Source organism: Sus scrofa, chromosome 2 (assembly GCF_054392235.1).
Source record: "Sus scrofa isolate SSC_HxYL_T2T_F1_AM1 chromosome 2, Sscrofa_HxYL_maternal_Yorkshire_Landrace_v2.0, whole genome shotgun sequence".
In the NCBI taxonomy this organism is placed as follows: domain Eukaryota; kingdom Metazoa; phylum Chordata; class Mammalia; order Artiodactyla; family Suidae; genus Sus; species Sus scrofa.
This window is the reverse complement of record NC_139384.1, coordinates 72,650,368-72,722,456: the sequence shown is the minus strand read 5'-3', so window position 1 is coordinate 72,722,456 and position 72,089 is coordinate 72,650,368. Positions and strand designations below refer to the sequence as shown.

General features: G+C 38.0%; 4 protein-coding genes across 4 annotated transcripts; all 4 read left to right on the top strand.

Annotated features, from left to right (window-relative positions):
- Positions 1-5,426: 5,426 nt before the first annotated feature.
- Positions 5,427-6,359, top strand: LOC100522242 (olfactory receptor 7A17-like). The gene has a single exon (XM_021081763.1). It carries the CDS (start codon positions 5,427-5,429, stop codon positions 6,357-6,359), a length of 933 nt encoding a protein of 310 aa, XP_020937422.1.
- Positions 6,360-17,275: 10,916 nt separating this feature from the next.
- On the top strand, positions 17,276-18,208 carry LOC110258521 (olfactory receptor-like protein OLF4). Its single transcript, XM_085015264.1, has one exon. The coding sequence runs from the start codon at positions 17,276-17,278 to the stop codon at positions 18,206-18,208; it is 933 nt and encodes a 310-aa protein (XP_084871390.1).
- A 13,705-nt stretch (positions 18,209-31,913) lies between these two features.
- Positions 31,914-32,846, top strand: LOC100738217 (olfactory receptor 7A17-like). Its single transcript, XM_003480768.2, has one exon. The coding sequence runs from the start codon at positions 31,914-31,916 to the stop codon at positions 32,844-32,846; it is 933 nt and encodes a 310-aa protein (XP_003480816.2).
- A 2,575-nt stretch (positions 32,847-35,421) lies between these two features.
- LOC100526097 (olfactory receptor-like protein OLF4) lies at positions 35,422-56,292 on the top strand. The gene is made up of 3 exons (XM_003123406.3): positions 35,422-35,572; positions 35,989-36,051; positions 55,319-56,292. The coding sequence occupies exons 1-3, from the start codon at positions 35,422-35,424 to the stop codon at positions 56,290-56,292; spliced, it is 1,188 nt and encodes a 395-aa protein (XP_003123454.3).
- Positions 56,293-72,089: the final 15,797 nt, after the last annotated feature.

Below are 72,089 nucleotides of genomic sequence, written 5' to 3'. Positions count from 1 at the left end.
TACACACATATGCATGTGCACATACACAAACACACACAGCTAAATCAAGAGAACAAAAAAACCCTTCCTCTGGCATAATACACTCTGATATTTGCATTTGTGTTTTATTTATTCTATTCTATTTTATTCTTACAAAGCACATTCTCTGATCTTCAAATAGGTCTTGATTTCAGAATATGGAAAACATTCCTCCGGCATGTCTTCCAACCTATGTTAGTATTTCTCTGCTTCACTTTGTTCTCTCATCATGAGCAATTTCTGTGAGAACACATTCTGTCATCCATTCAGGCAATATATATATTTTTTGATACTCTTTCCAACTAACCTAAGTCTGAGGGACTTGGGGTGTGTGTATAATATTGACACATGCCTCAAGGCATTCACAGTCTAGCAGAGAATAAAAGATATGGAATTAAAATTACACAGTGATAGCACTATATATAAATTATTATAAGAGAAAATGGTCTTTTTCTGTGGGAATGTTAAAAGGAGGGTTCATAAGGAGATGACCTAAGCAATCTGAAAAGTAAGATGGAGTTTTAAAGGTAGAGAAGGGTGAAAAATTCAAAATAAGCCAGTGGTTGACTTGGAAAGCAGAGGCAAGTAGGTGTATATATGCTCTGAGTCTTGTGGCTGAGGCAACAAGTAAAGCTGAGACTCAAGGTCAATATTTTTGAGATTGCTGTGGATGAGGGTAGCATGAGGTAAAGTTAGTGGTTCAATTGATGCCAGAAAGATGTTATCGGAATCCAGGTTCTTGTTCACGGAGCTGAAGAATGAACTTCAAGAACACATAGGCAGCAAGCAAGCAAAGTCTTCATTATAGGAAAACTAACAGCTCCCAGGACTCACTGGAAGGTGGAAGAAGTGTCTCCATCTCCATTGTCCTAAAAGGGCTTTTATCTCTTAAAGATGGGGTCCAGAAAGATGTTTTGATTCTTGTCCCTCATGCAATGGCCTCCCCATAATATACTCTATAAAATCCTACACATGCCACAAAACTTACCTCTCCCTTCATTTGATTTATATCAGAGGATATTTTGTCCAATATGCATTTATCTTATCTTAATCTTCTTTAAGCGGCCCAATGTGGTTTTCTCTCATTGTCTTTGCCAAGTTACTTATATCAGTCCTTGCGAAACTGACAGTGCTAATGGCCTGAACCTAGCCAGAACCTGAACTGGGACTTGAACCCAAGTGCCAGGACTCAAATTCAGCCAAAACTCAGACTGGGACTTGAACCCAAAAGTGGGGCTCGAACCCAGCCTAAACCCAGATTGGGACTTTAACCCACATGCTGGGACTCAAACATAGCCTAAACTCAAAATGGGACTTAAACCCATGGTTTTAAATTAGAATCACTCACCCTATCTCTGGACTTACTGGAGGTTCAAGTTCTTCATGCCTCCATGCAGAAGGAATTCAGTGAGAGACAAAGAAATAAGCAAGAAATCGTTGTATTAGGATGGGACACTTGTGAGAGGTGCAAGCTGGCAGGTACCAAAGCTCTGCCCCAAGGGTCTGGTGGGCTACAGTTTTATCATCCAAGGGGAATGGGGGTTGGAACAACCTGCCTATTTCTTTCCGGAAGTAATAGCTGCTCCTTGGTATCCCATAAGCTGTGTATTCAAATCAGCAGAAGGGTGATCCTCAAAGTCTTGCCCTTGGTCAGAATCTGAATGTAGGCCTAATCCCATCCCCCACCCAATGACCTGAGGCAAGACTCATGCCTCCACTAGCCAAGCAAGGCTGCCTTGTGTTGATGGCTTTCTTGAGCAGGGGTTAACTTACAGTGACCTCCCAATGTCCCCTAAGTTTCCCTCTTTAAGTATGGTCCTTTATCAGGACTTCTACAACTACCTGTGCCTACTCCATCTCTATCTTTTCTCCAGTAGGGGTCTTAGGAGTGGAAATGCCCCCATAAGTTTTATGGTTTCTTTGCCCTTCTCTTCCTTAGACTGAGAGTCACCATTCCTCTCATTCTTTTTCTATCAGTTGAGGAGTGGGTTAGAGATTAATGTCCACCTGGACACAGATACAAGATAGTAAACAAGGCCTGTGGGGATGATATTCCCTGGAGCCCTTAAGCCACAAATGTTAATAAATAGCCATATCAAAGAATACATCAAAGCCCATGCTCCTACACTAACTAGCAGAGTTATTATCCTGCCTCACAATCAGGGAAAATCAAGCCTAGGAATCAAAGCTGTGGAATTTGGGGCTCATTCTCCAGCCGGGAGATGGTTATGCTAAGGAGTTGAACAACCTGCTTTGTAATATAGAAATATTTCTCTTGGTCATTATGAATATTGTCAAGAGGGGTGCCAGGTATCATAGATGGGCAAGAGGACAAGAAACTGAAATAAGTATGTGGAACTGGGGACCAAGGGGTGGGAAAACAGTGGAGACAGTTAAGAGGAAGAAGAAAAACATCAGTGAAATCTCATTGCCCAAGGTAACCATTCATTTACTAACAGGAAGAAACTATGTTAAGATTTTTAGGAGTTCCCATCGTGGCGCAGTGGTTAACGAATCCGACTAGGAACCATGAGGTTGCGGGTTCGGTCCCTGCCCTTGCTCAGTGGGTTGACGATCCGGCGTTGCCGTGAGCTGTGGTGTGGGTTGCAGACGCGGCTCGGATCCCGCGTTGCTGTGGCTCTGGCATAGGCCAGTGGCTACAGCTCCGATTTGACCCCTAGCCTGGGAACCTCCATATGCCACGGGAGCGGCCCAAGAAATAGCAACAACAACAACAAAAAGACAAAAAAAAAAAAAAAAAAGATTTTTATATGTAATGACTGCATCAACCACCTTGAGAGGATGGATACAGCCTACAATTTGGGTGAGGATATTAATATTTCCAAAAGTTTCATTTGTTCTCCAAGTTCATACAATAAAAGTGAGCAGATCCAAAATTCAAAGCCAGCATTTCAAACTACCAGTTTTATATTGTATATCTAAATAACATATCTTTTATCAAATCATTTTTATAACCTCCATTTTTTTTATTTTGTGTGTTTCCCTTTTGTGGGTTTTTGATTTATTTTCCTTGCCCATTTTCCTAGTAGGATGTTCCATCTTTCAGATAGCTTGATAAAGTAAATATATCCATCCTAGCTCTTCTGGATAAAATGCTTTTTGCTGCTTTACTACTCTGGGCATCATGGGGATATAACTAGGGCTTAAGAGTTGCCAGAACCTAGGAAGTTTTATCCTCATCACAAACTCTAGGGATCACCAGAGCTTATTAGATATTTTTCCCCACATGGTCTTTTTTCCCTCTTGTGTCCAGAACTTGGCCAAATAGAAACTCGGAAACAGTATTGGGAAAAGTAGAAAAAAACAGATTCATTGCTTTGCCAGGCAAAGGAGGGTCACATCAAGCTAATGACTTAAAGAATGTCCCCCATTAGGTAAGATGGGAGGTGGTTTTATGGTTTGGGGAGTGAAAAATAGGGCCTCAGATGAGGATCAGGGTAAAGGCATTGTTTTCAAAGCTGGTATTCAGTGGTTTGATGGTCTTCTTTCCATAATGAAGAATGCTTCATTAACATCTTCCATTTTTTGTGAGTTTTAGTGCTGCAGAAAAACTCAAAGATATTGATATCTATTCCTTAAGAAGGGAATGAGGACACTGCCCCAAGGCTGCAGTATTATCTCTGGACTGCCCCTCCCTGGTCACTGTACCCCCTCCCTTCCCTGATTAGCAACTGTTTGAACCTGCCTTTTGAAACTCAGGAAAGGTCATGGAGGCTGAAATTTATTCCCTAAAAACAAGAAATGGGGGACATAGGAAGGCGTGTGTACCCAGGAACCCCACAAGGCCTGCTTGGTTTTGCTCTCAGTTTTTAATTGGCATTTTATTTTTCTTTTAATACTGAGCATGAAATGGTCATATTAAGATAGAACCACATGTTTACATGTCTATAGGAGAATTAACAGTTGGAATTTAGGTACTGCTTCTCCATTTTTTAGACAAAAGGTAATCTAATGTTAATAGCTGTCTTGTATCCTTATTTTCCTAACTATTGTGAATGAGGGTGAGAATACCCCAGTAGTAGCAGCATCACTCCAGGAGGCCACAGTATGGGTGTGTGTGTGGGTGGGTGAGTGTGGGGGGGTATGTGTGTGGGTGTGTGTCTGTCTGTCCATCTGTCTGTGACTGTGTGTCTGTGTGTTGTGAGACATGATAAGTTCTCAAGGCAAGGAAGAGGCAACTGAGCCCATATTCTCCAGTGTGAGACCCTTAAAATACATGTGCCAGAATATTAATCAACAAATAAAAATAAGGAAGGGACACATTTCTATCCACAGGACTTACTTTTTATGTTTTATTTTATTGTTCTCTTTGTTACTAGAGTATACTTGATTTACAGTGTTATGTCAATTTCTGCTGCATAGCATTGTGACCCAGTCATATATATTCATATACATGTACACACATACACATTCCATTTCTTACATTGTCTTCAATCATGGTCTATCCCAAGAGACTGGATATAGTTTCCTGTAATAGGGATCTCATGGCTATGATACTTCTTGGAAACAAAATTAATAAAGTTAGAGGGACATGGGAACTAGGGACCCCTGTGAATTGAAGTTTCAACTTTGGCAGAGAGGCCTCCTCATTTCTCCAAATTCTCTGACACCATCTATCATCACTCTCCCTCTTGTACTTTCTTCTAGACTCAGTGGCTTATTTTGGGCCTTGGTTTTCTGAAATGCATTTTCCCTGTTGTTCCCTCTGACCAGAATATACTTAACCCAGATAGACTCATGTCTCCTCTTCTCTTTCCACACAGTCTCTGTTCAAGTGTTTTTCAGTCTACTTAAAGATGCAGTTAAAAAGAATGCCCCTGCTAACTCTGTTCTTCATACTTGACTTATTTTTCTCATAGCACCCATTATCATCTAATAATTTGTATGTTTTTTTACTTACAGATACTCTTTCTATAGAGACTACAGGGACTACTGTCCCTCAAAACCCTCTACTCTGTCCACGAGTTGGTCATTCTTCAATTTATGTTTCCCAAATATAAGATAAATTCCTTATTAAAAGTGTAGAATGCATGACAATGCAGGGGAAAAGCTGAATGTGGGATAGACGTTCCTTATCAGAGATGGCTCGGTGGATTACTTGAAAGAGAAATTTCCATAGGAAAATTACTGTATCGATTTTTGAATGCAAAATAAAAATTGTAGAATTTCAGCAAATTTGCATTGCCAATTTTGTTGCCATGCCCATAGCATGTGGAAGTTCCTGGGCCAGGGATCAAACCTGCAGCACAGCAGTGACCTGGGCCACTGCAGTGACAATGCCAGACACTTAACCCACTGCACCACAGGGGAAATCCATGCAATGCCAATTTTTAAGAAACTAGTCATACTATTTTTTTTTTTCATTTCTTGGTAGTCACCTCTACCGCATGGAAGCAGAGAATGATACAAGCGTTTCAGAATTTTATCTTATGGGATTATCAAAGGAACCAGCATTGCAGCCTCTCATTTTTGGGCTTTTCCTCTCCATGTACCTGATCACTGTGTTTGGAAACCTGCTCATCATCCTGGCTGTCAGCCTAGACTCCCATCTCCAAACACCCATGTACTTCTTCCTCTCCAACTTGTCCTTTGTAGACATCTGTTTCACCACCACTACCATCCCAAAGATGCTACAGAACATCTGGACACAGAACAAAGTTATCACATATGAAGGTTGCATCATCCAAATGTATTTTTTCATACTCTTCGCAACATTGGATATGTTCCTCCTGACAGTGATGGCCTATGACCGCTTTGTGGCCATCTGCCACCCTCTACACTACACAGTCATCATGAAACCCTTGCTCTGTAGATTGCTGGTTCTGGCATCCTGGATCATGAGTGCCCTGAATTCCTTGTTCCAAAGCATAATGGTGTTGTGGCTGTCCTTCTGTACAGACTTGGAAATCCCCCACTTTTTCTGTGAAATTAATCAGGTGGTCCAACTTGCCTGTTCTGACACCTCTCTTAATGACACAGTGATGTATTTTGCAGCAGGGGTGTATGGTGGAGCTTCCCTCACTGGAATTCTTTACTCATATTTTAAGATAGTTTCCTCCATACAAAGAATCTCATCATTGCGGGGGAAGTATAAAGCATTTTCCACGTGTGCATCTCACCTCTCAGTTGTCTCCTTATTTTATTGCACAGTCTTAGGTGTATACCTTAGTGCTTCTGCTACCCACAGCTCACACTCGAGTGCAGTTGCCTCAGTGATGTACACTGTCATCACACCCATGCTGAACCCCTTCATCTACAGCCTGAAGAACAAAGACATAAAGAGGGCTCTGAGAAGAATCACTGGGATGGCAGCTATGTAAGAGCCCATTGTTCTGGGGCCAAAAATATACTCATGACTTTAGGACTCAAAGCCTCAGGGCCAGAAATTGCTAATCTTTAATCAGATTGTTGAAAAACTTTTTCCTCCTCTTTATTTACTGTAATTCCCATATTCTTGGATTCAACTCCTCCACAAAATTTAAGGATCTCACTTTATTAAGCTCTGCTGTGCCTAATCTATAGATAGTTTTTCCCTATGTCCACATTCATATATTCCCAAAGATTTTCCAGGCTGGAATCAGAAATATTTGAAAATATCCATATCTTACATCGGACAACTGGAGTTTCTTAAAAATAATTTCTCAAATGACATACATCATGCCAAGTAGTTTTCCCCTAGTTTTTCTGAAGGAACGATCATTAGGTATTTTACTTATATGGGGGGGAAGATAGACTTGACAGCTAAGGCCATTTATGTAATTTCATTGCAGAAGAAAATACGAAGCTCCGATTTTAGTTTAGTCTATCACTTCTTTCATTATTATTTTAACTTCTGTTCTTCACAATGAAGACTGTAACATTGCTCCATTTAATTCTTAGTGTATTGATAGGAATACAATGCTATTGGCTAGGAATATCTGAAGCACTCACCTGGACATGGCAAGATCTCACAGACATTTTCCTAAATCTATGCTGTAGCTGGATTGGCCCTCTGGTTCTTATTATGAATGCATATTTATTTGGGAACTTCAAAAAAATAAATTCACAAGTCCTAGAGGGTACACAGCATGTCCATGGGCCATGCAGGTAGGTCTCTGGTAGAGAGAGAGAAAAGAGAGAACCAACTGGGGGCTCTGCCTTTATTGAGTTGTGCATGTGTGATGGCTAGGATTCTGCTAGTTCACTCTTTTCTGTTGTTGTTGTCATTTTAGGGCCACACCTATGGTATATGGAAGTTCTCAGGCTAGGGGTTGAATCAGAGCTGTAGCTGCCAGCCTATGCCACAGTCACAGCAATACCATATCTGAGCCACATCTGTGACCTACACAACAGCTCATGGCAATGCCAGATCCTTAACCCACTGAGCAAAGCAAAGGATTGAACCCACATCCTCATGGATACTAGTCAGGTTCATTACTGCTGAGCTGCAATAGGAACTCCTCTTTCACTCTTTATTGGTGAATTTAAAACACTATGTCCAATCTCTTGGGTTAGAACATGATGGAAGAAAGTATGAAAAAAAAGAAAATAAAAATGTATATATATACATATATGACAGTCGCTGTGTTGTATGGCAGAAATTGAATGAATATTATAAATCAACTATAGTTTTATAAAAATTAAAAAATATATATGCATGGAATTAGGGTATGGCAAGGGGAAAGTAGGTAGTAGGTTCACACAGGTGACCTGGTATCTGTTTACTCAAGGCTTTCTAAAACAAGAACTTTATGTGTGGGAGTGGCCCTTGGTACTTACATATTTTCTGTGTCATACAACTGGAAATTCGGTTATTTGACATGATTATCTTTGAAGTGGATGCTTCAAAAAACCAAAGTTGAGTTTCAGTCGCTTACATCACAAGCAAAAAGTTTAATGTCAGATAATTACACTGCAAACTTGCCACAGTTTCATAACTGTTCTTCTGGTTTTGTTGGTTTATTTTACTATTCACTTTGGTGTCCAGAATGCCTACCATAGTGACTGGCAAAACCTGATTATCAAATATATATCTCCAGTGAAGTCTACATAGAAAGACAAATTGGAATAAATTGACCTAATATGATCTTAATGTCAGAGAAGACTATGAATATGAGGAAGCAAAATATCAAATCACATATTTTGTTACTATGGAAAATATTTTTCATGCTATACATCTATTTATTAAAACATGGAAGATCAGTGCCCACAGGTGAGGGATTTATTCATTGGTGTAAAGATTGGTTATTGTATTTTTTTTTGTCTTTTTAGGACCCACCCGTGGCATATGGAGGTTCCCAGGCTAGGGGTCAAATCAGAGCTGTAGCTACCAGCCTACACCAGAGCCAAATCAACGTCAGATCCGAGCTGTGTCTGCAACATATACCACAGCTCACAACAACACCAGATCCTTAATCCAATGAGCAAGGCCAGGGGTCAAACCTGGGTCCTCATGAGTGCTAGTCAGATTCATTTCCACTGCGCCACGATGGGAACTCCTGGTTACTGTATTTTATATTTTGTTACTGAAGTATCTTCCCATTTCTGCTTGAAAACCTCTAAGGCTCCCTACAAACATGACTCCTTCTATTGTTCTACAAAACAAAACAAAACAAAACAAAAAACTCCCATTTCCTAATATACATATATAATAAATACAAAAGGAGTGGTGAATGAACAATGCCAATTTATCGATTTCACATCTCCTTCATGTTCAGGAATCACTTCGTTCTTGGTGATCAGAGGATGATTGACAAGAGAGCCTGATATCCTGCCCAGTCATGAGATTCAGGGTCACCAGTTTTTCTGCACAAACATGTATGTCCATCTACCTCTCCGACTTAATAGGGAGCCTCAAGGTGGTCACTTATTACTATAGTTACCCTAAATATACTTGATTATGAATGTTCTCCTCAAATATCAGAACAAATGTCAAAAATTAAAATGTACAGATTGTTATAACTGCCCTCAGTTCTGTTTATTTGGGTTCTTGTATCAGTTAGCTATTACTGCGTGATAAGTCATTCTATGGCAAATGGCATAACCTAATGCATTTATTACCAAATGAAATTATTTAATGGGAAGTTGTACTGATTCTATTGTCCTCCTCATGAATGTGTAGTCAGCTCTCAGTCTCTACATTGTGTTTCTTTGTCTTATCCATGATGTTGAGTAAGGCTGTAGTGCTTTTCTGTCTTGAATCAATTTATGGTCATTTCTGTATCTAGGTTTATCTTCTACTTACACAAGAAAAGAGTTTATCATATGAATTACTTAAAATTAATTTCACTGGCCCTACATCCATAAATAACACTTCTTCTTCCCAAGTTAAGTGAGAATCAACTACCTGTCCTCTAGATTCTACCCTTAGCCCTGAACCATTAGGTATTTTCCATTTAATTACCTGAGTAAAATTACACACAATAAACTGCATATTTAAAGTGTACAATTTGATGAAATAAAGAAGCTATAGAAAAACTAAGATAATACACCATAATTCAAGTTGTGTACAATTTGACAATGCACATATCTTTAAATGCTTTGTTATGTAATTGTGAAAAAATTAAGCTTCCTGGGCCTTAATTTCATTATGTATGAAGGTAATATGGGGTTAAACAAAACTTCATAGGGATGCTGTGAGAAATAAATAAAACGCATGGAAATTCATTTTTCAATCCAAAGAAAACATTGAAGGATAAAAGTTGTATATATTTATTTGTGTGTGTTAATATACATTTTTTCTTTCAAATAAGCACAGTCATACATATATGTACACACAGAGACATCTTTTATATTGAAAGGAAACTTAAGAGAAATTTGGAGTGAATAGAAATAAAAAGAACGAAAATTTCAATTTACATGAAATAAATGAATAGAGAAATATGGACACAAAAATTTTAAATAGAGTAAGTGACCTCAATTTTGATAATGAATTACTTTTCCTAACTTAATGTCACGAAGTGTCATAGGCAACATTTACATGTATGCAATGAGGAAATCACTCTATCTGCTAACAAGATGGAATATCTTCAAATTAACTGAAGCTTTTTTCCACTTTGTTGGTTTTCAACATAAAAAACCCTTATTTAATGTCAGCTAATGAATAAATTGAGAAGTTAAACTCAATTTTTTGCAAATTTCATTACACAAATATCTATATTATATTCCTATTGCTGTAGTTGTAAAATATTCCCACACACTATTTGCTTAAAGTAAAAAAAATATGTATGCCCTTACATTCCCAGACAACAGAAGCTTGATATAAATGAGTCTTACTTGGCTAACATCAAATAGGGCAACAGTTCAAGTAGAAGCATAAGATCCTCAACTTACTTTGACCATGGACATACCAAATCTATAGCTACATATGGATGAATTTACTCTAAAAAAGGAAAACTAGCTCAACATCTCCTCCACAGCAAAGGATGATAGAACCACAAGAAGATTGTAGGAGAGGCAGAGAAAAAGTCTCTCCAAAAAACCACACTCCTGGCATCAGTGACCCACCAATGGGCAGGATCTCACATTTACAGAGATTTTTCCCTGAGGAACAATAGGTCTGCCCTTTTTACATCAGGCATACCAACCCTTGGGACCTGTGCCAGAGAGACAAGTCACCAAAATGTGAGGATGTGAAAACCAGTAGGGCTTATATACAGGAAAGCTCAAAGCCAGTGGGGAGGGGAAAGTACTCTCTGAAAGAGCTCATGCACAGATTGATTCCCAGGACCCAGCAAAAAGCAGCAGTTTGTAAATAGACCATACATAAAGGATACTAATTAGTTTTAAGGCATCTTCTGGGGTGCAGGGACTCGTTGAGTTTTTCTCAGTGAACAGGGCACTAGTAGGCAACATTTCGTGCTCTCAATCCACCTTGTGCTACCACTGCCACTGGTAGATGCCATTACTGCACTTCCACTACCTTTCTAGACCTCACAGGAATGCCATAACCCAGTGCTTCTCCTTGACCTTGTGGAGCCGGAAGGCTTTCCTTGAACTTGCATATTCTCATGCAACACAAAAACTGGAGAACTTGCCTCACACCCACACAATTCTGGGGATGCAAAGATGGTTAAACATCCTCAAATCAATCAAAGTGATACACCAAATTAACAAAATGAAGGATAAACATCTATGATCATTTCAATAAATGCAGAAGAAGCACTTGAGAAAATTCAGTATTTGTTTATAATAAGTGGGCATAGAGGAAATGTACTGCCACATAACAAAGGCTATATAGGACAAGGCCACAGACTACATCATCCTCAATGGTGAAAAAGGTGAAAGCTTTTCCTCTAAGATCAGGGAAAAGGAAAGGATGCCCCCTCATGCCACTTTCATTCGACATAGTAGTGGAAGTTTAGCCACAGCAATTAGGCAAAAAAAAGCAATTTAAAAAGTCAAAATTAGAAAGGAAAAGTAAAACTGTCCCTATTTACAGATAAAATGATACTCTATATTTTTAAAATCCTAAAGATTACACCAAAGAACTTTTTGAACTTATTTAATTAATTGAACTAATAAATTAATTTCACAAAATTACAAATACAAAATCAATATACTGAAATCTCTGTCATTTATATACTCTAATAATGAATTATCTGAAAGGGAATATTTTTTTGAAATCTCATTTACAATGGCAATAAATAACAAAATATCTTGGTATAATTTACCAAAGAGGGGAAATACCTATACATTGAAAATTATAAAACACTAATGAAAGAAAATGAAGAAGACAGAAATAAATGGCATAGACACTATGGAAAAAAGTATGGCTATTCCTTAAAAAAACTAAAAATAGAGTTACCATCAACAGATGAATGGTTTAAGAAGAGGTGGTACATATAGAAAATGGAATACTACACAACCATAATAAAGAACAAAATAATGGCATTTGCAGCAACATAGATGCAATTAGAGATTCTCACACTAAAGTGAAGTCAGTCAGAAAGAAAAAAGACAAATACCATATGATATCACTTATATGTGGAATCTAAAACATGGCAAAAATGAATCTACCTACAAAACAGAAACAGACTTTCATAGAGAACAGAGTGGATCACTCTTTGAGTAGCAAGGTTGTGATCCTGTGATAGAGTTAAGGGTAGGTAGTTTAGACTTTGTATTCTTATAAGGGAAAATGATATATTACATAATTATAATTATAAGGGAATATTAATATATAAGGGAATATAATATATTCCCTTTCTTATAAAGTGTATATTCCCTTATAGGAAAGGCAAATAATATATATATGACAGTCACTATGCTTTATAGCAGAAATTGACACAACAATAAAAATCAACCATATTTTAATGCAAATAAAGTACACATATTTTTTAAAAAAAGAATTTTCCATAACCTCTGAAATAAGGAAATATTCCCACAAAATTAATAAAAAGACAGCTTTTGGTTCAGAATACTTAAAACTATCTACAACTAACTATATCACAGGATCACAACCCTACTACTCAAAGACCAGAACCTCCAGCATCAATGTCACCCAGGAGCTTGTTAGAAATAAAGAATCCCTGGGCCCACCAGGACCTGCTGAATTAGTCTTCATTTGTAGTAGGATTGTTATTGATTTGTAGGTACACTGAGGTTAAAGAAGAGCTGATCTATGAGATGTTTCCTACTCTTTAATGTTGAAATTTGGGGCAGGATTATATTATCATGAGGTTGCTTTCTATGGATTTTAGATATTTAGCAGCATCATTTCAGACACTGACAAACATCCCAGGGGAAAAATCATTTCTGGTTGAGAAATACTGGCCTAGAGTTTGAAAACTAGAAGCACCCTGATAGATTAAGGCCCATAACATAAGGCCATAGCAGGTCAGCTATTAACTTTGACCAGATCAATAAACCACTCCAAGCCCCATTTCTGGTATTGAGAACAGAGTTCTTCAATGTATTTCCTCATAAAGACATTTGTAAATATTAAATCAGTCCCTATAAGGTGCTAAGCTCAAGTTTAAGTATTTTTTAAAAATCTCAATATATCCCTTAGCATTAAAAACATTTTGTAATGAAGGAATAAATGGCAGCTCTGAACTAGAGATGTAAGCATGGAATTCCTAAATGTTATGGGAAAAGTGTCATGGAGACAATAGGTGTAGTGCCCAAGGTTTATTAAGAAGAAAAACTCATTTCTCCTCCCTTGTTGAAAGGAAGAGAAATTTTCTGGAGATTCAGAGTTTGGATTGTCACAAGTCAAAGATTTGAAGATACAATAAACCTAATCCAGACAGATTCCTCAGTTAGACTTTGAGAAAACTCTAACTCAGAGTTGAGACAAGGTGCTGGGATGTTTAGAAATCTTCATGAAATCTGCATGGGAGACAATTTCATGGAGAAGTGGGGAAAAAATTGTATTCTCTTGACTTCAACCCTGGTCCCTAGTGAATAGAGAATCATTAGGAAATATTCCTTCCTTCCAGACAGTTTTCCACAGGGGAATTATGTGCTTAGAGGTTGTAATAACAAGAGGAAAATGTGCCTAATGAACAGATATAGAGAGCTATAAATAGTTCCATGTCTGCCTTTCTCCATGTGTGTAGTCTTGGGCTGGAAGGGCCTTTTTTTTCTTTCTTTCTTTCTTTCTTTCAAGCCCTAACTCTGGCTAGGGGACTGATGCTTCACTCCTTCCTGCTGTCTTGTCTTGGAATAAGGCTTTAGTCTCCATTATCAGCCATCTGGGGAAGAATTCAGACTCCCATCAGTGGCCTTTCTCTCATAATTCCCATCCAGGTGAGTCCGGTAACCCAGATGACCATGTGTGAGAAGATCAGAGAGGCCAATTCAACTCAGTCCAGAGACAAGAGATCACTGTGTTTGCTTGTTTGCTTGATTAATTAAAGTATTATATCAGTGGCTACATAATATTCACAGTGTGGCTGTACTACTCACACTGTTGATAGTATTTCATAGTCTATCTTTTAAATTGCTATTATATCAATGATAGAAAAATATGTTGAGATTTTAAGTTTAAATTGTGGTTCAGATCAGGGGGATTTTCCCCCAGAAGCCACAAAGCAATGTTCAGGGACATTTGACTGTCATACTGGAGAGGAGTGGGTGGAGGCCAGACATGAACTAAACATCTTGCAAGGCACAGGACAGACCACCAAGAGCGAATGGTGTGGCTCAGAATGTCAGTAGCACTGAGACTGAGAAAACTTAAGAGAATGTCTCTATCATAATTTTGATAGCTGTCTTTGGGTTGTTTCCCAAACTTGTAAGACTTTATTTTTCTGGTGACAAAATTAAGAATGCTCTTCTTGCTACCAGTTTAAAAATGTGAAGCCCAATCAGTGTGTCCGCTCTTTACATTTATTTCTCAGTTTGATGGGTGTGAAGGACATTTCTTGTTTTCTTAAACTCTTTTTCAGTTTCAGCAAATTTTACATATTTGATCACCATTTTGATTTGCTTATTATAAGTATTATTATTATAAGCCCCTGTATTATTTGCCAATTTTCCACAATTATAAACATTTCAAAAATTTCTACAGATTATTGTTTCTTATTTGAGTTTTGGAGGATATTTTTATATAAAATATTACATATTTATTTTATTTAAATATATTTATCTTCCTACTTCTGAGCTTCTTGCTTTATTGGAGAGGGTCTTGCAACTTGTAAATTATATATGTAGTTTTCTAGATGTCCATCTAAAATGTACTGGTTACTCTTTCACTGACCTACTACCTCTGTTCTTTTGGGTAAGCTGGGTAACCGAGGAAACCAATTTCATATTCTTTTGGGTAAATACCCATCTATGCCAGATTTTACTTAACAATCCAAATTTTTCCAACTAAAAGGAAACACAAATATGCCATGTGGTAAACATTCATAACTACTGAGACCTAACTCCTAATCATTCCATAAAAAAATAATGGAACATCTGAAATGTGTCAGAAGTTTCTAGGTACATTACATGTGATATTCTCTTCTATCAAGGTCTTTGCTGAATTAAATATTAACCCATGTTGATATCATTATTTTTATGTTATATCATGTTTCAGTTAGTGTTGGTTCTTTAGTCAATTTTGCTCACTAGTTTTTTTTAAATTTTTATCTGCTTTAATTTTCCTTTAGTCTCATTTTATAACTTTTCATACTCTTAGATGTGTTTCTATACAAGAGCACATCTAGCCCCATAGTTTTGTGAAGAGTACAAAAGTAAACAGAGCAGGTGAGGTCCTTGACCTTTTGGTTCATACAAACTAACAATGAGAACAGAATACAGTGAGATAGATGTGCTCTGACCATGTTTTCAGGCACAATCATATGAGAAAACCAGTATAAGAATACAGAATTGTCACAGTGTGGGAAGGATTGATAGAACACGGTCCTGGGATGACTTTGCATGTCATATGAAGTCCAGAATCAGGATTAGAGTGAGCCCATCATGTTTGTCAAAAAAGAGATCCAAGGAATCCCCTGGTGGCACAGCAGCTTAAGGATCTGGCATTGTCCCTGCTGAGGTTTAAGTTAGATCCCTGGCCTGGGAATTTCCACATGCCACAGGTGCAGCCAAAAAAGAAAAAAAGAGAGCAAGAGAGATAAAAACCCAAAGCCCAAGAACAGCAAAGGCAAGATTGTACAGAAGAAAAGTGAGGAAGGAACTAATCATATCCCCTATCTGACCATATAAAAAAGGAACTGGTCATATAATTATGGGATAGACATAGGAAAAACAAGTCTTCTGTTGCTTGATACTAAAAGTACCCACTTTGAGTGATACCTTATATGTTTTATTTTGTGAAGTGTTGGTTAGCCCCTTTGCTTATTTTATCCTTGATATACAATATGTAAGATGTTTGACACCACAAAGATATCACTACTTTTGTCTTTTGGACAAATTAACTTTTGTTCTCATTATTTTTGCTGGGCATCAAGGGAATGTAATCAGGGTTGGAATGTTGCCAGGAATAATGAAAATTTGTCCTCTTCATAGCATCTTAGGGACCACCTGAGCTTGTTGGATCTTTTTCCTCCTCATCATTATCTCCTTCTCCCTTTCTCTCTCACAGTCTCTCTCTCCCTCTTTCTCTCTCTCTCCCCATCTCTCTCTCTCCCACTTTTTCTCTTTCTCCCTCTCCCTCTCTCTTTCACCCACTCTCTCTCTTTTATTGAACAGATATTTTATGTTTGCTTAAACACAAAAAAATGGCCATCTCAGTATAAGGCTCCAGGTTTTTTTGTCCATGAGAAGCTTAAGAATTGGAATTTCTGTGAACTATTTTTGCAGTGTACAAAGGAAAGATCATTGATGAGACCAACTTGGGTTTAGACATTCTTAGTGTAAACAATAAGACTACGGCTGAGAAAGACATGGAAATAACACAATGCAGGAGGCACAGTGCACTCTGTGTGTGTGTTGATTACTTGTAGGGGCATAAGCAGTCCTCAGAACAGAGGTATCAGGTCTCACATATTCCAGGGTGACTCTTAAAATGCTGGAACCAAAACTCAATCAAAGTCTTATTCAGTATCAATTCTTGGGACCTTTTTACAATAAGATTAATAAAGTGCAATATGTAGCATGAAATAGGAAGTCCCTGTGTCCTGGGGTTTCAGCAGTAGCAGAAAGGCCATTTCCATCCTCAATTTGTGTGACACTATCTCTCATCACTTTCTCATGTTCTATCACCTTGCAACACCTGCTTCACTTTTTTGACTTGAACATTGAAAATGACCATCTTCCTTGCACTGGACATTACCCCTGCTGGGAACACACTACCTCACATAATCCTGCATCTCCCTCCCTCTTTTACTTGAGGTCAATGTAGAAATGTCACCTTGTCTGCAGATAGCATTGCAAATATCCATGAAAAACGGAAGCCATAGTCACCCTCTCCTTTATACCAGCTCACCTTTTCTACATACCTGTCACCATCTGAAATGCTATGAATTCATTATTTGCTTGTATTTTCTTTCTCCCTGTTTTCCTCTTCAGCAGTCTACACTCATTGCCTAGACATTGGTATCATGGTCAAATCTCAATTTTATTCCTAAATACATGAAAAATGTCTAACAAAATCTAAAGAATACATCACCCTTTAGGGAAAGAGTTGATAGGGACAAAAATTCTATATTGGTGGTGTCATGGAGGACCATATTCATATGTAAAATATTTTGTTTAATGACTACAAAATATAGGTTGCAATATTTCAAATGTGTGAGTAAATCAGGCGGCTGTGAAAATTTGTCATGTCACTTTTCTCTTTTCTGGAAGTCACCTTCACCACATGGAACTAGGCAATGATACACAAATTTCAGAATTTCTACTTCTGGGGTTTTCAGAAGATCCAGAATTGCAGCTCATCATATTTGGGATTTTCCTCTCCATGTACCTGATCACTGTGTTTGGAAACCTGCTCATCATCCTGGCTATCAGCTCAGACTCCCACCTCCATACACCTATGTACTTTTTTCTATCCAACCTGTCCTTTGTAGACATCTGTTTCACTTCCACCACCATCCCAAAGATGCTGTGGAACATCCAGATGCAGAGCAAAACTATCACTTATGAAGGCTGCATCACACAGATTTATTTTCTCATCCTCTTTGCAGTGTTGGACATCTTTCTCCTGACTGTGATGGCCTATGACCGCTTTGTGGCCATCTGCCACCCCCTACACTACACAGTCATCATGAACCCTCGGCTCTGTGGACTGCTGGTCCTGATGTCGTGGATCATAAATATCTTAAATTCCTTATTACAAAGCTTGATGATGTTGCGACTTTCCTTCTGCACAAACTTTGAAATCCCCCACTTTTTCTGTGAACTCAATCATATGGTCCAACTTGCCTGTTCTGACACCTTTCTTAATACCATAGTGATGTATTTTGCAGCTGTCCTGCTGGGGGGTGGTCCCTTTGCTGGTATCATTTACTCTTACTCTAAAATAGTTTCCTCCATACGTAGAATCTCATCAGCTCAGGGCAAGTATAAAGCCTTTTCCACCTGTGCATCTCACCTCTCAGTTGTCTCCTTATTTTATTGCACGATGTTAGGAGTGTACCTTAGCTCTGCTGCTACTCACAGCGCACATTCAAGCTCGACAGCCTCAGTGATGTACACTGTCATCACACCCATGCCGAACCCCTTCATCTACAGTCTAAGGAATAAAGACATGAAGAAAGCTCTGAAAGCATTCTTTGTGAAGGGAACTGTATAAGGGTCAATGGTCCTAAAATTTAAGATTCTCCTGTTATTGAAGTGTTCAAAGCCTCAAGTCAGAAATTGTCAATTTCTTTTTCTTTTTTATGGCTACACCCACAGCATATACAAGTTCCCAGGCTATGGATCAAATTAAGCTGCAGCTACCAGCCTACGCTACAGCCATAGCAACACCAGATCCCAGCTGCATCTGCAGGCTTTGCCATAGCTTGTGGTGATGCTGGATCTTTAATCCACTGATCGAGGCCAGGGATTGGATGGAAGCTGTGTCCTCGAGGAAATTACATTGGGTTCTTATCCCACTAAGTCACAAAGGGAATTCTCCAAGTTTTAACTTTTTAAATCAAACTATGGAAGTAAAACTTTCTCTTTTTAGACAAATAAATTCTTGGACTTTCCATTTCTTTGACTGCAACTTCTCTATTAAATTTATGTAACTCACTTTATTAAGCTCTCTCCTCTCTCTGACATCCAACAGCTTTTTCCTTGTTTTATTCCTACTTTCCCAAATTTACTTCAACAATGTATTAGAAATATTTGGGTTATTTATTTATTTATGCTTTTTAGGGCCACACCCATGGCACATGGTGCTTCCCAGGCTACAGGTCTAATCAGAGCCATGGCTGCCAGCATACACCACAGCCACAGCAACACAGGATCCAAGCCATGTCTGTGACCCACACCACAGCTCACAGCAATGCTGGATTGTCAACCCACTGAGTGAGGCCAGGGATCGAACCTGCAACCTCATGATTGCTAGTCGGTTTCATTTCTGTTGCACCACAAAAGGAACTCCAATATTAGAAAGTTTGGAAACTCCTATTTACCTAATGAGACAACATGGGTATGGATTTTTTTATAACTTTTCTCAAGTGACATATGTCATAGCAAATATTTTTTCTTTTATTTTTTTAAAAGAAGTGTCTTGAGTTGTACTAATCCTATCAAAACCCTAAGGCAACTTATATATTTTATAACAGAGGAAAATCAAAGATACTATTTTCACTTTTATGCTCAATATTCATTTGTATGTCACTATCTTAACTTCTCTTTCTTATAATTTAGACTGTCACATACTACTGTGACTTGTAGCAGGTAATTGTTTTTTATTCCCCTCGTTAAGATCCTGTTCTTAGTGCCCGCAATGCCTACCACAGCCATTGTCAAAATGATCATCAGTTACATGTCCGCAAGTGAAGTCCTCATTGAGACCCAAGTCTGTTTGTTTGTTTGTTTGTTTTTGTCTTTTTGCCATTTCTTGGGCCACTCCCTCGGCATATGGAGGTTCCCAGGTTAGGGGTCTAATCAGAACTGTAGCTGCTGGCCTACACCAGAGCCACAGCAACTTGGGATCCGAGACCTACACCATAGTTCATGGCAATGCTGGATCCTTAACCCACTGAGCAAGGCCAGGGATTGAACCCACAACCTCATGGTTCCTAGTCGGATTCATTAACATTTGTGCCACTATGGGAACTCTAAGACCCAAGTTTTAATAATAGATTGACCTGGAGTTCCCATTGTGTCTCAGGGGGTTACAAACCCAACTAGATTCAATGACAATGCAGGTTTGATCCTTGGTTGGCCTCACTCAGTGGGTTAAGGATCTGGCATTTCCCTGAGCTGTGATGTAAGTCACAGATGTGGCTTGGATCTCATGTTGCTGTGGCTATGGTACAAGCTGGTAGCTGCAGCTCTGATTTGACCCCTAGCCTGGGAACTTCCATATGCCCCAGGTACAGCCCTACAAGCCAAAAAAATGTAGATTGACCTAAAATGACCTTAGAATCACAGGTGACCTTCAACATGAAGAAGCAAAATTATAATCCATACATTGTAGTACTACACTAAATATTTATTTTCCATGCTGTGTATTTACTCATTGGAATGTGGAGAATTGGCGTGCAGGCATACGGGGAATTTTACACATATTAGTGAAAATTGGCATTTTTCTATTTTTTATTGAATTATCTTCCTATTTATGCTTGTAAACTTCCATGCAACCTGTATGATTTCTTTCAACCTGTCTGATTCTTTTCATTGTTCTAATGGAAATATATTCTGCCTTCTACATTTTGTCATAACTGCAAGAGGGGTGGTGAATGATCATTATCATTATCCTCTGTTATATTTTCTGTTATGCTCAGGATTCCATTCATCTTTTATGATCAAAAAATGACTCAAAAGAAATCTTGAATAATATTCCATTGTGTATATGTGCCGCATCTTCTTTTTCCTTTCCTCTGTCTATGGACATTTAGGTTGTTTCTATGTCTCGGCTATTGTTACCTGTACTAGGATGAACATTGGGGTGCATGTATCTTTTATGGCTTCATCTGAATATATACACAATAGTTTGGAATAATCTATATGAGAAAAAAAGAATAGATATATGTATAACTGATTCACTTTGCTGTACATATGAAGCTAATATAGCATTGTACATCAAATATACTCCAATAAAATTTTTAAAAATAATAAAACTTAAAAAGACAATTCTTATATTCCTATACAACCATATGAATCAGAGTCACCAGCTTCATTTTTTTTTCTGCACAAATATACCCATCATTTCAACCTCTTCTGGTTATTGTCTGAACTATTACAGAGTAACCATGAAAGCTATCTCCAAATATAGGAACAAATGCCTAGAATAATCAGCAGCAATTATTATTGCCTTATTCTGTTCACTTTAATTATTGTATCAATTAGCTATTGCTGCATAACAGGTCATCCTAAAATAAAATGATTTAACATCATAACCTTTATTGCCAAATGAGACAGTAAGGTGTGGAGTTGTTCTGAGCACACTGATCTCTGAATGAATATATTATACTCAGTTCAGAGTTTCCACATTGCTTTTCTTTTTTATATTACCAAATATCAAGACTTTTAATAAAGCTAAAGAAATGAATTATTAGAAAATTATCAGTATATAACAAAAATGAACATACATGCAGCAGCCTCTGACCCAGTAATTTCACCCCCAGTATGTCCAAACAAAAATGCATAGATATTTAGCAGAAATTTATACTAGATCATTGAAAGCAGTACTCTTCATAGCAGCTCTAGACCGACTATTCAAATGCCTATCAACATTGTGATCTTTGCAGGATGGAATTCCATACAGCAATAAGAATGAACAATTTACAAATAAAGACAACCCTACAGATGCATTTCACAAACATAATCTACACTGCTTTTCTAAGGCTCATCCATGCTGTGTGTGGCACAGTGCCCTTCTCATTTGATCCAATATGAGCAGTTTATTCTATACCTAGTTTATCTTCTATTTTACAGAAAAAGAATGACAAGTATGAATTACTATAATTTACTTCTACTATTTCTATATCCATAAATGACACTTTTGGGGTTCCCGTTGTGGCTCAGCATAGTGTCCATGAGGATGCAAGTTCAATCCCTGGCCTTAATCATGTTGCCACAAGCTACAGCATAGGTCACAGGTGTGGCTCAGATCTGGAGATGCTGTGACTGTGGCATAGGCCTAGCAGCAGCAGCTCTGATTTGACCCCTAGCATGGGAACTTCCGTATGCACAGGTACAGCCTTGAAAAAGAATAAACAAATAAATAACAATTTCATTTCTACACAAGTAGAGGGGATTATCTCCTATCATTGCTCATTGTGAATCAGCTACTTATGCTCTAAATTCTGCTCTGATCCATGCATCCTTAGATTTCTAAGTGATTTATTGGAAAATAATTTCATATTACAAACTGCACAGTTTGAAATGATAAATAAAATGAATCATGGAGGAGTTCCCATTGTGGCTCAGCTGTAACAAAACTGACTAGCCTCCACTAGGATGGGTTAAGAATCTGGCATTACAATGAGCTGTGGTATAGGTCACAGACATAATTCAGATCCCACATTGCTGTGGCTATGGCATAGGCCAGCAGTTCCAGCTCCAATTCAACCCCTAGCTTGGGAAATTCCATATGCCACAAGTGTGGCCCTAAAAAGCAAACAAAATAACTAATTAAGTAAATGAACCATAGAAAATTATAGTATAAACTTATGTTTCTGTTTTCATATAATTTAGGAAAGGGCAAAATAACTTTAAAGTCTTTTTAACGTAATTGTGAAAATTTTATTCTCCTTGAGCTTCAATCCTTATTTTTGTAGGTAATGTGGGATAATAAACATAACTCCAGAGGAGGGCTTCAAGAAATAAATAAAATTACTATGGAATCCAAAGTAAATGTTTAGATATAAAGTGGTGTATTATTCTATGTGTCGTTATCTTTACACATTTCTCTTTCAAATAGGCATAATCATATGCATTATGACTCACAGAGATGTATTTGTGGTTTCGTACTTTAGGTAGAAAGGAAACTTGAGAGAAAGTTGGAGAGGATACAATTAAAAGCAGAACTGCTTGGATTAAAATGAAATTAAAAGAATGTAGAAGCTTAGACACTAATATTTAAATAGTAGAGGGGCTGGTCCAAGACAGCGGTATAGGAAGATTTTGAACTCACCTCCTCCCTTGAACACACTGAATCTATAGCTACATATGGAACAATTCCCTCTGAAAAAGATCTGAATACCAGGAAAACTGGTTTAGATCAAATGACAAAAGACCACATTAAGGCAGGTAGGAGAGGCTCAGATACTATCCTGCTAAAAACCCCACCTCTGTTGCAGCATCCCAACATCCGCAGGAGTCTTACAAATCCAAACCCTCTTCTTGAGGATTAAAAGGTTCATAGTCTACATTAGGAACCACAGTTCTTAAGACTTGCATATGGAAGATGAGCCTCCAAATTATCTGTTTTTGAAAAACATCAGGGCTTATGTCCATGAGACCCAAGGTGATGTAGCAAATGGAAAAACTGCTCTTTTTTACAGGGATTTATTTTTTATTAAAGTATCATTGAGAACTTTGTCTAGATATTCATGTTGCAACAGAAGAAAGGGTGGGGGAAAAATGTAATTGTAATGTATACATGTAAGGATAACCTGACCCCCTTGCTGTACAGTGGGAAAATTAAAAAAAAATATATTAAAAATAAAAAAAAAATTAAAAAATTAAAAAAGTATCATTGATTGACTGTGTTGTGCCAATTTCTGTTTTACAGCATAGTTACCCAGTCATACATACATATACATTATTTTTCTCATACTATCTTCCATTCAGTCACAAGAGATTGGGTATAATTTCCTGTCCTATACAGTAGGATCTCATTGTTTATACATTCTTTTCTTTTTTCTTTTAGGATCACGCCTCTGGCACATGAAAATTCCCAGGCTAGAGTTTGAATCACGGCTACAGCCACAGCCACAGCAATGCAAGATCTAAGCCATATTTGCAAACTACACTGTATCTTGCGGCAACATCAGATACTTAACCCACTGAGTGTGGCCAGGGTTCAAGCCCACATTCTCAGACACTATGTCAAGCTCTTAACCCACTGAACCACAATGGGAACTCCTGCCTATCCATTCTCAATATATTAGTTTGCATCTACCAACCCAAAACTCCAAGCCCTTCCCATGCCCTCCCCTTTGGCAACCACAAGTTTGTTCTCTGTTCTTATATTAAGTGAAGTAAGTCAGATAGAGAAAGGCAAACACCATGTGATATCACTTATATGTGGAATCTAAAATATGGCACAAATGAACCTATCTACAAAACAGACCCACAGACATAGAGAGCAGATTTGTTGTTGCCAAGGGGGAAGGGAGGAGGGAGTGGGATGGGATGGGAAGATTGGAGCTGATAGATGCAAACTATTACATTTAGAACAGATAAACAATGAGTTCCTACTGTATAGCACAGGGAACTATATCCAATCTCTTGGGATAGAATCTGATGAAGGAAGTATGGGAAAAATTATATATGTATATATGACTGGGCCCCTATGCTGTATAGCATAAATTGACACAACGTTGTGAACCAACTATAATTTAATAAATTTTAATAAAAACAAAAAATAAAATAAGTTGATATAATTTACCAAAGAGGTGAAAAATTTATACACTGAAAACCGTTAAGACATTGATGAAATAAATTGAAAGACAGAAATTCAAGGAAATATAGTTTGTGTTTATGGATGAGAAAAATTAATATTTTTTAAATGTGCATACTACCCAACGCAATCTACATATTCAATGAGTTTCCTAACAAAATTCCAATGTCATTTGTTACAGAACTAGAACAAATTATTCTAAAATTTTTATGGAATCACAAAAGACCATGAATAGCCAAAGCAACCTTGAGAACAAAGCTGCAAGTATCATACACACTGTTTTTAATGGTTTCCCTCGCTGTGCAAAATCTTTTGAGATCAATTATGTCCCATTGGTTTATTTCTGTCTTTACTATCATTATTCTAGAGGGTGGATCAAACAAGATTTGCTGCAGTTTATGTCAAAGAGCATTTTGCCTATGTTTTCTGCTAGGAGTTTTTAGTACTGGCCTTATATTTAAGTCTTTAAACCATGTTGAGTTTATTTTTGTAGATTGGGTTAAATTGTGTTCTATTTTCTTTGTGCGTGTGTGTGTGTGTGTGTGTGTGCGTGTTTTTAGAGATATGCCCAAGGCATATAGAGGAAACCAGTCCTGCAGAAATTGTTTCTCAAAAATGAGGTAAAATTAGTAAATGACATTCTATTAGGTTCAGATATCAAACAAAACATAATGCAATTATTGTACACATGACATCATGATCATCATGATCAGTACAGGTACCATTTGTCACCACACAATTGACTCCCTACCTATTGCTCCCCCATCACAATCCACCTTCCCTCTGAAAACCACCAACCTGTTCTCTGTTATCTATGACTTTTGTTTTATTTTCTTTATTCCTTTGTTTTGTTTTATAGATTCCATATACAAGTGAAATCATGCAGAATTTGTCTTTCTCTGTCTGGCTTATTTCATATGGCATAATACCTTCATGGTCCACCCATGTTGTCTCAAATGGCAAGATGTCCTACATTTTTTATGGCTGAGTAGTATTCCATTGTGTGTGTGTGAATGTGTGTGTGTATCAATGGACACGTATGTATCCATGGGCATTCCATATATTGACTATTAAAAATAATGCTACAATGAATATTGGGTATATATATCATTCCAAATTAGTGTTTTTATTTTATTCAGATAAAATACCCAGTAGCAACACCACCCAGGGTAATATGGTAGTTCTATTTACAAAATTTCCATTATTTTTCTCTATTTATAGTTTTTGTTGAAACTTTTTTTTTGTGATAATGCACCAGTTTGTATTCTCACTAGCAGTGTTCCAGTGTTTATTTTTCTCTACATCTTGCCAATACTGGTTGTATTCTTGTCTTTTGGATAATAGCTAGTCTAACAGGTGTGGAGTAATCTCTCATTTTGGTTTTGATCAGAATTTCCCTGATGATTAATGATGTTCAACATCTTTTTTTATACCTATTGAACATCTTTACATCTTTTGGGGAAAATGTTTATTTAAATTATTTGCCAATTTTTAAATTGGATTACTTTTTGATACTGAGTTGTTTGAGTTGTTTATTTATTTTGGACATTAACCCCTTATCAGATAACTGATTTGCAATATTTTCCTTCATTCTGTAGATTCCCTTTTAATTGCCTTGATATTTTCATTTGATATGCAGAAGCTTTTCAGTTTGATATAGCCCCACTCCTTTATTTCTGCTAATTTTACATCAATTTTAGAGGAACAATATCTGCAGCACTGGGTTCCTCCTAGAGACTCATGGGAGAATGTTTCCTTTCCAATTTCAGTTTGTATTGCTAGCTATTTCAAACTTTGAATCTTGGCCCTTTTTCCATCTTCAAAATCTCTTAACACCAAATATTTTGTGTCCATCTTCAACATTTAGAGGACTATTGTGATTACTCTAATCGACCTGGATCATCATGGCTCATCTTTTTATCTTAATGTCAGCTGATTAGCAACCATGTTCAATCTGCTAGCTTATTCCTCCCTTGCTGTAAAAAATAACATATTCAGGTACTTAAGAATAAAATATGGACATATGTTAGGATCTATTTTGATCATTATAAGGTTTTTTTTTCAGTTTTCTATAATTTTGTGTCATTCATGGACTGTTACATGAAAGAAGTAAACATGGAATTTACCAGAGCCTCTGAATTAATGAATATACTATTCCTTTAAACTTATATGCAAAACCATGTTCCTAAACTACCTGCTCTTAACTCTGTCACAGGATCACAACCTTACAACTCAAAGAGTAGTCCATAGACCAGGACCTCCAGCATCAATATCACCAAGGAAGCTTGTCAGAAAAAAAGACTCTCTTGGCCCATAAGACCTGATGATTGAGATTCTGCATTTGTAGTAGGATTGAAACTGACAGCACTGATGGCCTGAACCTAGCCAGAACACAGGCTGGGACTTGAACCCATGAGCCTGGACTCAAACCCAGCCTAAACCCATATTGGGGCTTAAACCCACAGTTTTAAATTAGAATCCTATGTCTGGACTTACTGAGGTTCAGGTTCTTTGTGCCTCCACACAGAAGGAATTCAGTAAGAGTCAAAGTGATAGGTAAGAAATAGATTTATTAGGATAGGATGCTTGTGAGAGATGCAAGCGGGCAGGCTCCGGTGGGCTACAGTTTATCATCCAGGGGGAATGGGGGTGGGAAAAGACCACCTCTTCCTTTCTGGGAGTACTAGCTCCTCCTTGGTATCAGGTAAGGTGTGTATTCAAATCATCAGAATGGTGGTTCTCAAACTCCTGCTCTTGGTCTGAATCTGAATGCAGGCCTAATCCCATTCCCCACCCAATGACCTGAGGCAATTCTCACACCTCCACTAGTCAAGCAAGACTGCCTTGTTCTGATGGTTTTTGGGGGGCAATTTATTAATTTAAAGTGATCGCCCAACATCCCCTAGATTTCCCTCTCTATAATCCTTTATGTAGTTATTCTACAACTACTTGTGCCTATTCCATTCCTATCAGGATTGTTGTTGATTCATGGGTACATTGGGTTGAATAATTACTGGTATAGAATAGGTTTTCTCACCATTTACTGTTGACATTTGAGCAGATCTCTTTTTTTTTGTGGGTGATTTTCTGTGGATGGGAGGTGTTTAGCAGCATTCCCTTAAGACAACAACATTCCCAGGGGAAAAATCACTTCTGAAAATGATTTTCAGAAAAATTGTTTCTGAAAATGAAAACCAGTGGCCTAGATTTTCAGTGGCCTAGAATCATCCTGGAAGAATGCAATCAAGGCCAATCATACACACAGACAGTAACTTTGAGCAGATCAGTGAACCCCTCTCCAAGCCCTACATCCGTGATGGTGAATGTAATTCCTGAATGTAGTTTCTCATTGATAAGACATTTACCAATATTTAATAAACCCTACATGTTTAAATCTCAGGCTTTATTTCATAAAAAGACAGATAGATGATAGATAGATAGATAGATAGATAGATAGATAGATAGATAGATAGATCGATCGATCTTATTAAATGTAAACATTTTGTAATGAAGGACTAAATGACTGCTCTGATCAAGAGATGAAAGAATGAAATTCCTAATTTCCTAATTGTTATGGCAAAAGTGTCATGAAGACAATACATGTAGTGCCTAGGGTTTATTTTCAAAAGAACTCATTTCTTGTTGGAAAGAAGAGAAATTTTCTGAAGATTCAGATTCTGCATCCCCACCACAAGGCAAAGATTTGAAAATACAAGAGAGCTAATCCAGATTCCTCAGTCTTAGAGAAAAGTCTAACTCAGAGTTGAGACAAGACACTGGGAGATTTAGAGATCTACAAGGTAGGAGTAAAAAAAAAAAATGGGACTCTTTTGACTTTACTTGATCTCTTGTGAGCAGAGAATCATTAGGAAAAAAATTTCTTCCTTCCAGAACAGTTTTCCACAGGGGAATTATGTGCTTAGATGTTGAAATATCAAGGGAGAAATGAGCCTAATGATCAGACATAGGGAGATGTAAATATCTCCACACCTGCAGTCTCAGCCCATGTAAATTAGGGCTGGAAAGGGTATAGATCTGTCTTTTGGTTGCTTGGTTGGTTGGCTGGTTGGCTGACTGGTTGGTTGGTTGTTTGCTTGGTTGGCTTGGAGTCCTAACTCAGGCTGAGGGACTGTAGCTTCACTCCTTCCTGCTGTCTTTCTGAGAACAGAGCCTTAGTTTCCATCATCATCATCCTGAGACAAATTTGGACAACCTTTCAGAGACCTTCCTCTCAGAGTTCCCATCTAGGTGAGTCCAATATAACCTGCTTGATTGTGATCAAGGAGGTCAGAGAGAAACAAAGTCAGCCACACTTACTTCTCATTTACTTGACAATTACCAATTCAACTCAGCCCAGAAACAAGAGATTGCTCTTTGTTTGTTTGCTTGATTGATTCATGTATTTATTTCAGGGGTTACATATTTCACACTGCAGCTATGCTGTACATGCTTTTAATCATTTTTCATTTTCTTTGTCAACAAATCTCTATTTTTCCAATGCTAGAAAAGCATATTGAGATTGTTAGACAATGGTTCTAATTGTGGTGTGATTTCCTCCCCCCACACACACACATGCATAGAGGACACATTAAGCAATATCCAGGGACATTTTTTTTGGTTTCACTCTGGAGAGGGATGGATAAAAACCACAGGTGCTGTAAACATCGTTTATGCACAGGGCAGAGCACACAACAGAGTATGATCTGGTCTAGAAAATCAGCAGGGCTAAGACTGAGAAACCCTGAGTTAAAGAATAAATTTGTAACATGTATAACTGTCTTAGGCTTGTTTTCCAATCTTGTAACACTTTAGGTTTTGCCAGCAAAATTGGAGAACAATTTCTGTTGCCGTTCCACCCCCCAACCAGTATGAGAGCTCCATAAGTTTTTTTCTCCTCAGGCTAATGGATGTGAAAGACATTTCCTTTTTTCTTAAACTATTGCTCAGTTTCAGCAAACTTTACATATTTGATCAGCATTTTCATTTGCCTATTACTATTTTATGTCCATATAATATTTGCCCATTCTTCTACAGTTTTCAGCAGTTCAAAAGATTATTTTTTCTCAATTGACATTGGGGGATATTTTTTATCATAAATTTTTTATTTTATTTAACTATATCTACCTTCTCACTTCTGAGTTTCTTGCTTTGTTGGAGGTGGTTTTGCCACCACTAATTTGTATGTGCAGTTCTAGATGTCCATCTAAAATGTATTGGTTACTCTTACACTGAGGTTGTATAGAACACCTCTTTTTGTATGATGTCTGAGGGAGAGGACCAACTTCATATTCTTCCAGATAGATAACCATTTAACAATTTGAACTTATCCAATTACATTGAAATATAACCTTGCCATATTATAAATGTCAATATGTATATAGAGAGAGACCTAATTCTTGATTGATTCAACAAATCATAGCTGAAAATCACTCTGTGTCAAAACATTCTAGGCATATTATCTGTTTTTTAAGTCTTTAAAGTTTTAATTATTAATCTCTGTTAATATCATTAATTTATTGTTATTTCACATCACGTTTCAGGTAACGTTTGACTTCCCATTCAGTTTTGCTCACTAGAGTTTGGAAACTCATTTTAACCTGGTTTCATTATCCCTTCAGTCTTTTCATTTTACAAATTTTCATACTCTTAGACGTCTCTCTGTATAAGCGTATATATGTTCATATATCTTTGTGAACACCAGAAAAAAATGAACAAAACAAGTGAAGTCCCTGCACTTTAGCATCATGCAGTCTAACAATGAGGACAGAGTACAATGAAATAAATGTGCTATGTCTTCAGGCACACTCGTATGAAGACAGTGATTCAGTATGAAAAGATATTTGTAATGGTGTGGACAGGATTTATAGAGCATGACCTGAGGATGTTTTACATGTTGGATGAACTCCAGATTCAGGATTAGGGTATGTCCATTGGGTTTGTCAAAAAAGGAGATTAAACCCAAAGCTCAAGAACAACAAATAGAAGCTACCACCTGAGAAAAGAGAGACAGGAACTGACTTCATCCCCTACTGAACCATATAAAAACCAATTGGTAAAAGAATTAGGGAATAGACACAGGAGAAACAAGCCTTCAACTGCTTGATACTAAAAATGCCCAACTTTTGGTGTATTTTACATATTTTCTTGGCATTGTTTCATCCCTTTGCTCATTTTCCTTTTTAAGGTACAATATAGGGTGTTTGACACCATAAAGATGTCACTCCTTTGGTCTTTTGGACAAGTTTATTTTTGTTCTCTTACTGTTTTTTCTGGGCATCAGGGGAATGTAATCAGGGTTGGAATGCTGCCAGGACCAAGGACTACTATTCTTTCTTACAACCTCCCAGTGACCACCAGAGCTGATTAGACCTGTTTCCTCCTCATCCATTTCATCTTTTCTCTCTTCCTGTTCATTGAACAGATACTTTATGTTTGCTTAAATAAACAACAGGAAAGAGCCATCTCCAGAATAGATCCCCAGACTTACATGTCCATAGGAAGCTTAAGAATTGGAATTTCTGGAGTTCCTGTTGTGGCTCAGTGTGTTAAGAACCTAACGTACTCTCTGTAAGGATGTGGGTTTGATCCCTAGAAACACTCAGTGGGTTAAGGATCTGGCATTGATGCAAGATGCAGCATAGCTTGCATATGTGGCTCAGATCTGGTGTTACCATGGCTGTGGCAAAGGCCTGCTCCTGAAGCTCCAATTAGACCTCTAGTCCAGGAAATTCCATATGCTAAGGTGCATCCATAAAAAAAAATGAATTTCTGGAAACCATTTCTACCTTATACAGGAAAGATATCATTGTTGCATTGACTTGTATCCATTCATAGTATGTTCAGTAAGACTGGCACTGAGAAAACCATGGGAAAAAACACAGTTCTGGAGGCCATGGTGTGTGTGTCTGTCATGTGTGTGTGTAGGAACAGTTCTCAGAACAAGGGTAGCAGGACTTATCTTCCAAGGTGATTCATACAAACTGGGGCCCAGAACTCAATCAAGAAATGCACTAAGGAAGGGATCAGTTTCAATTCATGGAACCCTTTTGCAACAAGATGAATTAGGTGCAAGAGGAAGTCCCTGTGATTTGGTGTTTCAGCAGTAGCAGAGAGGCCTTGCCCCTCCTCAACATGTGCGACAATCTCTCTTACCAATCTTTCCCATGTTCATTCACCTTGCAACACTGGCTTTGGTTTTTTTTACTTTAACATTGGAAACAAGCACTTTCCTCAGAATTTTGCCATGTACATTCTTCTGCTGGGCACACATGTAAACTAGTTCTTCTTTATACCTACTGTTTATTGCTTCATATCACCTGTCATCCTGAATGTTATATAATTTTATTATTTGTTTATATACTTTACATCTATGATCAAAATCTAATGGACTTTGTTCTTCAGACCTCATACTCATTGCCTAGGCAGTGCCTAAAACATGATCAGGTCTCATATTATATTCCTGAAGTTCATGAAGAATTTCTCATTAAGATGGTAAAACACCCAATTTTAAGGGAAAAGCTGAATGGGACAAAAATTCCATATCAGAGGGAGCATAAGGATCTCTTAAGTGAGACCGAATCCATATGCAAAATATTAAAATTAATTTTAACAACAAAATATAAACAGCAGCATTTAAAATATACAAGTAATGCCAATTTGTGCAAAAATTAGCCATTTTATATCCCTCTTTTCCAGAAGTCACTTCCTCTGCATGGAAACAGACAATGATACACAAATTTTAGAATTTCTTCTTCTGGGTTTTTCAAAGCAACCAGAATCACAGCCCATAATATTTGGGCTTTTCTGCTCCATGTACCTGATCACTGTGTTTGGAAACCTGCTCATCATACTGGCTGTCATCTCTGATTACCACCTCCACATACCTATGTACTTCTTCCTCTCCAAACTGTCCTTTGTAGACATCTGTTTCACTTCCACCACCATCCCAAAGATGCTGTGGAACATCCAGACCCAGAGCAAAGCTATAACCTATGAAGGCTGCATCACACAGATTTATTTTCTCATCCTCTTTGCGGTATTGGACATCTTTCTTCTAACCGTGATGGCCTATGACCGCTTTGTGGCCATCTGCCACCCTCTACACTACACAGTCATCATGAACCCTCGGCTCTGTGGACTGCTGGTTCTGGTGCCCTGGGTCATGAGTGTCCTGAATTCCCTGTTACAAACCTTAATGATGATGCAACTGTCCTTCTGCACAAATTTTGAAATCCCCCACTTTTTCTGTGAACTCAATCAGATGATCCAACTTGCCTGTTCTGACACATTTCTTAATACCATATTGATGTATTTTGCAGCTTCCCTGCTATGTGGTGGTCCCTTCTTTGGTATTCTTTGTTCATACTCTAAAATAGTTTCCTCCATATGTAGAATCTCATCAGCTCAGGGCAAGTATAAAGCCTTTTCCACCTGTGCATCTCACCTCTCAGTTGTCTCCTTGTTTTATTGTACAATGCTAGGAGTATACCTTAGCTCTGCTGCTGCTCACAGCTCACACTCAAGTGCAACAGCCTCAGTGATGTACACTGTCATCACACCCATGCTGAACCCTTTCATCTACAGTCTAAGGAATAAAGACATGAAGAGAGCTCTGAAAGCACTGTTTGTGAAGGGACCCATGTAAGCGTCAATTGTCCTAAAGTGAAGAAGCACCCATGATTGCAGAGGTCAAAGTCTCAGAGTCAGAAATTGTGATTTTTTTTTATCAAACTGTAGAAATATAATTTGTTCTTTTTAATTATTTCCTAGAATTTTCATTTCTTTGACTGCAACTTTTCTATTAAATTATATAACTCACTTTATTAAGCTTTTTTCTTTTTCTGACATCCAACAGATTTTCCCTGTTTTTATTCCTACTCTCCCAAATTTATTTCAACAAATCAGAAACATTTAGAAATTCCCATTCCAAATTTCCTAATGAGACAACAGAGATTTTTTCAAAAATACTTTTTCTCAAATGGCATATATCATACCAAATATATTTCTTTGATTTTACTAAAGAAATTATCTTGAGTTGTACTAATCCAATCAAAAATGTATGTTTGATGACCAAATAAATTTATATAATTTTATACAAGAGGAAAATCTGAGACACCATATTCACTTTTCACAAATATTCCTTTGTACATCATTGTCTTACCTGCTCTTTCTGATAATTTAGGCTTTAACATTCTACTGTGATTTATAACAAATCATTAATTTTTGCATGTTTTCTATCTTTCAAGTAAAAGTGAAATTCCATACATAAGTGAGTCTTTCTCTATCTGACTTATTTCACTCACAATAATACCCTCTAGATCCATCCATATTGTCTCAAGTGGCAAGAATTAATCTTCCAAAGGGTGAGTGTTACTCCATTGTATATGTGTATATCACACTTCTGTAACTATGTTGGTTATTGTAAATCATTTTGCAATGAACATTGCTGTGTACATTTCTTTTTAATTTAGTATTTTTGTTTACTTTTGGCAGATACTCTGAAGTGAAATTGCTTGATTATGTGGCAATTCTATTTTTAATATTTTGAGGAAACTCCATAATGTTTTCCATAGTGGATGCATCAAGCTACAATCTCAAAGCCAACATGCACAATGTTTCTCTTTTCTCCACATTATCACCAACATTTGTTATTTCTTATATCTTTGATGATAGATGTTCTAACAGGTGTGAAGCAATATCTCTTTGTGGTTTTGTTGTTCATTTCCCTGATGATTAGTGAGGTTGAAAATATTTTCATATGTCTGCTGGCCATCATTATGTTTTCTTTGGAAAAATTAGCTATTCAGATCTTCTTCCTATATTTTCCATCATGTTGGGTGAGGGGCTTTTTGATGTTGAGTTTATGAGTTCTTTATATATTTTGGATATTAATGTCTTATCAGGTATACCATTTGCAATTATCTTCTCCCATTCATAGGTGGCATTTTTATTTAGTTTGTGCCTTTTTATTTTGTTGCTTTTGTAGTTTTCTTCACTGTGAGAAGCTTTTTAGTTTCATACTGTCCCACTTCTTTATTTTTTTCATTTGTTTGCCTTGTCTAAGGAGTTAATTACTTATAGGAGCGGATACCCCATGGGCACCCAGAAGTGCCCACTTCCCCGGAGATATGGAGTGCACATTTGCACACAGGTCTAAGTAAAATAGAAATTTAAAAAAAAAAAAAGTAAAAAGGTCATAAATGCAAGAGTAGGTTTTCTAAAAGATAAAAAAAAATTGATGAATCTTTATCCATGACCACTAAGAAGAAGAGGGAGAGGAACCAAATCAGCAAAATAAGAAGAGAAAGAAGAGAAATAACAACTGATACCACAAAGATTTTGAAAAGTCATAACAGAATACTGTTAACAGTTGTAGGCCAGCAAAGGAAACCCTAAAACACCCACCCCAAAACTATTTAAAGTCATAAATAAATTCAGCAAATTTGAAGAATACAAATTAAGTTACAGAAATCTATATATTATACACTAATTTCTATATACTAGTAATGAAATATCAGTAAGATAGTTTTTTTAAAAAACCCTTTTAAAACAACATCAAAAAGAATTAACTATTCAGGAGTAAATTTAACCAAGGGTGTGAAAGACATACTCTAGAAACTAAAAAATCATTGATGAAGGAAATTGAAGATGACACAAAAAATGAAAAGATACCAAGTGCTCTTAGATGGGAATAATCAATATGGTTAAAATTGCCCTACTAACCAAAGCAAACTACAGATTTTAAGCAATCCCTATCAAAACACCCATGACATTTTGCAAAAAACAATAATAAATAATCATAAAATTTGTATGGAACCACGAAAGGCCCCCAAATTGCTGAAGAAATCTTGAGGGGAGAAAATAGCTAGAAGTAAAGCCATCCTGGACCTCCGACTATACTACAAAGCCACAGTAAGCAAAACAGCATGATACTGTCACAAAATAAAATACATATATTAATGTAAAAAAAATAGAGAGCTTAGAAATAAACTTATGCACCTACCATCAATAAGTCTAAGGTGAAAAATGCAAGAATATATAATGGAGAAAAGACAGTCCCTTCAACAAGTGATTCTTGGAAAACTAGAGGTAAAACAGTGAGATTAGAATGTTACCTCATACCATGCAAAAAAATAAACTCAAAATGAATTAAAGACCTAAAAAACAAGACCTGAAACCATAAAGCTCCTAGAAGAGAACATAGGCAATTTGGGATCAAGATGACAGAGGAGTGGGATTTAGAGCTCACCTCCCCCTCTGAAAACACTAGAAATACATCCACAAGTGGAATGATTGACACAGAACACCTCCTGAATGCTGACAGAAGACATCAGACTTCCAAAAATGCAATAAAACCCCCGAATAGGCAAGGTAGGATAATGGGAAAAAGAAAGGAAAAAAAATAAAAGAAAAAAGAGAAAGAAAGAGAGAAAGGAATTGGGGTGGGACCTAGGAAGAAAGAGCAGCAACCAGTTTGGAGAAGGCAAAATGGAAGAGTAACCTGCACAGAGGGTCAACAGCACTGCCCTATACTCCCAAGCCTTGTCCCCCAGTGTGGGTGGGGGCTGGGAACTTAAGTTCAGACTTCAGAAGTCAGGCCTGGGAGAGGACCAGTGTTGGCTATGCAGAGACAGCCTGAAGAGGCTGGACTGTGACCATGGAGGGGGTACTTGGAAAAAACCTAGTCCTGCCAGAGAGGCAAGGCACCATCATTGTTGGGGATATGCAAGGAGAAGAGAGATATTGCCATAAGAGCCTCTGCCCCTGTGAGTGCTCTCAGGCAACAGGACACAGATTACAAGAGGTCTGGGGGCAGGTGAAAGCACCTGCCTCCATTGTGAGCTCCAGAGGTATGAGGCTACTAGGTGACCTGAGAGCAGGCACTGAGATCTGAAAGTGCCTGAGCTCCAGATTACCCCATGAAACCTGTGAATGAGTACCAGATCCTACTTCTGTTGTCCTGGGAGTACAGGCAAATACTGGGCCATACCCCACTGTCCTGGGAATTCTCTAACCACTGTCACCCCAGTGAACCCTGCAAGTGGGTGTCAGCCCTGATGCCACTGTTTTGGGAATTCAGTAAGCCCAGGTACACCTACAAAACCTGAAAGTAAGAGTAGGCCCTGCACTCACTGTCCTGGAATGTAGTGAGTCCCAGATGTCCCTGAGAAACCTGCAAAAAGGCACCAAGTCTTAATCCTACTGTCAAGGGCACACACTAACTACAGTTATCCCTGTGAAACCTGCTAGCAGATGCTCAGCCCTGCCCCTGCTATCCAAGGAATGCATTGAGCCTCAGATACCCCCACGAAACTGTGCCCACTGTCCCTGAAATGCAGCCAGCCCTAGGTATTCCTGCAAAACCCATGAATAGATGCTGAACCGGTCAAGGGGGGATGCAAGGAATGCTGACATGCACACCACCTTTCAAAGAGGTAACAAACAAAGCACAGTGAGGAGAGAGAAAGAGCAAGCATCCAAACTAAAAGCAACCCCATGATTCAGGAAAAGATGATGGAATAGAAAGACTTTGGTTCACTTGATCTCACAAAAACACCAAAAACACAACTAACTGTTGAATAATCATCAACAAAAAAACACTAGAACCAACCAAAAAAGACATTTTTAATTCAAGGACAAAGAAGAGGCCACAACAAGGTGGTAATAGGGGCATTTTTGCAACATAACCAAATCCTATGCCCATCTGATGGGGGGCTGACAAACGGAACACTAATTATATCACAGAGGTTCTCCCACAGGAGTGAGAATTCTGAGCCCCACACCAGGCTCCCTGGCTGAGGGGCTGGCATAGGGAAGAGAATCCCCCAGAGCATTTGGCGTTAAAGGCCAGTGAGACTTGAGTGCAGAAGCTCCACAGAATGGGGGGAAACAGAGACTTCCCTCTTGGAGGCCATACCCAGGGTTTCACATGCACTGGGATAACATGAATGGACCTAGAAATTATCATACTAAGTAAAGTAAGTCAGACAGAGAATGACAAATATCATATGAGATTGCTACTTAGTGGAATCTAACACAAATGATACAAAAGGGCTTACAAGGAAGAAGCAGACTCAAAGATTTTGAGACAAATTTAAGTTTACCTAAGGGGAAATATGGGATGGGAGGGATGAATTGGGTGTTGGGATTGACGTATAAAAACTACTATATATAAAATGGATAGGTAACAGAGATCTACTGTATAGCACAGGGTGATCTACTCAATACTGTGTAATAACCTATATGGGGAAAGAATCTATAAAGGAATGAATATACATATATGTATAATTGATTTGCTTTGCTATACACCTGAAATTACCACAACTTACTAAATCGACTATATTACAATAAAATGTATTTTAAAAAAGAAAGGTGGTAACCAAAAAAAAAAAAAAAAAAGAAGAAGAAGAAGAAGAAGAAGTGGTACATATATAGAATGGAATATTACTCAGCCATTAAAAAGAATGAAATAATTTCTTTTGCAGCAAGATAGATGGACCAAGAGTTTATCATATTAAGTGAAGTATGTGAAGACAAGAGAAAGGCAAATATCATATATGTCACTTACATGTGGAATCTAAAAAATATAAATATAAATTAACTATTTCTAAAACAGAAATGGACTCACAAACTTTTGGTTTGCTGAAACGAAAAAGACTACAGAATGGGAGAAAATATTTCCAAATGATATGACCAACAAGCAGTTAATATCCAAAATATATAAACAATACATATAACTCAATATTAAAAAAAAACAGGAGTTCCCAATGTGGCTCAGAGGTAAATGAACCCAACTGGGATCCATGAGAATGTGGGTTCAATCCCTGGCCTTGCTCAGTGTGTTAAGGATCCAGCATTGCCATGAGCTGTGGTATAGGTCACAGACATGGCTCAGATCCCATTTGCTGTGTCTGTGGCATAGGCCAGCAGCTGTAGCTCTGATTTGACCCTTAGCCTAGGAACCTCCATATGCCACGGGTGCGGCCCTAAAAAGACAAAAGACAAATAAAATAAAATAAAATAACAACAACCCAATCAAAAAATGGGTAGTGGAGCTGAATGGATATTTTTCCAAATAAGACATACAGATGGCTAACAGGCACAGAAAAAGATGCTCAACATCACTAATATAGAAATATAAATCAAAACCACAACAAGATACCATCTCACACCTGTCAGAATGTCTATCATCAAAAGTTTATGAATAACAAGTGTTGGAGAGGATGTGGAGCAAAGGGAACCCTGATATTCAGTGGGAATGTGATTTGGTACAGCCTTTATTGAAAAACAGAACAGAGGTTCCTCAAAACACTAGAAGTAGAACTACCATATGATCCATCAATCCTATTCTTGTGTATACATCTGGAACAAACCAGTCTATGGCCATACCACCCTGCATGTGCCCAATTTCATCTGGAACAAACAAAAACTCCTAATTTGAAATGATACACATACCCCAATGTTACTAGCAGGACCATTTTACAGTAGCCCAGATATGGAAGCAACACAAATGCCTGATTAATCAGCAAGCGAATGGACAAAGAAGTCAGGATATATTAGCCATGAAAAAGAGTGATATTCTGCCATTTGCAGCAACATGGATGAACCTATATTATGTTAGCAAAATAAGTGAGACAGAGAAAGACAAATACCATATGATATCATTTTTATGTAGAATCTAAAAATAATAAAAACAAATGTACCTGCAAAACAGAAAGAGGCTCACAGATATAGAGAACAGATGAGTATTTACCAAAAAGGAGAGGAAAAGGGGAGGGGCAAATTCAGGGTATGGGATTAAGAGGTAAAAACTTCTATGTATAAAATAGATAATCAACCAGGATATATGCATAGCACAGAGCATTAAAGCCATTATCTTGTAAAAATTTTAAATGGAGTATGAGCTATAAAAATACTGAATCACTACATTGTACACCTGAAACTAACATAATTTTGTAAATTAAATATTCCAATAATTTTTAAAAAATGAGTAGAAGTTCCTGAATAGATATTTTTCCAGGAAGATGCACAGATAGCCAACATGCACAGAAAAGGTGTTCAATACACAGAGGGACAAAAAAAAAAAAAAAAAAAAAAAAACACAATGAGACTAGTGATTATCTAAAAAATAAGACAGAAGTGAAGATGAGAATGTGAAGAAATAGTAACCTGAAGCTCTGTTGGTGGCTATTTGTTGGCCCAGCCACTACAAAACATCAGTATGGAAGTTCTTCAAAAAGCTAAAAATGGGACTAACAAATGATCTAGCAAATCCATTTCTGAATATTTATCAAAAAATGAAAACACTAATTCAAAACATATGTATGCACTTGTATGTTCATTGCAGCAGTATTTCCATAGCCAAGATATGAAAGTAACCCAAGTGCTAGATAGATAATAATAAAGAAAATGTAGTATACACATATATACAATGGGATCCTACTTCTCCACAAAAAGAATGAACCTACCTAAAGAGACAAAAGACCTGTACTCTGAAAGCTATCAGACACTGATGAAAGAAATCAAAGACACAAATAGAAAAATATACCACAGTCTTGGATTGGAAGATTCAACATAGGCAAAATGACAATACTGCCCAAGGCAATCTTCAGATTCAGTGCAATTCCTACCAAATTACCAATGACTTTCTTTACAGAGCTAGAACAAAATATTTTAAAATTTGTATGAAAACACGAAAGACCTTGAAGAGCCAAAGTAATATTGAAAAGAAAAAACGAAAATGGAGGAATCAGTCTTCCTGAATTGATACTCTGCTACAAAGCTGCAGTCATCAAAACGGAATGGTATTGGCACAAAAACAGAAATATATAGATCAGTGGAACAAGATAGACAGCCCAGAAATAAACCCAAACACATATGGTCAATTAGTCTATGACAAAGGAGGCAAGAACACACAGTGGAGGAAAGACAGTCCCTTCAATAAATGGTGCAGAGAAAACTGGTCAACTTCATGTGAGAGAATGAAATGATAACATAGTCTAACACCACATGCAAAAATAAACTCAAAATGGATTAAAGGCCTAAATGTAAGGCCAGACACTATAAAACTTCTAGAGGAAAACATAGGCAGAACACTCTTTGACAAATATTATAGCAATATCTTACTTGATCCACCTCCTAAAATAAAAACAATAAAGACACAAATAAATCAACAGAAACTAATTAAACTCAAACGCTTCTGCACAGCAAATGAAACCATTAAAAAATGAAAAGACAACTTACAGATAGGAGGAAAATTTTTGCAAATGACTCAACCAACAAAGGTTTAATCTCCAATATATACAAACAACCCATACAACTCAACCACAAAAAAACAAACAACTCAATCGAAAAATTGGCAGAAGACTTAAATAGACATTTTACCAAAGAAGACAAACAGATGGCCAGCAGGCACATGAAAAAATGCTCAACATCACTAATTACTAGAAAAATGATAACAAATCAAAGCAAAAATGAGGTACCACCTCACACCAGTTAGAGTGGCCACCATTAACAAATCCACAAATAACAAATCCTGGGGAGGGTGTGGAGGAAAGGGAATGTACACTGTTGGTGGGAATGTAAATTGGTACAACCACTAGGTAAAACTGTTGGTGGGAATGTAAATTGGACAACCACTGGGGAATACAACATGGAAATACATTAGAAAATCAAATATAGAACTACCATATGACCCAGCAATCCCTCTCCTGGGCATATATCGGACAAAAAAAAATCATTAAAAAGTTACATGCACCTGTATGTTCATCACAGCACTGTTCACAATAGCCAAGACATGGAAACAACCTAAATGCCCATCAGTGGATGAATGGATTAGGACAAAGTGGTACTTATATACAATGGAATACTATTCAGCCATAAAAAAGAACAAAATAATGTCATTTGCAGCAACGTGGTTGGAAATAGAGACTCTCATACTCTTGTTTCTGAGTGAAATAAGTCAGAAAGAGAAAAACAGACACCATATGATATCACTTATAAGTGGAGTCTAAATTATGGCACAAATGATCTACTGACAAAACAGAAAAGATCATGGACATGTAGGACAGACTTATTTTTTGCCAGGGAGGAAAGAGAGGGAGTGGGATGGATTGGGAATCTGGGGTTAGTAGATGAAAACTCTTGCATTTGGAGTGGACATGCAATGAGATCCTACTGTATAGCACAGGGAATTATATATCTAATCACCTGTAATGGAACATGATGGAGGATAATGTGAGGAAAAGAATGTGAGGAAAATATATATATACTTTGCTGTACAACAGAAATTGACGGAACATTTTAAATCAGTCATAATTAATTTTTTTAAAAAGAATGAACTATTGCCACTTGCTACAACATGGATGGACCTAGAGGTTATAACACTAAGTAAAAAAATTAGTCAGTAACAGAAGCAATACTGTATTATCACACATATATGTGAAATCCAAAAAAATGCCAAAATTTTAGTAATAAGAGTGAAATGATGGTTACTAGAAGTCAGGGGTGGGGTTTTTCAGGAGATATTGGTCAAAGGTTCTAAACGTCCAATCATAAGATCCATAAATTTGGAGGATCTAAGAGACATTTTTAGTGATGTCTGCGATGACAATAGTTAATAATGCTGTATTCTATCCTGAAAGTAGGAAAGAATGAAAATTAAATGTTTTCACCACAAGAAAAAAATTAATTTTCTGAGGTGAAAGTGTTAACTAATTTAGGGATAATCATCTTATAATATATAAATATATCAGATAATTATGCTGTAAGCAAACTTATGCAATGTTGTAGGTCAATTACATTTCATTAGGGCTGGAAAAATGAAATAAAATGTACAACTTGTAGAAACAAAGGAGCAATATAAAAATTGAGCATACACTGTCTGATTCTATTTGTATATATCAAGTAAATTCAAAATAATTTTTCTTTGTTTTGTGCACAATTGTGAGCAATCTTAACTCACTAAGGTTGTTTTATTAGTTCTGAATGTAATGCAGGATACTGAACAGAATTCAGATGGATGTTTGAAGGAATCAAAGATACATGTGGCGACTTCATAGATAGCTGTTTAAGGAAAGCTACCTGCCATACTTTGGGACCCCGTGTTTTTTCAGTGGGTGTTTTTATTTATTTATTTTTATTTTTTACTGTAGTTGACTTAAGGTGTGTGCATTTCTGCTATACAGCATAATGACCCAGACACACATATACACACACACATATGCTTTCCTTTTCTTATACCATCCTACATCAAGCTCTACCCACGCAGACACTGGACATAATTCAGTACAGTTGGACCCCATTGTTTATCCATTCTAAATGTAATAGTTTGTATCTACCAATCCCAAATTCCCTTTCCTCAATGTGAGTTTTTACTGTATGAGTCATGCCTTCAGAGACTGGCTGATCTCAACACCAGTGTTACTGGAACAGCCTTGACAGTGGGAAAACTTTGGCTTTCCCAGGAGCGAAGTATATATTTTTTGAAATTTATACATTAAAGATTTGATCCCAAAACAAAAAAAAACATTGTGGCAGCATTTTGAGTCCTAACAAAATGTTCAAAACTTCTGTGTGTGTACACATGGGTATGAGTTTGCATACATTCTCTTTCAAATAACCACATTGACGCATTGATGCATTTGCTATCCCATTCTCTTTTTTTTTACTTTTATATTTAATTTATTTTTTATTATTATTTCCGCCAACACACTGTTTTTTCCACTGTACAGCATGGGGACCAAGTTATACATACATGTACACATAATTTTTCCTCCCATTGTCATGCTACATTGTAAGTATCTAGACATAGTCCTCAGTGCTACATAGCAGGATCCCATTGTTAATCCATTCCAAGAGCAATAGTTTTCAGCCATTAACCCCAAGCTCCCAATCCCTCCCACTCCCTCCCCCTCCTCCCAAGCAACCACAAGTCTACTCTCCAAGTCCATGGTTTTCTATTCTGTGGAAAAGTTCATTAATGATGTATATTAGATTCCAGACTTAAATGATGTCATATGGTATTTGTCATTCTCTTTCTGACTACTTCCCTCAGGATGAGTTTCTCTAGTTCCATTCATGTTGCTGCAAATGGCATTATGTCTTTCTTTTTTATGGCTGAGTAGTATTCCATTGAGTATATATAACACCTCTTCCTGATCCAATCACCTGTTGATGGACATTTGGGTTGATCCCATGCCTTGGCTATTGTGAAGAGTGCTGCATGAACATGAAGGTGCAGGTGTGTTTTTTAAGGAAAGTTTTGTCTGGATATGTGCCCAAGAGTGGGATTGCTGGGTCATAGGTAGTTCTATGTATAGATTTCTAAGGTCCCTCCATACTGTTCTCCATAGTGGCTGTACCACCTGACATTCCCACCAACAGTGAAGGAGGGCTCCATTTTCTTCACACCCCCTCTAACACTTGTTATTTGTGGACTTATTAATGATGGCCATTCTGACTGGTGTGAGGTGGTATCTCATGGTAGTTTTGATTTGCATTTCTCTAATCATTAGGGATGTTGAGCATTGTTTCTTGTGCTTATTGGCCATCTGTGTGTCTTCCTTGGAGAAATGTCTATTCGGGTCTTTTGCCCATTTTTCCATTGGGTTGTTGGCTTTTTTGCTGTTGAGTTGTATAAGTTGCTTGTATATTCTAGAGATTAAGCCCTTGTCAGTTGCATCATTTGAAACTATTTTCTCCCATTCTGTAAGTTGTCTTTTTGTTTTCTTTACTGTGCAAAATCTTGTCAGTTTGATTAGGTCCCATTGGTTTATTTTTGTTCTTATCTCTGTTGCCTTGGGAGACTGACCTGAGAAAATATTCATAAGGTTGATGTCAGAGAGTGTTTTGCCTATGTTCTCTTCCAGGAGTTTGATGGTGTCTTGTCTTATAGTTAAGGCTTTCAGCCATTTTGAGTTTATTTTCACGCATGGTGTGAGGGTGTGTTCTAGTTTCATTGCTTTGCATGCAGCTGTCCAGGTTTCCCAGCAATACTTGCTGAATAGACTTTCTTTTTCCCATTTTATGTTCTTGCCTCCCTTGTCAAAGATTAATTGACCATAGGTGTCAGGGTTTATTTCTGCATTCTCTGTTCTGTCCCATTGGTATGTCTGTCTGTTTTGGTACCAGCAGCATACTGTCTTGACTGTGGCCTTGTAATATTGCTTGAGGTCTGGAAGAGTTATGCCTCCACTTGGTTTTTGTTTCTCAGGGTGGCTTTGGCAATTCTGGGTTTTTTTTGTGGTTTGATATGAATTTTTGGACTGTTTGTGGTAGTTCTGTGAAAAATGTCATGGGTAATTTGACAGGGATTGCATTGAATCTGTAGATTGCTTTGGGTAGTATGGCCATTTTTACAATATTAATTTTTCCAACCCAGGAACATGGAAGATCTTTCCATTTCTTTCCATCTTCTTTAATTTCCTTGATGAATGTTATATAGTCCTCAGCATATATGTCCTTTACCTCCTTGGTCAGGTGTATTCCCAGGTGTTTGATTTTGGGGGTGCAATTTTAAAGGGTATTACATTTCTGTATTCCTTTTCTAATATTTCATTGTTCATATACAGAAATGTGACTGATTTCTGAATGTCAATCTTATATCCTGCTACTTTGCTGAATTTGTTGGTCAGTTCAAGTAGTTTTTGGGTTGAGTCCTTGGATTCTCTGTGTATAGTATCATGTCGTCTGCATACAGTGACAGTTGTATCTCTTCTCTTCCTATTTGGATGAGCCTTTTATTTCTTTTGTTTGTCTGATTGCTGTGGCTAGGGCTTCCAGTACTATGTGGAATAGCAGTGGTGAGAGTGGGCATCCCTGTCTTGTTCCAGATTTTACTGGGAAGGCTTTCAGCTTTTCTCCATTGAGTATTATATTTGCTGTGGGTTTGTCATAAATGGCTTTGATTATGTTCAGGAGTGTTCTCTCTATGCCCACTTTGGTAAGAGTTTTGATCATGAATGGATGTTGAACTTTGTCAAATGCTTTTTCTGCATCTATTGAGATGATCATGTGATTTGTGACTTTTCTTTTGTTAATGTGGTGTATGACATTGATTGATTTGCATATGTTGAACCATCCCTGTGAACCTGGTTGTGGTGTACTATCTTTTCTATATGTTGTTGGAACACCCTCACACCATGCACAAAAATAAACTCAAAATGGCTTAAAGACTTAAATATAAGACAAGACACCATCAAACTCCTGGAAGAGAACATATGCATCAGTCCTACAAATGTTATCTCATGTCAGTCTCCCAAAGCAACAGAAATAAGAGCAATAATAAACCAATGGGACCTAATCAAACTGACAAGGTTTTTGCACAGCAAAGGAAACCAAAAAGAAAACAAAAGGACAATTTACAGAATGGGAGAAAATAGTTTCAAAGGATGCAACTGACAAGGGCTTAATCTCTAAAATATGCAAGTACCTTATACAGCTCAACAGCAAAAAAGCCAACAACCCAGTGGAAAGATGGGCAAAGAACCTGAATAGACATTTCTCCAAGGAAGACACACAGATGGCTAATAAGCACAAGAAACAATGCTCAACATCCCTAATGATTAGAGAAATGCAAATCAAAACTACCATGAGATACCACCTCACACCAGTCAGAATGGCCATCATTAATAAGTCCACAAATAACAAGTGTTAGAGGGGGTGTGGAGAAAATGGAACCCTCCTTCACTGTTGGTGGGAGTGTCAGGTGGTACAGCCACTATGGAGAACAGTATGGAGGGACCTTAGAAATCTATACATAGAACTACCTATGACCCAGCAATCCCACTCTTGGGCACATATCCAGACAAAACTTTCCTTAAAAAACACACCTGCACCTTCATGTTCATGCAGCACTCTTCACAATAGCCAAGGCATGGGATCAACCCAAATGTCCATCAACAGGTGATTGGATCAGGAAGAGGTGTTATATATACTCAATGGAATACTACTCAGCCATAAAAAAGAAAGACATAATGCCATTTGCAGCAACATGAATGGAACTAGAGAAACTCATCCTGAGTCAAGTAAGTCAAAAAGACAAAGACAAATACCATATGGTATCACTTATATCTGGAATCTAATATATGGCACAAAGGAAACTTTCCATAGGCAAGAAAATCATGGACTTGGAGAATAGACTTGTAGTTACCAAAGGAGAAGGGGAGGGAGTGGGAGAGACTGGAAGCATGGGGTAAATAGATGCAGAATGTTGCCTCTGGAATGGATTAGCAATGGGATCCTGCTGTGTAGCACTGGGAACTCTGTCTAGTCAATTATGATGGAACACGTAATGCGAGATAAAAGAATGTATACATGTATGTGTATCTGTGTCACCATGCTGTACAGTAGAAAAAAATATATATATAAAGAAATAAAAAAAGACCTCACAAAAGTAAATAAGTAAATAAAAAGAAAGTCAGGGATTTTTAGTTCTTCCTTAAGGGCTCTGGACAGTATTCTAAACCATAATATTGTGTTGTTTTACAGAGGCTAAATCCCCAAAAATATGAATTATATTCTGACCACAAGCACATAGAACCCAACTGGTTGGAACCAGAAGTTTGTTAAATTACCAAAACATCACCATGTTACCCCACCATTAATTAATCAGAACTGTGTACAAGCTGATTATATGCCCTGTGACTCTCTCCTTCATGCTGCCTTTGTTTTCTTTTTTAAAGTTTTTTTCTTAAAGTACAGTTAGTTTACAATGTTGTGCCAATTTCTGCTGTACAGCAAAGTTACCCAGTCATACACACATACACACATCTTCCAACATGTTCCACCACAAGTGGTTAGATAGAGTTCCCTGTGCTATACAGCAGGATCTCATTGCTTATCCACTCCAAATAGCTTGCATCTATTAACCCCAGACTCCCAGTCCATCCCACTCCCCCTCTGCCTTGACAACCACAAGTCTGTTCTCCATGTTCATGAGTTTTTTTTTTCTGTATATAGCTTCATTTATGCCATGTATCAGATTCCACATGTAAATGATATCATTATGGTATTTGTCTTTCTCTTTCTGACTTCTCTTATATGAGAATCTCTGGTTGCATCCATATTGATGCAAATGGCATTATTTTGTTGTTTTGTGGCTGAATAGTATTCCATTGTCTATACATATCATATCTTTTTAAAATTTAACTTCATTGGAGTATTGTTGATCCATAATGTTGCATTAATTTCAGTTGTACAGCAAAGTGAATCAGTCATACATATGAATATATCAATTATTTTTTTTCCATGTAGGTGATTACAAATTTTTGAGTAGACCTTCCTGTGCTATGCAGTAGGTTCTTGTCAATCATCTATTTATACGGTAGTGTGTATATGCTATTCCCACCCTCCCAATTCTTTCCTTACCCCAGTGGTTTCACCTATGGTAACATAAGATCCATTTTGAAAACTGAGAGTTTTTTTCTGTTTTTGAAATAAGTCCTTTTGCATCATTTTTACTAGATTTCACATATAAGTGATGATATCCCTTACACTGTCTTTAAAAACTCTTCCCTGAAAGCCTTTAGGGAGTTCAGCTCTTTTGAGCATAAACTGCCAATTCTCCTTGCTTGGATGCATTTGCTCATCTTACAATAAATGCTGTACTTTCCTTTATCACAACCCAGTCTTTGTGCTTTACTGCACGTGGGGGAGCAAGACTCAAGTCTAGTTCAGTATCAATAGCTGCATACCAACTTTCCTAGAATAAAATGTTTCAATATAACATCTTTATTATCAAATGTGATTGGAATGGTGGGGACCTGCTCTGTTCTCTGCAGGGCTTATCATGAGTCTGTAGTCAGGCAAGAATCTGTACCTTGTGATTCTAAAGCTCATCCATGATGTCATGTGAGGCCATACTGCACTTCTATCTTGAATTAATATGTCATTTTACTCTTTTGATATATGTAGGCTAATCATCTAATTTGCAGAGGGAAATGAATGTTTTATATGTGAATTTCCTTCATTTAATTCCACTACTGTAATACATGAATATGAAACTTTGTTTTTTCCCAGTTAGGAGAGGTATTGTAATAGGGAAGAAACTCTGCTCTATTGCAAGTTAATCACTAAGGGGATGTTGCCCATAAGCTTAAATACATAATGGCCCACTTCTGGAAATCCTGCCTCTCAGGTAATGACCTTTAAGACAAAATATCTTTGTTTAGCTCACAAGAAACATTCTGACAAGTCCTACCCGTGAATGGCTGCAGGAAGGAAGAAATTGATACATCCACTCCAGAATCTGGCTGGAACCCAGAATTTATCCCCTCCTCTTTTAATATAAAAGAAGCTTGAATTCTACTTTGGGGATGATGGTACTTGGGACACTAGTCCATCATCTTCTCATCAGCTTCTGGCTTTCCAAATAAAGTGATCTTCCTTGCCACAACACCTCATCTCTCAATTTATTGGTGTGTACTATGGTAACCAGTATGAGTTTGGACTCTGCAACAATATCTAACACCCCTGTTAGTTGTGTATTGACTCAGCTACCTGTGCCAAGATCCTACCCTGGCATAAACATTAGAATTTTTTAATACTAATAAACTTATTAAAGAACAATTATACATGATATACTATATCCATTTAGTGTTTAAAAATTAAAGAAATTTAAAAGGCATTTAACTATTAAGACTATATTCTGCCTGGTTCCATTTGTAGACAACCTGAAAAGGTATACAGTAAGATTGACTTCTTTGTTAAGTATTTGTTTTAAAGTTAATCCCCTGGTCCCTCTTTCCTTACTTCAGAAGGAAAAAATGGAATAATAAACATAATTTCTGAGGGATTCAGTAAGAGAAAACATAATCTATAAAAACACTTGTGTAGTCCAAAGAACATATTCAAGCATATGGAGTGTATCTTTGTGCAATGTTTGTATATGTTTTTTCTCTCAAAGAAACACACTCACACACATATGCAAATGCACAAAGATGTTTAAAATCTCATGTATTATGTTGAAGGAAATTTTACAGGAAGTTGAAAGGTTATGAAATGAAAGTAATGAACATTTGAAATAAGACGAAATCATGGATTACAGAAATGCAGACAAAATGACATTAAGTACAGTGTGTGACCTTACCTTTGATGTGAATTAATTTTTCTATATTAAAGCTTCAAAATCAGTTTCACTTTCATATTTAGGGAATGGGGCATTCAGTTCACCAGATAATGAGGCAAATATCTCCAAACTCACTGATGCTAATTTTTTTCTATTAATGTGAGATTTCAAAACAAAATACCTTTATCCAGGGGAAACTAGATGACTAAACTGAAAACTTATAATCAGTTCCCATTAACCATTTATTATTGGAGAAATGTGGGTATTCCTATTGCTACCTTAACAAATTACTACAGTAATGGATGAAAAATTAAAGTTCTAGAGGTCAGAAGTTTCTGTTCCTCTCACTGGACTGAACACAAGATGTCTGTGAAAGCTGGGATCCACCTGGGTGTTCCAGGGAAGAATGCATGGCCTTCCTAGATCACTTTCTAAGGTCCACCTGAATTCCGTGTCTCATGGTGCTTCCACCATCTTCAAAGCTAGAAGCGTAGCATCTTCAAATCTCTCTCTGACCAATTTTTCTTCCTCTCTCCTACACTTTTAAAAGATCATTGCCATTACTTACACCAACTTGGATAACCCAAACTAATCTCATTGTAGAATCAATGATTAGCAAATTTATTTTATCTGTTGGCTTTACTCCCCTTTATTATAAGCTTATATATTCAAAAATTCTTGGGATTAGGATGTGAAAATCTTTTTGAAGCCCTTATTCTGCCTACTACAAAGTTGTTTTCTGATGTATATTATATGATGTCATTCAAGAGCGCTTAGAGGAGGAATCAAACACAGAATGTATTACAGCCTCTGCAGTGAAGAAAATTTTTCTTACAAAATTACATACAAAAATTACTTGGGGCACTGAAGATTTAAGTTTACCCACATCTTACTCTAACCTAAAATCGCAGCCTTGTTAAAGTGTGACAACAGACCAGGACCTACAGCATCAAACCTCTGAGAGTTGTTAGAAATGTAGATTCCTTAGCCCAATTGAAGACCTATTCAATCAGAATTTGCACTTGGATTAGAATCCCTGGTGACTTGTTCACAGAGTAACATGAGAGAATGCTGATGTAAAATGGGTTTTCTCACTTTCTTAGTGTTCAAATTTGGGGTAGCATGATTATTTGTTTTGAGTGCTGTCCTATGTATTATGGGAATTTAACAGCATCCTTCCTGACATTGTCAAAACTCCAGAAGCAAAACCATCTCTAGCTGAGAACCATGACCCAGAGTTTAATAACTGGAAGCATCCTGGTAGAATTCCATTCAAAACTCCTTCCCAAAATCAGATTGCAATTTTCAGCAGGATAGAGGATGGAGTTAAAATTGTATGACCTCACAGAAGGAACATCTCTAAAAATTAAATCATTTAATCCCTATAATGTGATAAGGTAGGTTATGGTGCTTAAAAATATCTAAATATATCTCAGAACTTACAAACATTAGCTTCAGATAGAAGTATGAAACTCCTCATAGCACTAGTAAAAGTGTCAGGAAGCCAAGATAAGTATCTCCCAAAGTTTTATCTTAAAGAAAACTGAGTTGTCCCTCTTATATAGAGGGAAGTCATAATTTTCTAAGGGTATTGTAGGGTATGTCCCCACCACAAGTCAATACTTTGAAGACTCAAAGAACCTATTCAAGACAGTTGCCTCAGTCTCACAGGGCTTATAACCTATCTCCTGAGAAACAGAGAATCAACAGGTAGACCAAGCCCCATAGGGAAATCATGTGCACACAGGTCACTATAAATGAAGGAAATGTACCTAATGAGCAGACCTAGAGAGCTGTAAATATCTCTTCTACTCAGTCCTTCAGCCTGTGCAGTTTGGGTGGGTTAGACTTGGTTGCTGCTTTTGGAGTCCTAAGTCTGGTGTGCATACTGATGCTTGACCTCTTCCTGATGTCTTGTCTGGGGACATAGCTTCAGTCTCCATCATTAACCAGGCATGGAAGAGATTCTGACTTCCACACAGAGACCTTCTTCTCAGAGTTCCCTTGCAGGTGAGTCCAAGAGACCAAAAGTCACTGCAGGAAAAGTTTATAGGGAATGAACTCTAAGAATATTTACCTAAGGTCACCTGAACACTAGCTCAGCCTAGCCTAGAATCCATAGACCACTGTGGTTGTTTGCCTGCTTGATTAAATATCAATGTATTTTTATGAAGCTAAAAAGAGAAACAAACATTAAACTCAGTAAGACAATGTTTAGTGATGCCAATAAATGACAGGAATGGAGGCCTGATTAGAAGGGAGATGAGAGGCACAAAGTGCTTCCAGAAAATATCCAAGTATCTTATTAATTAACTGGAGCAGAGAATGGAGTATTATATATGGAAGAATGTAAAATGAAGTGAAGGCATTTCTAACTTTTAAAATGAGGCATATTTGACCACGTTTCTTCCTTGATGAGAAAGAACACCACCAAGGCATGCTTGCAAATATATCCTTCCACCAGTAGTACACATATTTCACAGTATATGAGATATATATTACACAGTGTCTTCTACAAAACAAATGAAAAAAATTTGCAAAGAGGGGCAAAGAGGGGCATGCTAGTGAGCTTACTATGCAATCATTTCATTTCCCATGAGCCTGAATATGTATGCAGATTTGTTAACCATTTACTTTATCTAATATTATCTGTGTGAGTCTTTTGTTGTTGTATACTACAATCAGAGACATTTTATTCTTGCTGTTGATTGCAATCTTTCAAGAAAATAATTGAAGTTTTACTCACAAGCTAGTTGGTTGATTTTTTGTTATTTTATGTAGGTATAGATGTATTTGAGGAAAATATGAGTGTATATAATTTCTGTGTGGTCAAATCTATCAACCACTCATATTGTGCTCTCTCCATTGTTTTTTTTTTTCTGAAAAAAATGATCCGTCTCTTTAATATTCTTTCTTGAAAATTGTCATTCTAAGCAAAAATGATAGTGAAAGGTCTGCATCCTTAGTGCTAATAAATCACCCATTATATTTTTACCCAGAAATTTCACATTTCTGTTACTCTTTATTGTTATTTTTGACCCTGTACCATTAGATCTATTCCTAAATGTTTCATCAACCATCATTTGGAAAGCATTCTTCTTTACCATTTGTCTAAAAAAACACACATCTTCCTGAGCACATTGAAATTAACAAATCTTCGTGTAAGATGAAATTATCACTTATATCCTTTCTCCCTATATCTCAAATGCACTTTGGCTATGTTTATATTTCCAAGTCATTGGTAAATTAACTTTATATTAGTGACCCATGTTAATATTGCTACATTACTACTCTTTCATATTTTTACATAACTTTCTCATAGATTTTCATTCCATTTTGCTACATACAGTTGTTTTGAAACCTCCCTACATAACGTATCCTTATTTTCACTGACATTTTTCCCATAAGATCTTATGTTCTTTTAAAACTCCTTTTCTGTATGAGGTACACATACATACTCATTTCTTTTACACTATGAATGAATAGAATCCTATATACATTCTAAATGCTCTTTATGTTTTAGTAAAGTAATTTTTCCTATCTTTTGTTCTGTTTTCCTTCTTACTCAAAAGTTCTTCACAGACCTGCTTCCAAACAATAGAATAATTAAGACATTATTTTTATGGCTATAAAACATTTCATGGTGTTCCTGTGCTCCTCTCTCTTTGGTGGTCTTTCATATTCATCATTAGATTGATATTATATCAGTGCTACAAAAATATGTTGACATGGCGAAGATCCAACTGTGCATAATTGTTCATGATTTTGTCCCCAGGGTTCACCAAGACGTGGCCAGATATTTTTATGATGGTCACACACATAGGGCTCCATAGAGGTCAAGGATGCTCTAAACATCCTACAGTGCACAGGACAGACTTACACATACACAAACAATAATCTGGCCTAGAATGTCAATGTGTCAACACTGGAGAATCCTGAGTCAAAGAATAACTGTATTTTGAATATTTATAGCTGTCCTCAGATTTTTCCCTTAAATGTTGTAACACTTCACTTCTCTGACAGAAAAATCAGAGAGTACACCCTGGCTGATAGTTCAGAAGTTCTCACCCCAAAATAGGGTGACAAATGTGACAGATCTTTACATTTTCACATCTTTTACATTTTTTCCCAGGACTATGGTATGAAATATTTCATGCTGCTTTCTTAAACTATATCCCGAGTTAGATATATATGTATATATAGATACAGATATCTTAAAATCCAGGTTTTGAGAAAGAATATATATATATATCCTTATATATATATATTCTTTACATACATATAGATAGATAGATAGATAGATAGAAAGATTTGTGTTTTTATATACATACAGACTTATGTTAACAGATTCTCATGTGTCTTTAGTACAAGGCATAAAAAAGGCAATGCCAAAATCAAGGCACAAATTTACTTGTACCTGGGAAAATTAAAGCTAGAATTTTCAGATACCATGTGTGCATAATCTGAGCTGATCAACTGGAGTCATAACAGCCTCCGACTTTGAATCAGAGGAGTTAGTGGTGAAAAGACATGGAAATAATATAGCCTAGGAAGACTGTAGGATTTCCTGTGCGTTTGTCTATGTGTTGTGTGTTTCTGTTCATGCCTTGTGGAATGTGAGAAGTCCTCAGAGTTGGGGTGCTGAGCTCATGTATTCCAAGGCGACTCTCATATACAGAAGCCAGAACCCAATCAATGCAAGGGATTCATTTAAACATACAAGCTACCTTTGCAACAATTTCATAGAGTGCTAGAGTTACATACTGTAGATAAGGGACTCCTGATGTCTTGAAGATTTAGCAGCAGTAGGGAGACCACTTTGTTCCTCAACAGTTTCTGACACCCTGTCCCCTCACTCTCCCACCTGACCATTACCCTCCCCACAGCAGCATCATTTTTTTAAACTTGACCATCTTAAACAAACACCTCTCTGGGAGTTTCGCACTAGCTGATTTTTCCTGCCTGGCATACACCTCTCCTAATGGTCACGGCTCTTGTTCTTTTATCCTTGAGGTCTCTGATCAAATGTCACCTTATTCTCAAGTCTTACCCAAATCCATTAAAAAAAATAAAATCACAGCCCTCGGGGAGTTCCAATTGTAGCTCAGCAGGTTTCAAACCTGACTAGTATTCATGAGGATGCAGCTTCAATCCCTGGCCTCACCCAGTGGGTTAAGGATCTGCCATTGCTGTGAGCTGTGGTGTAGGTTACAGTTGTGGTTAGGATCCTGCATTGTTTTGGCTGTGGTGTAGGCTGGTGGCTGCAGCTCAAATTCGACCCCTAGCCTGGAAAGTACCATAGATTGCAGGTGTGGCCTTAAAAACCAAAAAAAAAAAAAAAAAAAAAAAAAGCAGCCCTCTCATACTTGTTTTCATTTTCTTCATAGCACATGTCATCATCTGACATGCTATATATATGTTTTATTTGTTTATGTTATTTCTCTGTCACTGGATTTTAGCAGCTTGTTTTCAAAATTCAATACTCATCACTTGAAATATTGCCAACTCAATTTATATTCCCCAAATGAATGAAGACTTATCTCATTGAAACTGGAATACATGACATCTTGGGGGGGAAGCTGAGAATTGGAGAAATTTCTTTTTTTTTTTTTCTGTCTTTTGTCTTTTGTTGTTGTTGCTATTTCTTGGGCCGCTCCCATGGCATATGGAGGTTCCCAGGCTAGGGGTTGAATCAGAGCTGTAGCCACCCGCCTATGCCAGAGCCACAGCAACTCAGGATCCGAGCCGCGTCTGCAACCTACACCACAGCTCAAGGCAACGCCGGATCGTTAACCCACTGAGCAAGGGCAGGGACCGAACCCGCAACCTCATGGTTCCTAGTCGGATTCGTTAACCACTGCGCCACGATGGGAACTCAGGAGAAATTTCTTAATTAGAGATGACACAGGTAATTCCAAGAGGACCAAACCTAAAAACAACATATTGATATTAATTTTTGACAGCAAAACATAAATGGTGGCATTTTTAACAATGTGACTATTGCCCATGAGTATAAAAATAAAGATGTTATTTTTCCCCTTTCCCTGTAGTCACCTACAAGACACCAAAAAATATAACAGGAGATTCAGAAATTCTTCTTTTGAGATTTTCAGAGAAACCAGAACTGCAGCCCCTCATATTTGGGGTTTTCTTCTCCATGTACCTGATCACTGTGTTTGGAAACCTGCTCATCATCCTGGCTATCAGCTCAGACTCCCACCTCCACACACCTATGTACTTCTTCCTCTCCAACCTGTCCTTTGTAGATATCTGTTTCACTTCCACCACCATCCCAAAGATGCTGCAGAACATCTGGACACTGAGCAAGGTAATAACCTATGAAGGCTGCATCATCCAGGTGTATTTTTTCATGCTATTTGCGGGGTTGGACAACTTCCTCATGACTGTGATGGCCTATGACCGCTTTGTGGCCATTTGCCACCCCCTCCACTACACGGTCATCATGAACCCCCAACTCTGTGCAATTCTGGTTCTGGTTAGCTGGATCATCAGTGTCCTGCATTCCTCGTTACAAACCTTAATGACCTTAAGGCTATCCTTCTGTACAGAGGTAGAAATCCCTCACTATTACTGTGAACTCAAGTTGTTGATCCAACTTGCCTGTTCTGACAACTTTCTTAATGACATGGTGAAGTTTTTTGCAGCTGCTCTGCTAGGTGCTGGTCCCTTTGTTGGTATCTTTTATTCATACTCTAAGATAGTTTCTGCAATACATAGAATTTCATCAGCTCAGAGGAAGTATAAAGCATTTTCCACCTGTGCATCACACCTCTCAGTTGTCTCCTTATTTTATTTTACAGGCTTAGGTGTATACCTTAGCTCTGCAGCTACTCATAGTGCACACTCAAGTGCAATTACCTCAGTGATGTACACTGTGGTCACACCCATGCTGAACCCCTTCATCTACAGCCTGAGAAATAAAGACATAAAGAGGGTTCTGAAGGTATTTTTTAGAATGGCATCTAGAAAAGGTCATTTGTTTTCAGCTGAGAAGGTCACATGATTGAAAGTTTCAAAGGCTCAGAGCCATAAACTTCAGCTCTTTGATCATATTCTTTGATCAGATTGTGGGAGTCAAACTTCCCTCTGTTTATTTTTTGAAATTTTCATTTATTTGACTTCAACTCCTCCTTACAATTTGTGGAACTCATTGATTACGCTTTTTGAACTCCATCGTATCTAAAAATTTTTCCCTTTTATGCTTTTTCTGACTCTCTCAAGTTTATTCTCAACCTTGGATCTGAAAAATGGGGGAAGTCCCATTTTTCATACAACTGGAAAGATTTATCTTTTTTATCAAAGTATGGTTGATTTACAGTGCTGTAAAGACCTTTTCAGATTATTTTCCCTATGCATTATTTATTTTATTTGTCTTTTTATGGCCACACGCACAGCATATGGAAATTCCCATACTGGGTTTGAATCAGAGCTACAGCTGCCAGCCTATACCATAGCCGAAACAACATGAGATCTGAGCCACGTCTGCAACCTACACCACAGCTCATAGCAATGCCAGATCTTTAATCCACTGAGCAAGCCTAGGGATGGAACTCACATTCTCATGGATACTAGTCAGGTTCGTTACCACCAAGCCATGATGAGAACTCCCAGTTATTAATTTTTCTTCCATTTAAGTTTATTTTTATTGAAGTATAGTTGATTTATAGTAGTATATGAGTTTCAGAGTACAACATGGTGATTCAACATTTTGCAGGTTATGATTCACTTAAAATTATTGAAAAATATGTCTGTGCTATATAATATGTGCTTGTTGCTTATTTATTTTTTTCTATTTAAAAATAATTTATTTATCTTGCCCCTTCCACCTTCTTTTTCCCAACTGGTAACCACTAGTTAGTTCTCTATATCTGTAAATTTGTTTATGTGTTTATATATACATTTGCTGGTTTCCTTTTTGTAGATTCCACATATAAAATTTTTTTGTCTTTTTTTAGGGCCACATCCACAGCATATGGAGGTTCCCAGGCTAGAGGTCTAATTAGATCTATAGCTGCCAGCTTACACCAGAGCCACAGCAACACCAGATCCGAGCCCCTTCGGTGACCTACACCACAGCTCACAGCAACACCAGATCCTTAACCCACTGAGCAAGGCCAGGGATCAAACCTGCAACCTCATGGTTCCTAGTCAGGTTCATTAACTACTGAGACATGATGGGAACTCCCATTTGTTGAAAGTTTGAAGATCTCATTGATCTCTACTGTTTTCTTTGTCTCTATTTCATTTATTGCTTCTGAGATTTATTTCTGTCCTTCTACTAACTTGGGGTTTTGTTTGCTCTTCTTTCTCTAGTTGCTTTAGTTGTAAGTTTAGGTTGTTTACTTGAGATTTTTCTTCTTTCCTGAGATAAGATTTTGTTGCTATAAACTTTTATCTTAGAACTTCCTAGCTGTGTCCCATACATTTTGGATTGTCTTAGATTTTGGGGGTTTTTCATTTGTTTCTTTTCATGTGTTTTATTTGTTTGTTTTTCTTTTTGGGGCACACCCATGGCATAAAATCTGAGCCACAGATGCAAACTACACCACAACTGCAGCAATGCTGGATCATTAACCCACACCTCAGCTTGACCAGAGCCACTGCAGAGATAATACAGGATCCTTATCCTACTGCACCACATCAGGAACTCCTGCATTGTTGTGTTTTCATTGTCATTTGTCTCTGGGTATTTTTTTCATTTCTGCTTTAATTTCTTCAGGTATCCATTTGTTGTTCAGTAGCATATTGTTCAGCATCCACATATTTGTGGGGGGTTTTTCAGTGTTTATCTTGTGATCAGTGTTTATCTTGTGATCAATTTCTCATAGCACTCTGGTCAGAAAAGATGATAGATATGATTTCAACTTTCTTAAATTTACTGAGGCTTGATCTGTGGCCCAAGAAGTAATCTATCCTGGAGAATGTTCCATGTATATATGAGAAGTTTTCACTATTGGTGGGAATGTAAACTGGTACAACCACTATGGAAAACAATATGTAGGTTCCTCAGAAAACAAAACATAACTTTCATATGATCCAACAATCACACTCCTAGGCATATATCCCAATAAAACTTGTACTCAAAAAGATTCTTGCACCCCTGTGGTCACTGCAGCACTATTCACAATGGACAAGACATGGAAACAACCTAAATATCCATTGAATCTATACCATCATGCCATCCTGAATGTCCATCAATAGATGAATGGATTAAGAAGATATGGTACATATATACAATGGAATACTACTCAGCCATTAAAAAGATCTAATAATGGCATTTGCAGTGATATGGATGCAACTAGGGATTCTTACACTAAGTGAAGCAAGTCAGAAAAAGAAAGACAAATATCACATAAGACATCACTTATGTGTGGAATATAAAATAAGGCAAAAAATGAACCTATCTGCAAAAACAGAAACAGACTTACAGACATAAAGAACAGACTTTGATTGCCAAGGGAGAGAGGAGAAAGAGTGGGATGGATGGGGAGTTTGGGATTGGCAGATGCAAATTTTTACATTTAAAATGGATAAGCAGTAAGGTCCTACTGTACAGCACAGAGTACTAGATAAAATCCCTTTGTATAGAATATGATGGAATATAGTATGAGAACAAGAATGTGTGCATGTGTGTTCACACATGCATGCACATGTAGAAAGAGAGAGAGAGACTGGGTCACTATGCAGTACAGTAAATATTGACATAATACCATAAGTCAAGAATACTCTAATTAAAATAAAATAAAAAATAAAAATTACCCATCCACAAATCAGTTTTGTAATATTCAGCATAACATTCATTTCCCCTGAACACCATTCCTAAAACAGAAGATGGAGTTATAATGGTATGGTTTTACAGAATGAACTTCTCTAAAAATTAAATCAGTTAATGCCTATCATGTTCTAAGCCAGGTGTTGGCACCTAAAAATATCTAAATCTGTCTCATAACTTAAAAATATTTTATTATGAGGGCAAAATGGTTGCTCTCAACTTCAGACATAAGTATAAAATTCCTAATGGCTTTAGCAAAAATGTAGGAAGCCAAAGAGTATACTGCCCAATGTTTTACATTAAAAAGACAAAGTTGTCCCTCTTACAAGAGGAGAATGATAATTTTCTAAGGGTGTCATGGGCTATGTACCAGCACAAGACAATACTTTAATGATCCAGGGGACCTGTCAATACAGTTGCCTCATATGTTGGCAAAAACTTAAATTCAGAGTTAGGATAAGGTACTGGGAGTTGAGCCCTCTGGAAGGCAAGAGAGTTAATGGAGAAGGATTAATAGACACAAAAATCTCCTGACTTATAACTGGTATCCTGGGAACAGAGAATCAGAAGAAAAATATCTTTTCTGTCCAGATCAGTGTCCACGGGGAAATCATGTACTTATATAGGTCTTTGTAACCTTAGGGAAATATACTTAATGAACAGACATAGAGAGCTGTAATCTCTCCTCTGCTGCAGCCCTCCCTGCAGGGCATGGGAGAGACAGGTTCTTGCTTTGGGAGTCCTTAATCATACTAAAAGACTGGTGCTTGATTCCTTACTGCTGTCTTAACCGGAGACAGAGCTCCACTCTCCATCATCAACCATCCAGGAGGGGATTCAGAATTTCACACAGATAACGTTCTCTCACATTTCCCATGCAAGATTCCAAGAACCCAAAAGACACTGCAAGAAAAGGTCAGAAAGAACATTTAACAGAGGTAACATGAGAAACATTTCAGCCTAGCCCAGAGCCCAGAGAGCACTATGGGTGTTTGCTTGCTTGATTAAATATCAATATATTTTTAGATATTAAAGGATAAGTGAACATTAATCTTAGTAAGGTGATGCCAATAAATGATAGGAATGGAAGCCCAATAAGAAGAGTGATAAGAGACATAAAGTATTTCCAGTAAAAGTATAGTATATGTCCAATATCAGAGTAATTAACTGGAATAGAGAAATAGGGTATTAGCGATGGAGGGATCTAAAATATAGTGAAGGCATTTCTTTCTTTCTTTTCTTTTTTTGCTTTTTAGGGCCGCACACGTGGCATATGGAAGTTCCTAGGCTAGGGTTTGAATCGGATCTACAGTTGCAAGCCAACACCACAATCACAGCAACACAAGATCAGAGCCACATCTGCAACCTACTCTACAGCTCATGGCAACACTGGATCCCCGACCCACTGAGGCCAGGAATCCAACCCACATCCTCATGGATACTAGTTGGAATTGTTTTTGCTGTGCCACGACAGGAACTCCCAATTCTTTTCTAATTTTTGATGGGGCATATTTGACCATGTTTTAGTAATATTGATCAGAAAAATTCACACTAAAGAATGCTTGCAATGCCTTCTTGAAACACCAGTTGCCAAAGACATACACTTCATAGTATCTTCTGTTAAAAAAAAAAAAAGAAAGAAAGAAAATTTGTATGTAAAGATGGGTTGCTAATGATCTTACTTTGAAATTATTTCATTGTCTCTAAAGCTGAATATGTATGTGGATTTTTTTAGCCACTTAAATTTCTCTGTACCTCATTATCTGCATGAATTCTCTGCTTTTGTATAATAGGATCAGAGAACTTTGATTCCTGTTTTTGAGTGCAAGCTCTCAAAAAGAGAATTGGAGATTTTTTCACAAATTGGTTGTTTGATTTTAAGTTTTCTTATGTAAATATAGATGTATTTGAAAGGAATTTTGTGTGTACATAAATTTTCTGTAATGTAGAAATTACATTATGAGACCCTTGCACATTGTAAAACTCTATGTTTTACTGCATCATTGCTCCTAAATCATATTTGTTCTCTCCATTGCTTTTTAATCTCAACTTTTCCAAAGAATTGGGTTTACGCATTAAGCAAATCATTGTTTTAAACAAAAAAAGATAGTGAAAATTATGCATCCTTAGTGCTGATAAATCATCTTTTATAAGTTTCCAAGATTTTAAATCTCAATTATTCCTCAACATTTCTTTATCCAAGTATAGTTGATTTACAATATTGTGCCAATTTTCATTGTACAGCAAAGTGACCCAAGATATACATATATACATTATTTTCCTTGTATTGTATCCCATCATATTCTAACCCAAGATATTGGACAGAGTTCCCTGTGCTGTACAGTAGGACTGCATTGCTTATTCATTCTAAATGTAATAGTTTGCATCTACTAACCCCAAACTCCCTATTCATCCACTCCTTCCTCCTCCCCCTCCCCCTTGGCAACCACAAGTCTATTCTCTATGCCTATGAGTCTGTTTCTGTTTTGTAGATAGGTTCATTTCTTTATCTTTTGTGATCTGATCTGTATTTAAATGTTGCATCACATTCAGCCATCATTAGTAAGGCATCCTTCTATACCAGTTGACACAAGATCACCTGTATCTCTCTTAAAGATACTGAAATCCACAAATCTTCAAATAAGATGAAGTTATAACTTAGATCCTCTTTTCTCCATACATTTTAAAACCCTTCCATTATAGTCTCTTATGTCCAAGTCATTGGCAATTTAATTTTATTTTATGACCCATGTTGATGTGTTAGATTATTACCATTATCTTTTTTAATTTTACCATTTTTATTTTTTAAAGTATAGTTGATTTACAATGTCGTGCCAATTTCTGCTGTACAGCAAAGTGACCCAGTCACACATACATACACATTCTTCTTCTCATATTTTCTATCCCAAGAGATTGGATATATTTCCCTGTGCTATACAGGAGGATATCATTGCTTCTCCATTCTAAATGTAAAATAGTTTGCATCCTCTTTATAGAACATACTTGAAGGTTTGCCTTTTATTGTGTTACACGCAGTTGTTTTGAAACAACTCCACTTAATCTAATTTCATTCTCACTGATATTTCCCCCAAGTTCTGAGTTTATTTTAAAACTTTTCTTTCTATATCATGCAAGTATGCATACTCATACACTTTTATACACATGCAAGAATAAGACCCTTGCACATTGTAAAACTCTATGTTTTACTGCATCATTGCTCCTAAGTTTTGTCCTGTTTTCCTGCTTAGTAATTCCTCACAGACTTGTTTCCAATCACTAATTTAATGAAGATTCATAATTGTTATTCCATATTGTTAAATGTATTTATATTATATATCTGTATAACAGGTCATAGTCTGCCTGTGCTACTCTCACTTTGATGGATTTTCGTACCCTTTATCGTCAAGTTGCTGTAATATCAATGCTACACAAATGTATTGAGAATGACATTCAAACTGTCATTCTTACCATGAATGATTTTGTCTCCCAGGGTTAACTGGGCAATGTCCAGAGACTTTTTTGGCTGTCACACAGGGAGGGATCATACTGAAGTATTATACATAACTCAGGGATGCTCTAAACTTTGGACAGTTCACAGAGCAGACCCCACCATGAACACTGATCTGGCCCAGAATGTCCAATGTCCATTGTGCCAACACTGAAGAACATTTAGTTAAAGAATATCTATATTTTGAATATATATAGCTATCTTCACACTTTTCCCTAAAATCTTTTCCTTTTTTTCTTTTTTCTTTCTCTTTTTTTTTTTTTTTTGGTCTTTTTGCCTTTTCTAGGGCTGCTCCCTTGGCATATGGAAGTTCCCAGGCTAGTGCTGTAGCCACCAGCCTACACCAGAGCCACAGCAACTCGGGATCTGAGCCGCATCTGCAACCTACACCACAGCTCACGGCAACGACGGATTCTTAACCCATTGAGCAAGGCCAGGGATCAAACCCACAACCTCATGGTTTCTAGTCAGATTCGTTAAACACCGAACCACGACGGGAATGCCAACATTTTTCCCTAAAATCTTTTAACACTTTACATTTCTGCAAGGAAAATTAAAGAGTATATCTTTGCTACTAGTTCAAAAATCCCCCCCCCAAAATGTGTCGGATGTTTAAGTTTTTTCCCCGGGACTGTGGTATGACAGACTGCAGAGAGCTTTCTTATTGTTACCTAAACTATGTAGTGAGTTAGAGCAAAGATTTATATATATAGTCACCATTTTGATTTGCTTGTTATTATCATTTACCCATGTATTATATGCTCATTTTTCTGCATTCCAATTTTTCTACAATTGATTTTGAGGCATATTTTGGGTCAATTTTTTTTAATTTACTATGTTACACATGTCTGTGTCTTTCTTCTAAATTTCTTACATTATTTAAGATGGTTTTTCTGGCCCATTAATTTTATACATTTAGATGTCAAGATATTCATCTGAAATGTGTAGGTTACTCTTACGCTCAGTCCTAATCACTCTAATTTTTGTAAGCAGTTTGAGGGAGGCAAAAAACTTCATTTTTTCAAGGTAGGTGATTATGACAACTTTCATCAACAATTCAATTTTTGCAAATGAATTGAAATACAATCTTACCTCATATTAAATGTTTGTATATAATAAGACCTAAGTCACAGTTCATTCATCAAATAATAAAACTGAGCAGGTACTACCTGCCAGGACATTCTAGGAACATTATTTAATATATTATTTCCCATTTAAGTCATTGTCAATTCAATTAATCCACATTGATATTATAAATTACTACTATTTCATCTCTTATTCAAATAGTTTTTAATTTTCCATTCGACTCTGTTTACCACACTTGTTTTGAAATCACACTGTTTAGCATGTTTTCATTCTCCTTGTCATTCTTTTGCTTTCCTAACTTTTTGTTTTTCTAAACTTATCCTTGTAGGAGTGTACATATATTCACATACTTGGTAAAACAAAATTTGCTGCCTGTTATTAAAAATGGCCAACATTCAATTCATATTCATTGTACTTTTTATACATCCTTTTATAAAGTCTTGGTTTATTCCCTTTGCTCAGTTTTCTCTCCATCTGTACAATTTGTGTTTCAGGTCATAATTATACTGCTACTTTCACTTCTGCATAAATTTATTTTTTCTTTTTTATTATTTTTCCTGGGCATCAAGGAACTCTAACAGCCTACAAAAATGTCTCCAGAACCAAAGATTTTCTTTACTACAGTCTCTCAGGGACAATTTGAGTTTATCAGATCTTTATTCCCTTTCACGTCTATTTTCTATAGATAGATGATAGACAGATGGATAGACAGTTATAGAGAAATATATATACATTAATATCCAGGTTTACAGAAAGATGATAGGTATATATACAGGCATATTTGTTCACTGAAAAGATTTTTTATGTATCTATGTATGTATCTTATTAGTTATGTATCTTTAATATAAAGGAGAAAATTTCCATACCAAAATCGAACTCCCAAATTTATTGGTACCTGAGATTACAAACTGGAATTTCTGGATGTTGTTTGTACATAATTTGATCTGATTAACTTGAGTTACATCAACCCCTAAGCCAGAGTAGTTAGGGGTGAAAATACACAGAAGTAACACAAACTGTTATGCCAAAGTTGTGTGTGTGCGTGTGTGTGTGTGTGTGTGTGTGTCCATGGATTGTGCAGTGCAAGTGTAGGAGAAAATGTCCCAATAAAATGTAGAAAGGAGAGACCCCAGCCATGATGACTAAGCAAAGTCTAGCCAACTGCCCCAACCAGTCCTCCCCCATGCATCTGCTTCTGTAAATTTGTTTCTGCATCTACTACCTTGCCTGACATCACTCCAGTCCAACTAGCCAAGCTTGGACCCGGAAGACGTAGCCCATAAAAGGCTTGTGAAACCCTTCTTCTGGGCTCAGACTCTGGAGAGCAATCTCGTCTGAGCCCGCCGGTGTAATAAACCTGAGTTCTCCAACTCTCCGAGTGCTCGCTTGGTTTCTCGCCGGGTAAAAGAGCTGATCCACTGCAGCCACAGAGCTGCTGGAGCTGGTACGCTACAGCCATGGGGCTGTCACCAGAGCTGATACGCTGCAGCACAGGGCTGCTGGGTATCTGCCGTAACATTTCTGGAGGCCCCAGCGAGATTCCAACCATTCTGGCCCTTGAGCTACCGGAACAGAGGTAAGGCCACCCGGGAGCTGGGGAGCCTCAAACTGAACGAGGTGGCACGCCACCTGATGGTGTTCCGGGTCCTCCTTGGTGAGCGGCATTCCTGACTCCCGGGTGACCGAACCCCGACCAGACTCAGTGGAGAGATGGACAAACTCACCAGAAAGGCATCTGGACAAGGTAAGGCCCCAGGGCCAACCCCAGTCAGGTCCTGCCCCAGTGGGCAGAAGAGGGGACTGATCACCCCCTGAGGGAGACTCTCCCGGTAGGAAGCTGTGCCTGACCGGAGCAGCAGTCCTAGTGCTCCAGATTGGAAGCAGAGGAACCTCTTGCTTGGGTGGAGCAACTGTCAGGTGCAGCTGATTGAAAGTTGTGTTTGATCGAGCTACTCCTTATGGACTCCCAGGGAGTGGGAGGCATTGTGAGAGTGAATGAGCAGCCTGATTCGCTTGTGCTTCAGGTTTGAGTTTTTGGCTCCACAGTCTTAGTGGCTATGGAGTCCAAGTGGGTCCTAACCTGCAGTTCCGTGGTGACCTCATAGGGCTTATGGCTGCAGCGGACTCTGAGGGTTCTCTTCCCTCCCTGCGAGTCCAATCCAAGTTCGGGGATTATACAAACCAGCCAATTGTTAAGAGGCACCTAAACTCCCGAGATGGGGGCGGTCAGGTGGACATCTGAATGGCCACCTTCTGAGAAGGGGGCACCCTCCCTTGTTTTGTCTGCGACACCGGCACAGGGTGGCCACATGGTGTGGGACCTAACCCAGAAGCCCATGAGCCAGAGACCCCTGTGCTTCCGCCATTTTGGGCCATAAATTCCTCCAAGGAGATGATCTAATTTGACCTTGCCCCTGGGCCTCCAGGAACTCCTGGCCCAGATTCTAAACCAGCCATGGGACTCCCCATTTTGTCAGTTCATGGAGGCCCAGGATCTGAGTCAGGGAGACAAGCCTGTCATCCTTGGCTCAGTTCAGGGTATAGGGAGGATTGGGTACAAAGTCCCCTGTCCTTTGCCTAAAACATTAGAACTTGTCTGAGAGTGCCTTCCTGAGACTGGGGGCCCAGATGGATCGGAGATATTTACAAGAAAGCAGGTGCTCTTCCCAGTCATAGAGCAAGCTGAGTGGGATCTGTCTTGCTTTCAAAAGTGGTGGAGGCAAAGCTATTGGGGATACCACCCACGAGGCCAGAGAAGGTCTCATAATATCAAGCCATAGAAAAGATCCACATAAAGACACCATGGGTTCACCCAAGTCTAAACCTGTGGTTGTAGACTGTGTGATCAAAGATTTCAAAAAGGGATTTTCTGAAGATTATGGTATAAAACTAACCTGATCTTTCATAATTTCCTTTGCCATTCATTACCTCAAATAGAGCTGTGGGGGCAAAGGAAACAGACCTCTAGATGTTGAGACCATCCTGAGTTGTTACCAGGCCTGTGGGGGAAAAGGAGTTCATAGCTAGTATTCATCCAACTTAGGCCAAGTGTTTAGCCTCAGAGCCTCGGCATAGTCAGTTTTGCTTTTTGCTGTTTACTTTCATCCTGGTTGGAGTAATTGATGGCTGGTTCATCCAATTTACCTGTTAACTGTGGTTTAGAAACTTTCCTAATGTTAATACAGGGCATGTCAGAGTGAACATCTAAGGATTTGAAAACTCAGGGCAGGGCCTGTATGCCTGGGTTTTCTTCACCTCTGTCCAGAGACAGGCAATGGGCAGGGAGGATGGGAAGAGAGGCTATGCTGGTAAAGAGTGGTTAATTCCAGTCAGCCTGAGGTCGGATGGGACATTTGACCACTAGTGTCTAGCTGCTCCATATGAGAGAGGGGACACCCTCACATAGCCAAGAAAGGACAATAGGTACTGGATGCTGTTTTTTGTCTTTTTTGGATGGGAGCCACACCCTCAAGCCTGGTGCATGACAATAGCAACCCCTCTGACATGTGCCTTGAAGAACTGGAAAAAGTTTGACCCTGAGATTCTGAAAAAGAAACATTTAATTTTCTTTTGAACAAAAGCCTGGCCATTATATAATCTGTCAGATGGAGAGCAACAGCCATCTGAAGGCTCACTAGCTTATAATACCATTCTCCAATTAGCCAGAAGTTAGCCAGCCTTCTCCAATACTGCTCAAGGCTCCTCCTCCCCCCAAGCCAGTGCCAAAGTTATATATCTCTCTATTCCCTTTACAAGAAGTAGCAAACAGAGAATGGGGGCCAAATACAGGTCCATACACCCATTTCACTTCAGGACTTAGGGCAAATAAAAACAGATTTGGGAAAATTTGCTGATGACCCAGATATATTGAGGTTTTCAGGGTCTCATGCAGTCCTTTGAGTTAGCCTTCAAAGATGTCATGTTATTACGGAAACAGACATTGACTATAAGTGGAAAATTACATAAAGTCTCCAAAACTGCTCAAAGCTGGGGAAGATGAATGGAATGATGCTATAAATGCCAGAGGCAGATTAGAAGAGGAATGATAAAGATTCCCCACAGGGTGTCTGGCAGTTCCTATGAGCAATCCCAATTGGTCTGCTAATGAGGGAGATAATAACAATTGGCATAGAAATGATTTTATTACTTGTATAGTTAAGGGATTAAAAGCCTGTCAAAAACTATCAGAGGTTTACTAGGGGAATAAGAGTCCATCAGCTTTCTTAAAAAGACTCAGAAAGGCATTGAGAAAACATAAAACAGGGAACCCAGAAACAATGGAGGGCTGAATAATTCTTAAGGATAAATTCATAGCTCAATTGTTGCCAGATATATGGAGAAAGATCCAAAAATTGGCTTTTGGCCCTGATCAGGACCTGGAGCACCTCCTCAGAGTAGCAATTCAAGTATGTTATAATCTGGGGCAGGAAGAATAAAAGGAGAAGGAGAGGAGAGACAAAGGCTGAGGCTCTAGTTATGGCACTACAGGGAGTCAACCTGGGAGTTTCCAAGGTGAGAGGACTAGGGCAGAGACCTATGCTCGGAGCCTGTTTCCTCTGTGGAGAAGAGGGACCCTTTAAATGGAATGCCCCAAGACTCAGACCATAACACCTAGGCCATGCCCCATATGTTGGGGAGATCATTGGAAGAGGGACTGCCCCTGAAGATGAAGGTCTCTGGGGTTGACCCCCCTCAGGCCCAGGATCAAGGCTGACAGGACATTTCCATAATGGCTCCTGTCCTTCTCACCACTCAGGAGACCTGGGTGACTCTAAATGTAGGAAGACAGCCTATTGACTTCCTCCTGAATATGGGAGCCACTTTTCAGTCCTTCTCTCCAATCCTGGGCCCCTCCCTCATATATCTGCTACATTTATATTTCTGGCAAGCCGGTTACAAAATTTCTTACACAACCTTTGAGTTGTGACTGGGAATCCATTTTCTTTTCTCATGCCTTTCTGATTGTTCCAGAGAGTTCAACTCCTCTTTTAGAAAGAGATATTTTGTAAGAGGTTAAAGCCTCAATTCACATGGCAATGGAGCCTAATCAAGGTTTATGCCTGCCTTGGATGGAAGTATATACTGACCCAGAACTCTGGGCCATAGGAGGAAACATAGCAAGAGCAAAAAATACTCAACTGGTGGAAATAAGTCTTAAAGACCAGAATTTATTTCTTTGCCAAAAGCAGTATCCTCTGAGACCCAAGGCATGACAGGGACTTATCTCAATTATAGGAAGCATAAGAGAACAGATTATTAATTGAATGTATCAGCCCTTGTAACACTCCCACATTGGGAGTGCAAAAACTTAACAGGGATTGGTTCCTAGTACAAGACCTTCATCTAATAAATGAGACACTGGTCTCATTACATCCAGTGGTGCCCAATCTCTACACTCTTCTTTCACAAATTCCAGAAACAGCAGCATGGGTTACTGTATCAGATTTAAAAGATGCCTTTATTCTGCATTTCCTTGACTAAGGCTTTGCATATATAAATTCTCAAAATATGGAAGGTAACTAACTGACCAGAATTAATTTTAGGTTCCAGTAAACTGGGAAATATTCAGTATTAAATCAATATCTTAAATTAGAATTGAAGTTTGCTGATCTAACTAATACACACATGTCGTTACAGCTGTCAACATTAGGTATAATATCTTATCGTACCTAGGTTTAACAGAAGTCAAATGAGACACTGAGACATCAGTTACTAAACAGAAACTAAAGGTATTTAGAATAATTAATCAATATGATCTGTACCACCCTGAATGGTCTCCATAAGAAAAACATGTGTTTTGAGAAATTATAAAGGACAGTCCATGTTTGCTTTAGAAAAGTAGAATGTGTGTGCTTTCAATATAGAAGGAATGAGGGATGGAACTGCATTTTATTAAGGCAAAAGAAAGATAGTCGGTCTTCAGCTGATTGCTCTGGTTGGAAAATAAGGGACAGACTAATATGGATACAGAAAGTGATACAAGGTGTGTGGGAAGTGGACACTGAGAAGAGAATTTTGTGCCTTATGGGGACTGTCTATATTTGAGTAAGTTCACTTTAAAAGTAATGTGGTACCATAAATCATACTGCTCACAAGGACATAATGTAGCTTTCAATTACATGTTGACCAAGGCATACAAGTGTTTCATAACCAGCCAGAGAAATCAGAAAAATCATACAAGTTACCTGTGCTATTATAAAATCTAAATGTTGTATACTTGATTGTTCACAGAATGTGTCTAATTCCCTGCTAGATCTTCAACAGTAGATTCATGAGCGGTCCTATCCAGCTCCAGCTTTTGGAGCTGCCCTATGGAACCAGATGACCTCCTCCTCCTGGTGAAAATATTTCTTCACCATATCTTTTTATTCAGTCCCTGTATAATTAACTGTATTTCTTGCTTCATTACACCCTGATTAAAAGCCATCAACCTTAAAATGTTGATAGAAGGGGTACCCAAGGCAATGTATCAAAGCCCACTTGACCGTCCCATGAGTGGAGACCTAACTGCTTTCCCTAACGATGCCCCTTTTCAGCAGAAAGAAGTCAGAGCGGTTATTGCCCCTTTTCCCCACAGTTAGAGTCTCCAACTCACTGGTGGGATTGAGGCAGAATATTAACTCAGGTAGTCAGTGTAGGAACATGGGCTTCGATACATTCTTTGATGTGGCTATTGGTTAACATTTGTAAATTAAGGGTTGCACAGCAACCCCAACTGCTATAAAGGTTACAGGTATTACCCCATGGATCCATCACACCAGAATAAAGAAGGCTGCTCCCACCATTGACACAGACACCTGGGAAGCTGTCCGGCATCCTGAGAACCCCCCTCAGGATCAAGTTCCAGAGACATATGGTGTTGGAGGATGGCAGGCCCTGCTCTGGTCACACCCAGAAGCTGGCCAGTCTACGCATGGCAGAAACTTGAGTCTACAGCTCTGCTTCAGCCACATACTGGAAGTTGGTTGATTTGTACAAGTGGAGGCCAGAGGATCTCTGTGCAAACTTGAACTGAATTCATGCTCTGGTGGGGAATATTGGTAATTGAAATTGCCATAGCCCTCATATTTGGAGTGGGGCTATATGCAGTATCCCCTTCAGAATGGGGACAGGGAGCCCAGCTACTCATCTGTGTGATGTATCTCCTGACTGTCAGTATACTAGAATCCCTGTTCATAATGGGTCAGTGAGAAGGATTAAGGGAATCATAGTTCTGTTAACACTCACCCTGCTGCTCACTCCAGGGGCAACAGACTGGGACAATGATCAATGGGATGGGACAGGATTAACAGATGCTTACCAGTGCCTCCCTGCTAATTGGACAGGGACCTGCACTCTAGCCTTTGTCACTCCTCAAATAGATATTGTCCCTGGGAATCAGTCTCTAATGGTGCCCATAGAGGCACATGGCAGAACAAGACAGCAATGCAAATTATCCCCTTATTTAGTTGGTTTGGGAATTTCAGCAGGGATAGGAGCAGGAGTGGGAGGAATAGCATCCTCCACTGCTTATTATCATCAATTATCTAAAGAATTCACAGATGACATGGAACAAGTAGCTCCTTCCCTAGTAGCCTTACAAGATTAGGTAGACTCTATGGCAGAAGTGGCCCTTCAAGACAGGAGAGCACTGGACTAATTCACTGCTGAAAAAGGGGAACTTTGCCTGATGAAGAATGCTGTCTTTATGCCAGCAGATCTGGAAAGGTCAGAAACATGGCCCAACAAATAAAAGAATGCATAGCAAAGAGAAGGGAAGAATTAGATAACTCATGGTTAAATTGGGGCAACTACTGGAGTTGGTTGGCATGGCTCATGCCTTTGGCTGGGCCCCACCTCGTGCTCTTCATGGCCCTCACATTTGGCCCCTGTATCCTGAACTGTCTTGTCAAGTTTGTCTCCTCAGGCCTAGAATCTATAAAGCTACAAACGGTGGTGATGTCCCGGCCACACTTATATCAGCCTCCAGGCCAAGAAGACCAGGAAGGTTGATGCTTGCTCCAAGAATGTGAAAAAGCATCAAGAGGGGGGAATGTAGGAGAAAATGTCCCAATAAAATGTAGAAAGGAGAGACCCCAGCCATGATGACTAAGCAAAGTCTAGCCAACTGCCCCAACCAGTCCTCCCCCATGCATCTGCTTCTGTAAATTTGTTTCTGCATCTACTACCTTGCCTGACATCACTCCAGTCCAACTAGCCAAGCTTGGACCCGGAAGACGTAGCCCATAAAAGGCTTGTGAAACCCTTCTTCTGGGCTCAGACTCTGGAGAGCAATCTCGTCTGAGCCCGCCGGTGTAATAAACCTGAGTTCTCCAACTCTCCGAGTGCTCGCTTGGTTTCTCGCCGGGTAAAAGAGCTGATCCACTGCAGCCACAGAGCTGCTGGAGCTGGTACGCTACAGCCACGGGGCTGTCACCAGAGCTGATACGCTGCA

What these genes read in the sequence shown, in the direction of transcription:
- LOC100522242 (XM_021081763.1), top strand. Translation starts at nt 5,427, where the DNA reads ATGGAAGCAGAGAATGATACAAGCGTTTCAGAATTTTATCTTATGGGA.
- LOC110258521 (XM_085015264.1), top strand. Translation starts at nt 17,276, where the DNA reads ATGGAACTAGGCAATGATACACAAATTTCAGAATTTCTACTTCTGGGG.
- LOC100738217 (XM_003480768.2), top strand. Translation starts at nt 31,914, where the DNA reads ATGGAAACAGACAATGATACACAAATTTTAGAATTTCTTCTTCTGGGT.
- LOC100526097 (XM_003123406.3), top strand. Translation starts at nt 35,422, where the DNA reads ATGACAGAGGAGTGGGATTTAGAGCTCACCTCCCCCTCTGAAAACACT. An exon ending in AAAACCCCCGAATAGGCAAG is followed by an intron (nt 35,573 to 35,988) that starts GTAGGATAATGG and finishes CTCAGGCAACAG; the next exon opens with GACACAGATTACAAGAGGTC. An exon ending in CTCCATTGTGAGCTCCAGAG is followed by an intron (nt 36,052 to 55,318) that starts GTATGAGGCTAC and finishes CTTTCCCTGTAG; the next exon opens with TCACCTACAAGACACCAAAA.